The sequence below is a fragment of the Gadus chalcogrammus genome, chromosome 4, assembly GCF_026213295.1.
Source record: "Gadus chalcogrammus isolate NIFS_2021 chromosome 4, NIFS_Gcha_1.0, whole genome shotgun sequence".
NCBI lineage: Eukaryota > Metazoa > Chordata > Actinopteri > Gadiformes > Gadidae > Gadus > Gadus chalcogrammus.
This window is the reverse complement of record NC_079415.1, coordinates 33,819,254-33,891,342: the sequence shown is the minus strand read 5'-3', so window position 1 is coordinate 33,891,342 and position 72,089 is coordinate 33,819,254. Positions and strand designations below refer to the sequence as shown.

The following is a 72,089-nucleotide window of genomic DNA, read 5'->3' as shown; positions in this document are numbered from 1 at the left end:
TACCTTTATTAGAAAAAGCCTGCAAAGTTCACCTGTGAAATAGACTGCAATTAAACCACACGTTATACATGATTGTGTTAATTTCACTCACCTTTTGTCATGTCCTTAATGCCAACTACCTCTTGTTTTGACTTTCTAATTGCTGTCTATTATTGCTGTCTACTTTCTACTGCCATTATTTTCCATTTCATATCTTGTACCACAATAGGCAATCGTGGTTGAAGAGGATCCACTTAAAAAGGTCCCTGGTTAAATGTCTAGATCTCAGTGATGCTTGAGTCAGTTCATGCCGGTCCTCCTAGAGTGCAGCATTATTCTCAGGGGACAGAGTCGGAAGGTTCCTAGCATTGGTCACCCTTCACTCCTTGTTTGCCGTGGCGGCTGGTGATCAAATTTGTGGGATAAGTGCAGTAATCAACGGGGGTAGACAATTTTGAATTTGGTACATTTTATTTTCTGTATTCTGGTGCATTTCTGAGATGCCCACTAGCTTAAAAATCATAGCCTACACCCTGACTTGCAGGGCCTGGACAAGCTTACACTGCAAATACAGACCTATACTTTATGGCCATTTTATGTATTTTCCACTAGCCATTGCTATTTGACCAAAGGTTGTTATTCTGATATTGAGGCATATCATGATCACTGTCCTATAGCCTCCATTTTTTTGTGAGTCTCAATGTCTACTTCAAATGCAGTTAGAAATATGGGATTGTTGCTTCACTTTGTTTATAGGCTATGGGCCAAAAGACTAAATTAATATGTAACTTACTTGCCCGTTTTAAGTTCTTTGGGAGTCCAATTCCTCAACTGAAATGGGTGGAAAAGCTCCTTTCCACCCACCAGAGAAGTTACAACTCTCTGCTTCAACTCTAGCAGAGTTGTAATTTGCAACTCTGCTAGTTATCTATCTCTTTTCTCTGCATGCAGTTGTGTTGCGCGATTGCTACTGAGGGAGGTAGCCTATTTGATTGATTACCTGAATGGTCCAATCATGTGGTGTTAATAAAATATGAAAAACAATAAGTCCCGCATCCGAGGCTCCGGTTCCCTCATCGTACATAGCAGCTCTGTAGGTGGCGAACAAGATAATCTGAGTCAAATTTGGAGACACACACACACACACACACACACACACACACACACACAGAGACTTTAAACACACACACGCACACAAACTTTAAACACACTGGTAAAGCAATAGGAGCCTGCATTGGCTAAAGTTGTTGGGATGCACGTTATTTTATAACACAGGGAGAGGCAAAGTTGTGCATTACAATGCAAACACGACAATAATTGGCAACATTATTGCGCACTCAGAAGAACATGAACTGAATAAATGCCAGGTATAGCATATCGGAGACGGGCACACAATCAGTGTGCCCGTAGTATGAGCCTGCAGTATGACCGATCTTTTGACATTATTTAACCATCCATCTACAGCTAATACGATCAGACAGATACATCATTGATCACATATAAGCCCACAACAAGCCCAACATCACCACGGCAGGTCCGCTCTCTCTCGCAGATTCACACAATCACTCCAACTTCTCCAACTCCAAGGCAAGGCTGTTTCACTAAGACCACAAACAACCACAACTAACCAGCCTACATATCCACAACAATCAGTTCTATACATTGCGTCTATCTTCTGTTTGCCGCACATGGCTAATTTGCATACTAGTCTAGCACAGGACTGTCGGCTCCGCTTGGCAAATGTGTGAATGCTTTGAATTCTGAATACTGGACATGGTGAGCTTAAATACATTTAAGTGACCATTAGTGAGATGGCCTATGCCTCTATGTCAAGACCGCCACTGTGTGTGTGTGTGTGTGTGTGTGTGTGTGTGTGTGTGTGTGTGTGTGTGTGTGTGTGTGTGTGTGTGTGTGTGTGTGTGTGTGTGTGTGTGTGTGCGTGCGCGCGCCCCCCCTAGTGGTTCCTTCAACCAACCACCAATAAGAACCAATGCAAAGGGTTAACATTTAACACTACATCAAATCTCTTCAAAAAGGAAACAAAACTCTTCAAAAAGGAAATAATGAAAGAGAAATGCATTATTTGAACTGTATTACCTAACCCTATATTTGTTGCTAAGGATCCTGAGGATCTCATTGATCCTCATTACATTTGTTATTTTATTTCTTGCATTTTATCGCTCATTCTTTTGTTTGTATTATCTATAAACATGTTCAATAAAAAAGAAAAGAAAAATACGGGGAGAGGTTACCTCCCCTTTCTCTACTTTGCCCGTCCAGAGAATTTGTCCCGACCGCCCATGAGAAAATGAGCTACGACCGCGTGAGCTCAGCACATATAGTAAGTTTCACCGACGACTGCTTCCTCCACTTGGTCCAATACAAAGCTGGACTTGCGGAACGTCTGGAAATGGAGTCCGGTTCAGTACCAACTCTCCTCGGCTCAGCTACAAACCTCGGACAAGTAAGTGAACTACCGCTAAATCATTGTGTTGCTTTACTGTATATTACTTTGTTACCCTTATAATGTTGTTGTAGCATTAGCTCTACAGCTAACAGCCCAGCTACTGTTTCACTGTCTGATGCAAAGGTAGATGGTATCGGGTATGTGTTTGAATACACACACTGTAATGCGAGTGTTGTACACTTCTTTGTTATTTGGATAACCGTTCTGTCTGAGTGGGCACCTCTGCAAACCAGGGGGATCACACGAGAATGGGCAAAGTTCAGCAAAGGGGGTACAGGCACTGATCTCTACTGCTTGGATACCAAGAGAATGTCCCGAATCTTTTATTCCGTCTGCTCATATGGAATAAATTAACAAACTATTATTATCAGGCCTATATCATATAAATACATTAACAGTGGAAATTAGGTTTTAAACGGCGCAGCGGAGTCGGGTCCCTCTGTTCCTATCTTGTGTAGCTACTGTGCCAGGTGTAGGGTCCAAGGGGTCAAGATGAACAGACTTCAAACTTCGGCTGCACTTTGAAAAATGTGCTGACAAGCACACACTACAGACCAACGCTGCTCGTGTGTTCTGTATGCATTGTGATCAATGTACGCTCTGACCTGGAAAAAATCATGTTATGTAAATCAATAATGTTGGGTAAGGATTGGATATATAAGGAGCCGAAGTCGAGAACATCGGCAGTGACTTTGCAAACCACTCGGAGGCTTTGTGTTGCCTGTTCACGGGTAGTGGGGGATTTAGTATTGATTCGTTTCCGTGATTCAGTTCGCTTCGGTCAGTTCGCCAAGACGAGTCGATCGGGAATCGTTCGTTCGTTCAGTCGAGTTTCCGGTAGCGGTGAATCGAATCAAGGAATGCACGGTTCTCAAACTCAGCTCCTCCCTCGTTCTCATTCTCAATCGTCGACATTATAACATTAACCAAACACAGCGGGATTGGGAGTGTAGTTGATTATTGAATGTTTAACATATCAGCAAGATACTAGACTTGATTTAGCAATGATGGTGGGGGTCCCGGGTGTTTTAGGCTCTCATAAACAGAACCCTGTGCAGCCCAAGACTAAATCTACAATGGATGGCAAAATTAACACTGCCTTCAAAATGAGAGCTGGTAAATTGTGAAAAATGCATTAAACTGTAATCAGAAAACGCGGTTATATGCTATAGACCCTATAGTATCTGTGGTATAAAGGCTGGTACGACTTTGAAATTACAAATATGTACACTTTATGTTGAAATTATATACCGTCACTATTCCCATTGGAACGAATGGCATGGTGACTTCACAACGAGAGCTGGCGGGTTGTAAACATTTTATTAAACTGTAAAAAAAGACAACGCGCCTATAAAATTTAACAAGGTCCAGTAACTAAAAATTCCTTCCAAGAAAGGTCCGAAGTTACTGCTTACATGGTCTGTACTGTAGTCAACATATAAGATAGATCGGGCGGTGTATTGCATTGCGTATCCGACATCCCGACGGAGAACTACTGAGGGGTCTCCGTAGTTACGGAGTCGGAGTTGTATACTTTGGCTAAACGGTCCGGGTGGAACTCCGACCATATTAACGCTATGTACGCCGCATTTACAAACCGCGGTACACCTCTGTAACCACACGAGGTGCCTGTACCGTGACGGTTCGGTACAAATACGTGTACTGCTACACCCGTAGTAGAGAGTAGGGCTGGGCGATATGGACCAAAAGTCATATCTCGATATCTTCAAGCAGAATATCGATATAAGATAAATATCTATTTGTCGAGGGGGGGGGGGGGGGGGCTCCGAGCGCAGATTTGATATTACTATTTCTACCGTTCGGAATTGAATACAGTTTGATGGTTGAATAAACCGTGGACTAGACACTGCCTCCGCCTCGTATTTGAGAACATTATAATATATAACATCACGGCCAAAAGCTTTGTGCGCCTCCGAAATATTATGAACCGTAACGACTGCGTGGGGGGGGCGGACATGACATGATTGTATGTATTCTTTAATATAGGTATTAGTGGGCAACTAACACAGTATTCAAAGACGTTCCCGAAATTCTGCCGTGCAGCCACGGTACCATGCGCTAGAAACCCTTGCGTTACAGTGTGTGTGTTCACACACACACATGTGGCGCTCGCACGGTCGTGTCTCATTGGCGGGCCAACGTCTCTGGGCGGGCCAGGCAGAGTAAGGGGAGGAGCTTAGATGCTTTGTGACAGACCACCTCCGCCTTGTATTTGAGAACATTATAATATATAATATCACGGCCAAAAGCTGTGTGCACCTCCGGAATATTATGGACAGAATTGCAACCTTTGGTTGCGACAGTTTTTAAGCACTCTCCACAAATTACGTGATTTTGTAATTCGTCAGACAAGATATATCCAAACCATCCATACTATGGAGCCGTTGGTCTTTCGCTTGCAATCAAGCTCCTCGGAGCTGCTTGTGCAGGCGGACTCCATAGCTGTGTTCGAAATCGTTCCCTATCACGGATATAGTGCACTATATAGGGTGCTCGCCATTTTGTAGTGGTGTTCGAATTCTCAGTGGTTAATTTCATGCACAATATAGTGCACTTAAAATACCCAATGAATAGTGAACGATTTCGAACACGGCTCATGTTTCAAAAAGTGACGTGAGTCAGTGGAGGGGGGGGGGGGGGGGGGGGGGGGGGGCAGGCAGAGACTGTGTGTGTGAGCCGGAGGCAGAGCGGGAGAGACATAAGCAGAGTTACGAAATAGCAGGCGGCAGGCGAGGTTCGAAACTGGTGTTATTTGGAACAAATGTGCTGTAATTTCAACGCAAATTAAATTATATCGATATTGACGATATGGTCTCGTTTCATATCGCATTTGAAAAAATATCGATATATTTTAAATATCGATATATCGCCCAGCCCTAGTAGAGAGGTGTTGCTGCATTGTCTCTACAACAGAGACAACGCAGCGATATCACCATGAGTTGTTCTAACTGGAGGGATACTGATATCCGCAAGCTGCTGACCATCATGGGAGAGAAGGTGATGCAGTCGCATTTAATGAAGACGGGGAAAGATGGTACGTTCTACGGGAAAGTACCAGAAGAACTTTCCTTACGATGCTTGGTCAGCAAAATAAAGCATGTTGTCGTTTTTGCACTTGTTGTTTTATCCTACACTGAGATGTAAACTCATTCTTGCATGAGTGTCTTGAATTTTAAAAAAAACATTCGGAGTATGCAATTTATTGATGAGACGTGTACTCTCCGTGCATAGCCCCGCCTTCTCCAGTGAACCAAGAAAGCTGGCTCCGTGATGAAGGGGGATTTTACCCCCTCTGTTGTACACAGGCAAGACAATGAATTTGCAGGGCGTGCAAAGCCGCGAACGAACCGGCTTGGCAGTGTAAAAATGCATAATGTGTCCTTAGTGGGGATTGACAACTATTCTGTGCAAATGAAAGAATATGTCTTGTGTGTGTTTCCTTCTTTATGTGGAAAGCAGCAGACCCCGGACACCATTTCAATCAAGGTTGAAGAAGATATTGGTGGAGGCATGCCCGCTGTAGGTTAGTAATACACATTGCATCTATGCAAGAAAACAACCTGGATCAACTGAGAATGTACTCGATTCTACCTACGCTAAAAAGCCTGGTCCTCTTTGGAAAAGCATCATGACCAGCGCCCTGTTAAACACGAGTCAAATTTGGGAGTAGCATTTCAAAGATGGAATCAGTCAAGAGCCCAGAAGGGTTTCAAGACAGATTCCCCATAAGCTGGTTTATCATTCTCAAACATCAATGAATTCAAAATGTATAAATGTTAGCTGATCAGCTTACAGGGAAGGACACGTTGTCGCTTGTTATTGTCAAAATAGAATAATTGCCCTTGTCTCTCATGTCATGTTGTGCTCAGATCATTTTGCGCTGGTGTTCGTTCAGTGTCCTCCACCTGGCCCCCGCTTGAGCTTAGAGTCTAGGGAGGAGGGTGCTGGAGGAGACATCCCTCTCCAAAACTCTGAATCTTTGTCTGCAGTACACATTTTAAACCCTCTCTCAATGTTACATAATCATACATTTAAAGAGTTTCAAATGTACAAATACACTTTCTTCTTTTGTGCAAACAGTGTATGAAAACTATTACTTTGTCATTTTTTTTCTCCCTCTGCAGAAGACTGCGATGCCTTTGGAGACCGTAGCACGCAGCGCGGCGCCACCTCGGAGAGTCTGGGTGTGGACGTTCCTGGCTCCTCCCACATGTCCAGTCACGGCGGGGAGCTGAAGATCCTGAGCGTCTACGGTAAAGGGGAGGGCCCACTGGCGGTTGACGGCCATGACACCCTCTTCACCGCGTCAGAAGTGGAGGCCCTGAACTCGCTGTCTGCGGACCACAGCGCGGCCAAGAGCCTGGAGCGCGGCGAGCGGCTGGTCTGCCACGAGGAGCTGAGTGTGCAGGTTGGAAATCATCTTCTTATTCAGCATCCAAATGAGAGGCTTCCTCTGTTACAACTCCAGTACACACCCTTATAAAGCACACTCCTTTATGATTCAATGTTCCGTAAGTGTAGCCTGCCTATTGCCACACTCGTTGGTCTGGGGAAGCTGCTGTCATTGTCTTCAGCACAAGAGGCTTGATCAACTTGTTCAACTGACTCTGTACGCAAATGGCTGCTTGCCGTCGCTTCCCTGTCGTCATTGTGTTAAACCAGCCAATAGGGCGCCAGGGAGAGAACTACCCAACTTGGTGATTGGCTCCTCCAAAAACGTATCGGAAGCAGAAAGAAATGAATTGCTCTTCTCCAGACCCTTCTACAGGGCGAATTCAAATCGCCGTCAGAACAGGCTGGGGGCACCCAGTCTATCGTAGGTGGGGATTAACAACTATTCTGTGCAAATTAAAGAATTTTGTCTTGTGTGTGTTTCCCTCTTTTTGGAAAGCAGCAGACCCCAGACACCATTTCAATCAAGGTTGAAGAGGATATTGGTGGAGGCATGCCCGCTGTAGGTTAGTAATACACATTGCATCCATGCAAGCAAACGACCTACCAACTGAGAATGTACTTGATTCTACCTACGCTAAAAAGCCTGGTCCTCTTTTGAAAAGAATCATGACCAAAGCCCTCCTAAAACACAAGGACTACTATACAGTTTATAGTAGAATGATTTACATCTTCTTCATGGCAGGTGTCAGGAATGCTGAATCCGCTCTGATTCCCAGTATAACTACAGTATTGGTAAAGCAGGTGATCGGAAACAACAGATGACCTGGGTTGTGTCTTGATGACCTCCCCACATCCTTAAAAGGTGGAGACGTAGCGGTGCCTTCTCAGCTGGAGCCTTTGACCCTTGACCCCCCCAAGGGGAACAAGGGAAATGCATAATAAACAAAAAGACGTTAGAAAGAAAGTGTCAAAAAAATATACTTCTTCCAATACATCAGTGTGTAAAAGTACATGCTGTATCCCTTTGTGCAAATCATGAATTCAAACCATTACTCTCTCTGTCTTTGTTTTCCTCTCTGAAGAAAACGGCAATGACATCAGAGACTGTAGCACGCAGCGCGGCGACACCTCGGAGAATGTGGGTGTGGACGCCCCTGGCTCCTCCCACACGTCCAGTCACAACGGGGAGCTGCGGATCCTGAGCGTCTACGGAAAAGGGGAGGGCCCACTGGCGGTGGACGGCCATGACACCCTCTTTACCACGTCAGAACCGGAGGCCTTGAGCTCGCTGTCCGTGGACTGCAGCGTGGCCAAGAGCCTGAACTGCAGCGTGCGGTTGGTCCGCCTTGAGGAGCTGACTGGGCATCGGGGCGGCCGCAAGGGCCGGCCCGGTGTCTTGTGTGGCAAGGTTTTTTCCAATAATGACAATATGGTCGTTCACATGAGGACAAAACCCCGCGAGAAGCCGTACGGGTGCGACCAATGCACGAAGAGCTTCATTGGGAAAGTACACTTGGAGATCCACATGAGGACTCACACCGTAGAGAAGCCCTACAAGTGTGACCAATGCGCAAAGTGCTTCAGTCAAAGTGGACACCTGAAGAGACACATGAGGACTCACACCGGGGAGAAGCCCAGCAAGTGTGACCAATGTACGAAGCTCTTCGTTCGGAAAGACCAGCTGAAGATCCACATGAGGACTCACACCGGGGAGAAGCCCTTCAAGTGTGACCAATGCGCAAAGCGCTTCAGAGAGATAGGCAGCCTGAAGAGACACATGAGGACTCACACCGGCGAGAAACCCTACAAGTGCGACCAATGCATGAAGCTCTTCAGTCTGAACTGTCACTTGAAGATCCACATGTGGACTCACACTGGGGAGAAGCCCTACAGGTGCGACCAATGCGCAATGCGCTTCTTAACGACAAGCCACCTTAAGACCCACATGTGGACTCACACCGGGGAGAAGCCCTACAAGTGCGACCAATGTACGAAGCTCTTCATTCGGAAAGACAAGCTGGAGATCCACATGAGGACTCACACCGGGGAGAAGCCTTACAAGTGTGACCAATGTACGAAGCTCTTCAGACAGAGAGGCAGCCTGAAGAGACACATGAGGACTCACACCCGCGAGAAGCCCTACAAGTGTGACCAATGTACGAAGCTCTTCAGACAGAGAGGCAGCCTGAAGAGACACATGAGGACTCACACCCGCGAGAAGCCCTACAAGTGTGACCAATGCACGGAGCGCTTCATTTATAAAGCCTGCCTGAAGAGCCACATGAAGACTCACACCGGAGAGAAGCCCGACAGGTCTGAACAAATGCACGAAGCTCTTCAGTCAGAAAAGGCACCTGGAGGACCACATGTGTTATGTATTTTAAGCACGTAAGCTGCCCCCACATAGCCACTAGGAAGCAGGATCGAACACACAAGCTGTAATATATACCCCAGCCACAGAATCAGAATCAGAATCTCTTTATTGTCATTACACAAAGTGCAACGAAATTGGGGTAGAGGCTCTCAAAATAAGTGCTTTTAAAACAAAAACTAAATGAGAAAATGAGTATTTTTTGAAAATAAATTTAGAATGTTGGACTCAAAAAAATATATATATACATTTTAAAATATCAGCCAATTTAAAAGGTCAGATTGGTATGATAATGCAGTCATTTATAATTCTGCATTATTTAGAGAAATAACAGCTCTGGGGTAGAAACTGTTTTTAAGCCTATTTGTTCTTGACCTGATTGCCCTGTAGCGCCTCCCAGAGGGCAACAGTTCAAACAGGTTATGGCCTGGGTGGGATGAGTCTCAGGATGCTATGAGCTCTCCTGAGGCAGTGTCTATTGTACACATCCTCAAGAGAGAGAAGAGGACATCCAATGACTTTTTGTGCCGTTTTTATGACCCTCTGGAGCGCTTTCCTCCCAGCTGCAGTGCAACTGGCAAACCACAGCGAGATGCCGTAGCTTAGGACAGTCTCAATGGTGCAGCGATAAAAGCTCATCAGCATTTTCTCCTGAAGATTGTTCTTCCTGAGGATCCTTAGGAAATACAATCTCTGTTGGGCCTTCTTCAGAAGCGCCTTGGTGTTTATTGTCCAGGTCAGGTCCTGCTGAATGTGCATGCCCAGCCAGGAACCAAGAAGGCAGCATCTTTAAGACAGACGCGGAAGCTGAAGCTAAGAGCTAGACCACGCCCACTTCACATAAGCCACGCCTACTTGGTCCATTTTCAGCGACCGGAGCCAGCGGAGGTCAGAGAATCATAGGCGCCCCGCAGAGAGAGTCGGGCCTAAGCCCGGGGCTCGAAGTAGCTCACGGTATTAATCTCTACTAGTGTTGGATACAATTCCCTCCCTTTTGCTTCATAGTTACCATACCGAAATACTTAAACAAATAAAGTGAGTTAAAAGCCACCCGTTTCGAACTACTTTCAACAAGAGCACGACAATTGCCACATCAGGACTCACTCCGGGGAGAAGCCCTACATGGGTGACCAATGCGCAAGGCGCTTCAGTCATGGCTCCAAGCTGAAGATCCACGTGAGGACTCACACCGGGGAGAAGCCCTGCGTGCGTCTACTACCGCCCAGTAGCTCGAACACCTGTGATCATGAAATGCTTTGAAAGGCTGGTCTTTCACCACATTAAAGATGAACTGAACTGAAATAATAAACATCGTTAACGTTTTAGTTACGACCATTCTAAAAATAAAAAAATGACACTAAAAAAAATATTTAAAAAGTCAACATATAGCTTTTTTTTTTAGCAACAAAAGATAATGCGTCTTTTAGTATTAGAGCGCCGATGACGTCACTTGCATGGTACAACTAGGTCGTTGCTGCAGACTCGCGAATGTCTTATTCACTCCACGGTTGAAAATAGTGATTTTAATATGGCTGGTTACGAGTTTGAGCCTGTGAGGGACATGCCTGTAGTGTCCGACTGCCACCCGGTGGAGAGGGATCAATTTCAGGCTCCAGCTCCACCTTCGGATCATGTGGGTGTGACTGGTGTGCGTGTGGGTGCTGCCGGAGCATGGACACTGCCATTGAATCGGTCTGCTGCCGAGAGGTCCCGGTCAACCTTGACCACCTAATGGTGGGATTAGGTTGCATAACCATGCATAGGGCATTTCGGATGCTGTGCGGTGAGAGGGGGTTTGGAAGTGGCCAAGCTCTCTCTACGGGACGTCCGAGCGGAGACACTGGAGCGCCCCGTAAATAGCAACCAAGTAGCAAGGCGAAAACAATCTCCCCCTCCGTTTTCCTTTGATGCGTTTGAGGAATATCTCTGTAAAGACGGACTCATTGCGGAAACGCAACGAGCTGTACAAACGCTGTAGTAGCCTACCTACATATTCAAGGCGCTGGTTCTCCACAAAAATAAGAGGAGCGCATCCAGCCTGCGCGCATCCAGCCTGCGCGCTGTATAAAAAGGTTCACGTCGAGGCGGAGATAGTTGTTGTTTAACCTTTTTAGATTGAGTAGAAATACTTTTTAATGTAGTTAGTAATTAAATAGATGCGAGGCGGATTCACGAGTGTCACGTTTACTTTATGCGGATGTTGGAGGTTTACTTTCTGGTGGATGTTGATGGATATTGCACAGATAAATCTTACTATGAAACTACTTCTTCGAGTTTAACTCCCTCTGCATCGGCAATCGGGTAGTCGGCGAACAACAGGGTGAGTAGAAAGGGACATTTGTGGAACTTCTGTTTACTTACCCGCCGTAGTTTAATTAGCAGCTTGGAAACTTAGATCTGTGATATCGTCGGAGTAATAGTTTATACACTTTATGGTCGGAGTTCTAGCTTGTGGAGATTGACATGACGGGGGCTGATTTACATCGGAGGGTTAGTCGGTTTTAAGGCTGCCAGCCATGTATTTAGGGCTGGTTTCCTATTCAAAGGTAGCCTGCGGAAATGTATGATTACCCCAGCTGCCTTGGCCCTATATAATTCATTAATGAAGCCAGGGGCAATGCAGTATGATCCTCCTGTAGCCCTGGTTGTTTTATTTTCCGTAGCCATTTCAGCGAGCCTCAGAGCCTGACTCATTACCTGCTATGGCTGCTAGAGCCACAGAGTAGGAGTAGGTTACCATGCCAGTGACGTAGCTGATTGTTGAAATCCAACATGGCGGCGCCCTGTAACACTTTCACCCCTTTCCGGACAATTTAATCCCTTTTAGCAAGTTCAGCCCTTTTTATTTATTGTACCAATGAGAAGGCAGACAATACATCTGTTATATCAACTAAACCTCAGATCTCAGCTCAGTTCATCTTTAAAGCCCGCCTCCCCCCCAGCTTCGACCCCCACCAGTTTGCCTATCGATCAAATGGATCAACGGAGGACGCCATAGCCATTGTTCTACATTGTATAATGACAAAGTATTCTATTCTATAAACAGGGTTTATATAATTTGTATATAATTGTATATATTAAACTTACGCTTGATATTTCGACACTGTCGTTACCTCTACCTTTGTTATTAGAAAAAGCCTGCAAAGTTCACCTGTGAAATAGACTGCAATTAAACCCCACATTATACATGATTGTGTTCGTTTCACTTACCTTTTGGCATGTCCTTAATGCCAACTACCTCTTGTTTTGACTTTCTAATTGCTGTCTTTCTACTGCCATTATTTTCTAGTTCATACCTTATATCACAATCTGCAATCGTGGTTGAAGAGGATCCACTTAAAAAGGTCACAGGTTAAATGTCTAGATCTCAGTGATGCTTGAGTCAGTTCATGCCGGTCCTCTTTCTAGAATGCAGCTTTATTCTAATGGGACAGAGTCAGAAGATTCCTAGCATTGGTCACCCTTCACTCCATGTTTGTCTAACGAAAGTTAAACGAAAACATGATCAATTTATCATGTTAACTTCAAGTCTAAAAGATACCAATGAATGGTGTGAAAGATAACTCTTTTTTTTACAGCGTTTGACACATTGCATCAAGGGATAATATTAGGTTAGCAGGTTAACCGAAAGTTTCGATTAATGGGTACATAAAGCACTCAAAATATGTATATAAAGTTAGAAATGTCTCAAATGGTGTTAAAGTCCAGTTTTTGTAGTTTTTGTTTAGTAACGGTTATTTTTTACGCAATTCGGCGATGACGTCACCTGAGGTAGACGCATACTATAACTAGCACTATGGCGTCTAACGGGGAAGAGGTGGCAAGACCCACCGTCAACATTTATGATGGCCCACAGCCATATCATTTCGAACCGGTTAGACGTGAGAGGGCAAATGAGGAAATACCGAGAGCCGATGGCCGTCAAAGACAAATAAACGCATGGTCAGAGGAGAATGAGTGGAGAGTTGGTGAAGAGTCCTGGTGAGTTGCTACCATTTAGAAACGCAGCAAGGAGCGCTGGAGCTAGTCTATGAACAGCAGTGCATACAATAATACTAATAATACTTTATTTTTTTTCTGTCAGTGAATAGCATCGAGTGAAAGTCAACGACTAAGTTTAGGGTACTTACAAATAAGTACCCTCAACTTAGTCAGAAGATCTAGAAATAGAAGGCATATTATACCTTCTATTACTTCTAAATATGGGCTAGCTCGATAGCCCCACCTGTGAACCCCTTGTGTTTAGAAGCTCCCCCGTTCTCCTCGACGGGGGAGGAGGGAGGGAGGAGGGAGGAGGGAAGAGAGGGGGGAGGGAGCAGGAGAGAGTCGTGGGGGGAGTACTGAGAGATCCACACACTGCATAGGAACATGTAGAGGCCTCTCTCTCTCTCGCTCTCGCTCTCGCTCTCGCTCTCTCTCTCTCTCTCTGTGCCTCTCTCTCTCTCTCTCTCTCTCTCTCTCTCTCTCTCTGGATTTTTGATCCAAAGAGTATTGATTCAGTTTTACCTAAATGGAGGGACAGCTTGTTTTCAGACGGCCATCCCAGCTAACACACGACCATACGGCAACGTTGCCTATACGTTGCCATTTGGTCATGGCAACATTACCTCCTGGCAACGTTGTGGCAACATCGCCATGACGTTGCCTACAGGAAGTTGCCATAAAGTAAACAAATAACATTGCCGCGACGTAGTGGCTTGGTAATTTTGCTAACGTTGCCACTTGGTAGCGTGAGTGACGTTGCCACAACGTAGTGGTGTGGTCATTTGCTAACGTTGCCACTTGGTACTGTTAATAACGTTGCCGCGACGTAGTGGTGTGGTCATTTGCTAACGTTGCCACTTGGTAGCGTGAGTGACGTTGCCGCGACGTAGTGGTGTGGTCATTTGCTAACGTTGCCCATTTGTAGCGTGAGTGACGTTGCCACAACATAGTGGTGTGGTCATTTGTTAACGTTGCCGCTTGGTACTGTTAATAACGTTGCCGTGACGTAGTGGTGTGGTCATTTGCTAACGTTGCCACTTGGTAATGCAAGTAATGTCACGGCTACGTAGTGGTGTGGTCATTTACTTACCGTGATATCAAACTTCAGAATTACACTGGCTGTTTGTGTCCAACACAAATATTAGGTTAAATCAGAAAATGTCACCACTTTTATTGTCTATTTACTACTTAGTGATGACTCAATTCCCACAACAAATATTTGTGCTCAACTATGTTGACCATCCAGAACTACATAACAATTCTCATTTCCACAAACTCTGACCCTGTTGAAAAATAGAAATGAAATATATTCAGATACTGAATTGATGAATCATTTATTTCAAATGCATATACAGGGACCAAATCACGACAATTCTTTCTATTAACAAAACATTTGAAGTACAATTCATGCGTTTCACGGATTCAAGTGAACAAACCACATTGAAGGTTTACATTGGTCAACCAGGACTGAGCATAAAGGCCGTGGAGAGGCTGAGGTGGAGAGTATAGCTAAAGCAGTGACTGCTAATCAGAATCCAATCCAAACTAATATTAATGCTGTCTAGTGCAATTTTAAGTTACAAGAAAATAACAGCAGTGCCTGACCCACAGGATAAGACTGAACTGACAATCAACCTGAGTTTAATCTTAGTATTCGGTAACCAAGGCTGAAATAAGGTCATCAATGCAATTTGAAATTGTGCGAGTGAGAGTGGGGTTGGGCAATGATATAATCACGGGTGTTTTGTTGAGGCTGCAAACTCAAGGTTCTGATGTCGAGTGGCCCAGATAGCCACCCCACGATCACGAGTGCTGTGTTGCTTTGATACATTAATTAAACCTCAGACTAATAAACCTTAAAACACCAAATCTGGTGTTTTTATCCTATTATTATACGAATTGCACCCCAGTTTTCGATCAAGCTGAAGTTGTCCTTAAGCTGCAGAGAGGCTGGCTCAACTGTCGCTGCCGAGTCAGGGTTGTGAAGATGTCCTGTTGATTCCGGATGTCTCTTAAATGGTGGATCCCAGCGTCTTCAGTTCGGTCCCTGGAAAAAGAAAAAAGGTACTAATTTAATACTTTCTGTTCAAACACACACACACACACACACACACACACACACACACACACAGCAGTTGAATAACATATCAAGCGAAATGAAAAAGTGTGTGAGGACAGCTATACAAGAACAATGGTGTCTAGTTTACTGAGTTTGACCAAATCGGTCTTGATTTTATGCCTGTAGCTCACAGCTGCACAAGATGTGAGAAGGGACCAAGTAATGGCCATGCTGCCCTCTGCAATACTTGGCAAAGAGGAGACCAAACATTGTTAATGCAAGCTTTCCTTTTCGATGTCTATGCTTACCTAAATCTTATTTTGCTTTAAAATATAAAAAAGAAAAAAAGATTTTCGATGGCGCCATTTCCACACTTTCTTTTACAGTTTGTTGTTTTGTTGTAATTCTATTGTTATAATTTATGACACCATGAAATAAGAATCTCAATGTCAACGTTTTATTTTAATAATTGTATTTTTTTTTTTTGCATTTACACAGTACATTGCAATATGATGGTCTATTCTGTGTGGTTGAATTGAACTAAAATGAAATTGAATAACAGAATGCCTTAAAGGCTGATATCTAACATGTCTGAAATTAAAACTTTAATTTCATACTGGATCTTGCTATCAGTTCAAGCTTTTTCGTTCCCTGTTTTACAACCAATTAATCCACAGAAGGGCACACGTTGGTAGGGCTGTGCGATGAGGGATATTTTTTTCCACAATATACCATATATATCTCAATACTTTTAAATCTCATCTGAAGGACCCCATCATTTATTATATAGGCCTACTGTATTATAAACCCAAATAGGCCTACTTGGGTTTGTATATTATATCATCACACAACGTGACGCAAAAGGAACACTGGAACAGAAACAAGGTTGAAACGCTGGCTCAAATCCTCAGGTTCTGTCCCTTCCCGTTTACTCACTGTTGGTTGGTATGCCATAAAAACTAAGTGATGATTTTGTATTGCTGTTAGAACAGCCGTAGATTACACAACAAATTATGAGTTGTGCAAAAGGTACCGCTGGCAAGGGGGCCATACTGCCCCCGCGAATGTGATGGCGTTTATAGAACCAGGCATTAAAGGTCTCGTGCGATAAAGACAGTTAAACCCAGTACTTCCAAAGTTAGAGGTCTCGTGCAATAAAGACGGTTAAATACCCTGTACTTCCAAATTTGTCTTTGTGGGTTTTGAGACAGGAGAGAAAAGAGATAGAATACAGAAGAATACAGAAGAATTTCGAAAATATATTATTACTAGAATTATTAGGTAAGGTAAGTTAATTTGAAGTAGCTATTTATTTCCAATGTTTATATTTTTAATGTTAGTAGTATAGACCATTCTGATAACGATGACATTCGCTAAATCTTAAATTAGCTATAGTACTACCATGACAACGATACCCAGGCGTTAGCTGGGCGGTGCTAATAGCTAATGAACTAGCTAGTTATACACTAATGTTACTCAAATGATATGTGTTTATAGGCAGAGGCAAATTACACTTAATACTCAAGTGTAGTAATTGTTTAAGTCAACACCACGAAGTATGATGAAGACAGCAAGAATAGTGTAAACTTTAGCAGGCTACTTAGCCAACTTAACAGGCCGATGGGGCTATCGGCATTGCTATAAAATGCCATTGTGAGCCAGCTGTAGCCTCTGTAACTTGATGTCACATTTATCCTGTCATTCAGGGTAAATTATGATTTAACGGGCTTTTAAGTTTTAAGATGGCATTAATTTGGCTTGCCTTTTGGATGTGCAATGACCACAACTTGCTAATATCGACGAAATCGGGCGGGAAACAACAAAGAGGCAGAGGCACTCGCCTATGTCGCGTGCAGTCGTAACGTTGCATTTATTTGTTTTAACTATAGGGCTGTTGCACGAGCTTGCAATGGTAGTGCTAGTACCACAAGGCGCGAAAAAACAGCTTTGTCTAAGCAAATGATATCTACATACCGTAGCTTTCCGTTCCTCGCCATGTCTTCTTTTACTCCGTCAAGCAGGGTGTTCTACCAATTTCTTCTATCATATTGTGCTTCCTGGTCTGTTCTGCGCATGCGCATGATTACGCTATTGATTCCGCGTTGTGGTATTGGTGTAAAATACACATACAGTACCCCTGAAATCTCCAATAAAGACGTTATAATAATACAGTATCAAATTATCATCCCCATATTCTTACAGTATACATGGGGTTAGTGGTGTACAATAACGTGATTCTGTAGTGGGAGCATCGTTTGATAGAGGCAGTTGGTCTACAGATGAAATACGCTAACATACGCTAACTGACACATAAGAATATGGGGAGCATAATTGTATGCTGTATTAAAATGTCTTTATTGGAGATTTCAGGGGTATAGTATGTATTTTACAATGTTACGCATGTCATGCGCATGCGCCGAAGTAGGTAGCGAAATCTAATAGGTAGCAGTTGGCAGAAGGTGTTGTACCAAACTGCAAGAAGTTCATAAGCATTTGGTTAGCTATGTGTCCCTCTCTCTGCAGACTAAATGCCACCAATGGTAATCTTAATTTACCTTATTGAGGATTTCAAGCGAAAACGACCACGTATCAGTAGGTCTGGGTCCCCACCGTGAAGTGTTGGCGGGAATAGGAGGAAATTAGCCTGGCAATCGTAGATTGCGCGTCGGTCTGGGGAGGCTGCCGTCAATTTCTTCAATCAGCACAAGAGGCGCGATCAACTGGCGTAGTTCAAATGGGTTAACCCCTAATCCTTACCATAAACTCCCGCAAACATCTAGGACTAATCGAAACACGATTTAAAGGAGAGCCCTTCTAGCCAATCAGAGGCGAGAATCCGGGACTTATCCTACGAAAAAAATATCATACCCAGTCTAGGAGGAAATATGAACGAGTACTCGATTGACGCTTGTGTGACGTCAAGTTCTAAAAAATGAAATAAAAATCGACCAGAGATCACTTGTTGTCAGTCAATTTTAAAGAAATCCACCAATCACTAATAGGCTAATAATAGTAATCCTGAACTAGAGATGCAATTTGCAATTGCAATACAAAGGTCATGCAAATCCAGAATATGGTGCCATTAAACCACCTGTGTTTAAACCCCAATGTTTTGTAGGACCTTTCAGTTTTGATTTAAGATGAATTTACAAATTCCCATCTTCTTCTTTACCTGCACAAAACCTAGGCCTAGTCCTGTACTGTTTCACACTGTATATGTATCATGAACTGTACTGTTTAAAAGTTTAACACAATTACATTAATTTCCTATGCATTTCTTTTTGCATCATAGATCATTCCCTCCAGTCCCCGTTGACCTCATTCTTGTCAGGTATGTGTATAAAGCCTTGTCAGCCTTGAAAAGCCAATTCAGAACAAAGATTCACAATGCAACGTAACAAAACCGTTGTAGATAGAAGTTGCAGCAGTGTGAATTGAACGTTGCAAGTCGTCATAAGACAGTTGGTTTTAGAACACTTTTACTTCAGTGCTGATGACGTCTTGCCACTCACGTCAGTCAAGGCCAGCAGAGGCTTCACGATATTATTAGGAGAGTAGGAGAAAATAATTATCCACTTTGCGTAAGGAACGCTACTGTTTGCAAAACATCAGTCGCGTAACAAGTATTCCAAGTATGCTGCAGCTTTATTGGTTAACGTGACCAGCAAGCTAGTTAGTAAAAACAAGTGGTATAGTAAAGGTGTCGTTATGGAAACGGTGGTGATGTTGATAGAAGTTGCATGGGTGTGAACCCTGTTGCATGTATTTTCATCGCTAATCTTTGGTCTGAAGCTCGCATTTGCATCACAAATCTTTGGTCTGAAGCCTGCTATAAGACAGTTTATGGCTAGATTGTATTGAAACCTCAATCACACGTTAAAATGTGAAACATTTTATTTAACAGGATGAGTGAGGAAAAACAGTTACGGGCAAGGCAGTACCTCCGTTCATGGAGATCTGCTAAACAAGTGATGAATAGGATAGCTGAAAGCACTGCCAGTGTTTGTGTCACAGAACACCATGTGGCTGATGCCAGCTTGTCCAGCAGTCCATCCGGTGTTCTTGCGCCTGTTGGTGACATGGACAACTCCTTGGACTTGGATGAGTCATTTGAGGATCGTTCTGCTTTGGAGGATGACCTCCATGACTGGATGGATGTTGATCCCTCTGATGATGAGGAGGAAGAGGTTTTTGGGGATGACCTGGAGGCGTCCGACCAGCGTCCGGCATCGCTCGCATCTGACCTCGCTAGCTGGGCTTGCCAGTTTCAGGTGAAACACAATGCTGTTGATGACCTTTTGAAAGTTTTGAGAGGTCACGGGCACACTGACCTGCCTTCCACCACCAGGACACTCCTGAAGACACCAAGGGAGGTCAGGATCACATCAAAGTCTGGTGTATGGAGTATGTCCATTTTCCTATCAAGGACAAATTGCAACAGACTCTATTGAGATACCCAGCAGACCAGGTCCCCGACTGTGTTGACCTTTCCTTCAACGTAGATGGGCTACCTCTGTTTAAGAGCTCAGGAAGAACAATGTGGCCCATCCTTTGTGCTGTCCATTTAAAACCAGTGTCAGTCTTCCCTATCACCCTTACTTGTGGAGGTTCGAAACCACAGAATCTGGAATTCCTGGAAGACATGGTGATGGATGTCAACAACCTCCTGTCCAGTGGCCTGCAACATAGGAACAAAACAATACAATTCAACATTCTATGTTTTGTGTGCGATGCTCCTGCAAAGGCCTTTGTGAAGAATGTTAAACTTTGCACAGGCTATTATGGGTGTGACCGGTGTGTGCAGAGGGGTGAGTGGTATGAGAAGGTTACTTACCAAGACACAGAGGTGGTGGCTCGTAGTGACGACTCCTTCCGCCAACAGACACAGGGCGAGCATCATCATGGCAGCACCCCGCTTTTGGATTTACCCATAAACATGATCAGTGCATTTCCCATCGATTACATGCACCAGGCATGCTTGGGTGTCATGAAGAGGCTTCTCTTCATGTGGTGCAGAGGAGTGAAGGGCCTGAAGATGTCAGCAACCCAAATAGAGGAGGTCAGCAGCAGGCTCACCAACCTCCGTCCACACATCCCTTCCAGCTTCGCTCGCAAACCGTGAGATCTTAAAGAGCTTGAGAGATGGAAGGCAACGGAACATAGGCAGTTTATGTTATATACAGGAAAGATTGTGCCGAAGGGGGTCCTTAAAGATGAATTTTTCAGCCACTTCATGACATTCAGTGTGGCAATGAACATACTTGTAAGTCCAGCATTGGTCGAGCAACACTGGAGATATGCTGCTGATCTCCTCCGATTCTTTGTTGAGAGAGGCCGAGAACTTTATGGTAACCAGTTTCTGGTCTACAACGTGCACTCAATGTTGCACATTGTGGAGGATGCCGTGACCTTTGGAGGATTGGACAATTGTAGCGCTTTTAAATTTGAAAATTGTCTCAAGAAAATAAAGAGGATGGTAAGGAGTGGAAGATGCCCCCTGTCACAAGTGGTGAAAAGGCTTGAGGAATGCGCTGGACAGTCAATGGAGCATGGTAGGCAGAGGTCCAATTCTTCTTTTATTTTGAATCGCCGCGAATGCTGCGAGGTCATAGAGGAGAGGGACGGAAGCCAGCTTTGCCGTGTATACCACCACCCAGAACCACTTTTCAGTGTCCCTTGTGACTCCACATTAATCGGAGTACTGAAGTACAAGAACAATGACACCGTTTTGAGATGGATCCAAAATGACAACCTGAAAAGAAAGGCAATCAAGATTCCTGTGGGGGAAAAAATCCTCTTCATGGCCATTCTTCATGACATTGCAGTATGTTGTATTTTGCTCAGTGTATTATCATTGCAATTTCTTGTACAGACACAATTATTCTTTACTGTATTAAATTAACCTCTCTGTTCTTGATTACAGAATGTATAGCATCGTCGAATTTTTGGGGGAAAGGACTGTTGGCATAGTGGCCAGTAATTGGATTATAAAAGAGGGAGATGTAAGTACATGCGAAAAACCTTTATGTCAATCATTTCAAAAATTCTATGCAAGTTCTGCAAAACTATTTTGTTTTCCATTTCAGAAGACATGCAGCTACTGGCCACTCCACAAGCCCACACAGAGGGCAAAGGACAAAGATTTGCCCGATCCTAAAACCTGGCTAAAAAGGCCAATAAAAATATTTTCCTCAACAGGTGTGTTAATGGGCGACAAATAACAAGTGGTGACATGCAACACATTTAAAAGAGTGTAATTTCTAATTGTTTTGGCCCACCTGACTGTTTAGATGATTGGGATCAGGCCGTCAGGAGGAACAAGAGGGCGGAGACAAAGTCCTGTGTGGAGACAGGAAATGAGGACACAGGGAGGCGCATCATAGTCAAACCCCAAAAATTTATTCACACCGGTATATCTGCACATCCTTGTGTACTGTATTAACTTAGTGTTAAAAGTGCAAGCAGCAATTCTAAACAATGTGTAAACATGTAACACTGTTATTTACTTTCGGCTAATATAATTCTGTTCAGGTGAAAAGAAAACAAAGAAACGAAATGGGAAAAAGGCAGGACAAGGTCCCTATTTCAGGACTTCCCTTCCTCCTCCACCCCAGATAGAATCCCCCATTCCACGGCGTAGCGCACTACAAATATCTTCACCCCCTGTGACTGATGACGGTAGAGTTTTGCAAGGGAATGATGGTTAAAAACAAATACAAATAATTGCATAGAAGTCAAGAAGACACTATGTTTCGAAACAAAAACACATAACCTAAATTCTTATCTTGTTCTTTCTGTAGATTACTCCCCTCCTTCACCGGCAAGAGACGTTTTTACAGAAAATGATGGTAAAGTTATGTATGGTAATGATGACGAATGATGATGACATAACAGTAATTCTATGAGCCAAGACAACAAAGAGTTTGAAACCAAAAAAAAAACATTGAATTATTATTTTGTACTTCCTGCAGATGATTCGATTGCGTCTTCATTTGAAACGCCATTGCCTATCTCTACTGGGGACGGTAAAGTGGCGGGTGGAGAGGGTGGTTAAAACCAAACTAGTAACTCTTATCAACAGGTTATGACAGTCATCTGTCTATACTAACCCTACACATTATGCTTTATACACATTACTTAGGTGACCGAAGAGAGAGAGAAACCATACCAATCTGGGCAAAGAATATCAACGGTAATACATGTATTGAACTGTATTGCACTGTATGCAAATGACACCAAATACTACTAAATACACTCCTCTGATCTCAACATATTTTTTTTACAGCGACATTGGAGGTTCTGCTCCGAAGGCTTGAGACTGTTGAGCAGAATCAGAGAGAGGCTCTATTATTGCTACGGGCAAATCGACATGGGGACCCTGGGGAAGCTAGTGTCGAGTTACTGCAGGCGCAAACTCAGGCCGAACTACAGGAACTCGAGGAGCACCTTAAAAATAGAGATTTCACAAAAAAAATGGTAAATGTACGAATAATGGTGAAGTGACTTTAGGCTATATTGTACACATGCCACCAAGTGTGCCACATGGCCCTGCCATTGAGCTTTTTTCATCTTTAGTTCCCTGTTGTTAGCTAAGTAGTTAGAGATGAGCAGTCCATCTTCAAATACCTTAATTTGGTTCGCCCCCCTCAAAAGAAAACACCACCAACACCACATGAAAAATACAATGCAAATACTTGCCTTAACCATGGTTGTTTGATTTCCTTAGATTTCCCATCTGAGCCTAGTTGGGGGGTCCAATCCTGGGGAGTGTGTGAGGAGGGTGTTGCGCTCTGTGGCCTCAAACTTTGTTTGGAGCAGCTACAGCCTTAGGGGAAAGAAGGGGAAGATGCCACTGCTTGGCACAGCAGTGGGCAGTACCATCAAACGTAAGTCTAAATATGTGCAAACAAATCTATTTAGCTGTTTCAGCTATTTTTCTACACCTTTTAGCTGATGTGATCCGTTTCTTCCAAAGACTCCTCATTTAGGGATGGGCATGATTAATCGACGATCGACTAATTGATCATTAAGAATTTCGTCGATGACGTACATTTTTCATCGATAAAACTAATGCTAAAAAATATCTTCACACGGTGTGTCTTTTTACAATTACCATTCGTATTGTTGTTCAGCAGAGAAATACAGACGGACCAATTGCGAACTACTGCAACTGCTGATGCCATCTCTCCAAGTTAAAAAGTAGCCGCACCCACCCCAAACTAATCGGAATAAGTGTATAGATGTCGATTATAGCCGACTACACCACCTATTCTATTCCACATGGAATTCTATTCCGATCAGAGAATTATATTTAGATTAGCCGCGTTTACATGGACACTTCTGATCCGATTCGATTTCTAATCGGAATATATATATTCCTATCATGCAATCCGAGTGTATTGTATATATGGCAGTTACAAAAGTGGTCAGTGTGGTCAATTTAATCGAATGCCCATCCCTATCCTCATTATCACTGACCTTGGTACCGTGACAAGCTGGCTGCTTTTTTGTCTTTGTATTGTAGGATGTGTTGTTAATGGAATGCTTTCAGTGCATCACATCTATTTATTCATATATTGAGTGTACTTTCTTCAACAGAAAGCCCTTTATCATTGGTATATTTTTTATGTATTACCTGCTGTTGTTGCTCAGGAGTTGAAGGGGACCAAAGACTTTCACCCTTGTGCTTTTGCTGAAATGCAACAGTACCTGATGGGGAATTAAAATAGTGCAAGTCATTTTGACATCATACATCTGTACACATCATGCAGTTACAATTGACAGAGGCATGCAGCTGGTACAGATAGAGGCTAAGTGTAAAGACTGTTCAGACATATCTCCTGTTGCATCACAACTATGTTATACAGTCCATGAGCCACAGGGGGTCTTCACTAACACTCGGACATCCCCCCTCTGACATTTTAATACAATTTAAAGTGAATTAGCTGACAGTGGAGTTGTTGTATAAGTCCTCGTGGCTACGGCAGAACAACACCGGTGTTGTTCTATCCATTACCAACCCCACTCTCACTCATGCTATATTGCATAATTGTCTGGATTCAGATGCAAGAAGTGCATAACTAATATACACGTGTATGAATTATACTGTCGTATTTTGGTTTGCATCATTGCAGAAAAAATTATTTAAAAAAAATTATATCTTTATTGTCCTCACAGTTGATCAGTTTTCTTTCTATTATACAGACCAAAATGTATTAGCTGTGTACTTAATCTGAATCCATACAATCCCATTCATTTTTAATGAATGAAATCACAAAGCAACAAGTTCCAACTTACTATCACACAAAAATATCCTCCAGAGATGAATAGATTTCAGGAAAAAACCTTTTTGAGAATGTGCCCCCTGAGTGTTGGTGACATGCCTAACTTTTGATCACAAATTCAATCTAATTACAGAGGCGATCATGAAATGGAAGCCGGGGCTGGAAGAGAAGGAGGTGGAGCTTCTGATGGCAGAGGTCTTGAAACATGCCCCCTCAGCCCACTCCAAAAGTTTGAAGGTGAGTTTAAACGAGAGAGGCATATGCAATCGATATCCCTCCAGATAAATTATTTGAACATGCTGACTATTAGGGAACAATTATCATATTTTTGTACGCCACCACAAAATGATATGCAGATCCATGTCCTACTCTTTAAGCTTGTTTACAAGACGTGGTTACAACTCTTCAAGCGAAACAAGGCTAACCTTTGAGGCGGCTCGACACCAACTCTGGGCGAAACACCTTTCTGCAACAAGCTAGAACTTGTTGCAGAGAAAACACAATAGCACCACCGTTTCCATACCAACACTGCTCGTTTTAACTAGTAGTTAGCCAGTCAACCAATGAAGCTTATAGAGAATATTTTTTGTATACTTACATGCCTCCCGCAGAAGTTGCAGACTGCAGCTTGCTGAGCAGGTTCTCCAATACACAAAACCACGTGAATAGGGGATGGCGGCCGGACACCTTATAGAGCAGATGTGACCTTGGGTACACTGCAGCTCTTCTGCTTCTTAATTGAACCCACGGAGACAGGTTGGGTTGAGCACTGGACTGGTTTATTAGCTGCAACATGGGACAACACACAACCAGTGTTCACACATATACATATATATATATATATATATATATATATATATATATATATATATATATATATATATATATATATATATATTCAGCCATAGTCCGTTCGAACACAACGTAAGCTTGGTTGCTTCTGAACTTTCAAACACAAACTTCAAATGATCGTATAGTGGTATTTACAACAAAAAACATTAAGTGATCGTATAGTGGTATTTACAAACTAAACATTAAGTGAACATACCTGCAACATGGGACAACACACAACTATAAAAGAGGAGGCCCGCATTAGCGCGCACATGTCACATAAACCTCGTGCTCAAGAACTCCTCAAACATCACACACAAACCAACAAAACGCCTTACAACATGTAACATTAGATTTTACATGTTATGCTATATTTTAAACATCGTTCTTTACATGGTTTGCATTTATAAGTGAACTTTATTTACAAGCGGACAGAACGGCGACTTACCACAACGTAAGCTTGGTTGCTTCTGAACTTTCAAACACAAACTTCCGCCGTGGACCTTCAGAATAAAATATAAAATATTGGTTGGAGTCCCAAGTTTAACAGAATTTAACAAATAAAAGAAAGTAATTATTTACACTGTTACACAGGGATAACACGTTCACTAACAAATCTCCGTTGCAATACAAGGTTCGCTCAACAACTAAATCCCGAACAGATCTACCGGCAACTAAATATTCTAGAGCCTTTTGACGAACACAACGCATGATGACGCTAATGATCCCCATTCCTGGTGTGGTATTGGTGTAAAATACACTGCAGGATTAATACATTGATCAACTACACGCTAAAAAGTTTAAATTAAATAACATAAGAACTATAAAATGCATTTCCTGCAGCTGTAGTGCAAAGTGAGTTGGCTTGACTTCGTGTTTCCAGGATGAATATTTACGTTGTTTAGGCGCAACGTCCGCAATGCCAGACCCCGTCTACCGTCTTCTTACTATTAGACATTATCCGGCAATGCTTAGCTTTCATAGCCACTTGGGCTGCTATCTAGAACGTGCTCACGCTCGAGTCTAGCGTAACCTCGGCATAACATATTTAAGTTTTGACTAAATGTACAATGACATTTGACTGAATGTAAAATGAATATAAATGCACTCACGTGTTCTCTTTTATTTGTTCTTCACAGGGTCGGATGGAACGGCAGGCGGAAGAACATCCCCAAAATTGAATTCAAAATTATTTGAAATAAAAATATAATAAATTGATATTTGTTAGTGTACTGTCTTGTCTTTTGAATAGGCTTGGGGTCCACATTAGCAACAGCCACCAGCCAAAATGTAGGTAAAATATTTATGTGGCTTGTAGATTTCAGACTAGATTTTGTGGGTTCTATAAAGGGCAAATGAGGACTGCACCATGCAGATCCGCCCTAACGTCCTTGCAACGTTATGGCAACCTTTTTGAAGAAGGTTGCATAAATGTCGCCAGTATGTATTTTGGTTGCCACGACGTCGCCAGGACGTGGCAGTTACGGACGAGCAACGTCGCCAAGAACGTCCTTGCAACGTTATGGCAACGTTATGGCAACCTTTTTGAAGAAGGTTGCATAAATGTCGCCAGTATGTATTTTGGTTGCCACGACGTCGCCAGGACGTGGCAGTTACGGACGAGCAACGTCGCCAAGATACATTGCGGCAACGTGATCGCGTCTTTCACCCGCACGTCGCGGCAACGTTGAAACTTACGTTGCGGCAACCTATGTTTGGTCATAAAGTTACGTAACCGCGACGTCGCGGCGACGTAACTGCGTTAGCTGGGATGTAGCCTTCTGAACTTCTGAAGCTCTGAACTTGGTAAACTCTCCACCACAGTTTTATCATGATGAGAGACTAAGAGGGCTGAATCGTCTGCATAAAGATAGAGGTTGCAGGTACAAGCTGACTCCATGTCGTTGATATAAAGCCCTAGGATGCTTCCTTGGTGGCACCACATGACCGTATTAGATGACAGTTGAGATTAGATGATGACACAAGGCGATTCTATCTATGCCTCTTCTTGAATTGCTTCATGTTTTAGTCTGCAGAGGCTTGTAATGGTGCGCAGCATGATAAGCATGTCTGTTGAGAGTGATGTTCTTGAGAAAATAGATCCTAAACGAGATATATATATATATAGATTGATAGATGGGCCTCCCTGAAAGTGAGGCGACATTGTTCAGTGCTCCCGAAATAGTGGTCTGTTTCTCAGAGAATTAGTCTAGTACACGTTGTACTTGTACTAGTTTTATAAAAGGTATGTTGATACAATATTCCGATATCAATAAGACAATATTTGTTTTGAAGTTCACTTTTTAGTTGTCTTCACAATTTTTTGTATCCATTTTCTATATTTACCATCTATTGTTGACTTTGAAGACCAATGTGTTTCAGTAACTGTGTCATTAAAAAACGGGGGAAATATGTTCATTTTTGAGTGAAAATTAGCCAAAGGAAATTTAATATACCCCAAATTGTTCAGAACTGCATCATTTAGCCCACACTGCCATCTATTGGCTTAGACATGCAACAGCACATTAACTAAAAAAATAAAGGTCATCGAATCTTGGACAGGACAAAAAAAAAATCATGGATAATATAACAATACATAATGCTACATTTATAACAGTGTTGTCTATAACTCAGATAAAAAGGTTAAGTTATAAACAATTTATTTCTTTAAGAGCTAGAGTCTAGCCACAATGTGTTTAATCCTTTCCTCAGGGATGAAATACTCATTGGTATTGTGAGTTTAACTGAGGTTAAACTGTGACAAAACCTCCGTGCTTTTCTGACAATACACCAGCGGACTATTAAAAAATATACAATGTGTTGGATTGATAGATAAATAGATCGATTTACCCCCCACCAGAATAAATGGTGCAGTAAAGGACAATATATACAGATAACAACGAGGAATGGATATTACTAAAATAAATGTTATACTTTTGAAATATAATCATTAAATTTGTGTTATTATAATCAGTGTGACTTTATTGAAAAGTAGGCTAGGAGGAGGCTAGGAGGACGATCAGTGTGTGTGTGTGTGTTAAATGTCCGCGTGGGGGTGGTTCCATGGGTGGTTCTGCCTCCGTCCCGTCACGTCCTATGGCTGGAAGCCTCGGCTTAATAAAAAACAACAGTGTTACCCCTTATGTTTTTGTTCATGACGACAAAAAACAACAGTGTTACCCCTTATGTTTTATTCATGACGACCAATAAAAAATAAGTGTTACCCCTTATGTTTTTTTTCATGACGACCAATAAAAACGACAGTTGAATATGTTTTATTCATGACGACCAATAAAAAACAACAGTGTTACCCCTTATGTTTTTTTCATGACGACCAATAAAAAACAACAGTGTTACCCCTTATGTTTTTGTTCATGACGACAAAAAACAACAGTGTTACCCCTTATGTTTTATTCATGACGACCAATAAAAAACAAGTGTTACCCCTTATGTTTTTTTTCATGACGACCAATAAAAAACAACAGTGTTACCCGTTATGTTTTTTTTCATGACGACCGATAAAAAACAACAGTGTTACCCCTTATGTTTTTGTTCATGACGACAAAAAACAACAGTGTTACCCCTAATGTTTTATTCATGACGACCAATAAAAAACAAGTGTTACCCCTTATGTTTTTTTTCATGACGACCGATAAAAACGACAGTGTTACCCCTTATGTTTTTTTCATGACGACCGATAAAAAACAACAGTGTTACCCCTTATGTTTTTTTTCATGACGGCCGATAAAAAACAACAGTGTTACCCCTTATGTTTTTGTTCATGACGACAAAAAGCAACAGTGTTACCCCTTATGTTTTATTCATGACGACCAATAAAAAACAACAGTGTTACCCCTTATGTTTTTTTCATGACGACCAATAAAAAACAAGTGTTACCCCTTATGTTTTTTTTCATGACGACCAATAAAAAACAACTGTGTTACCCCTTATGTTTTTGTTCATGACGACAAAAAACAACAGTGTTACCCCTTATGTTTTATTCATGACGACCAATAAAAAATAAGTGTTACCCCTTATGTTTTTTTTCATGACGACCAATAAAAACGACAGTTGAATATGTTTTATTCATGACGACCAATAAAAAACAACAGTGTTACCCCTTATGTTTTTTTCATGACGACCAATAAAAAACAACAGTGTTACCCCTTATGTTTTTGTTCATGACGACAAAAAACAACAGTGTTACCCATTATGTTTTATTCATGACGACCAATAAAAAACAAGTGTTACCCCTTATGTTTTTTTTCATGACGACCAATAAAAAACAACAGTGTTACCCGTCATGTTTTTTTTCATGACGACCGATAAAAAACAACAGTGTTACCCCTCATGTTTTTGTTCATGACGACAAAAAACAACAGTGTTACCCCTAATGTTTTATTCATGACGACCAATAAAAAACAAGTGTTACCCCTTATGTTTTTTTTCATGACGACCGATAAAAACGACAGTGTTACCCCTTATGTTTTTTTCATGACGACCGATAAAAAACAACAGTGTTACCCCTTATGTTTTTTTTCATGACGGCCGATAAAAAACAACAGTGTTACCCCTTATGTTTTTGTTCATGACGACAAAAAGCAACAGTGTTACCCCTTATGTTTTATTCATGACGACCAATAAAAAACAACAGTGTTACCCCTTATGTTTTTTTCATGACGACCAATAAAAAACAAGTGTTACCCCTTATGTTTTTTTTCATGACGACCAATAAAAAACAACTGTGTTACCCCTTATGTTTTTGTTCATGACGACAAAAAACAACAGTGTTACCCCTTATGTTTTATTCATGACGACCAATAAAAAACAAGTGTTACCCCGTATGTTTTTTTTCATGACGACCAATAAAAACGACAGTGTTACCCCTTATGTTTTTTTAATGAAGACCGATAAAAAACAACAGTGTTACCCCTTATGTTTTTCTTCATGACGACCAATAAAAAACAACAGTGTTACCCCTAATGTTTTTTTTCATGACGAACGATAAAAAAAAAATGATTCGACGTTTTTGCGAGGATCCGAACCTGAGCTGTTCAGAGTGTGAACCTCCAAACTAATCAATGCACCATCACGACACTGAATAAAGTCGTCACAATGGTTATACTTGACGTTATAATTCGCATGAAATGGAAATATGTGTCTTCCATCAGAGGACGTAAACCGGACTTGAACCCCGGTCTCCAGGGGGTTAGCTCACAGCTCTCTCCACTGCACCACTGAGGCGATGACAATACATAATAATCAATCATCAATAAAAAGGAAAACATGACATTAAAAAGTATGTGTGAATTTCTATTATTTCCCTTATGGTTTTTTCCATTACGACCAATCAAAAACAACAGTTTTACACCTTATATTTTATTTGACAAAGACAACAGTGTTACCCCTTATGTTTTTGTTCATGACGACAAAAAACAACAGTGTTACCCCTTATGTTTTTTTTCATGACGACCAATAAAAAAAAAAATGTTACCCCGTATGTTTTTTTCATGACGACCAATAAAAAACAACCTTGTTACCCCTTATGTTTTTGTTCATGACGACAAAAAACAACAGTGTTACCCCTTATGTTTTATTCATGACGACCAATAAAAAACAACAGTGTTACCCCCTATGTTTTTTTTCATGACGACCAATAAAAACAACAGTGTTCCCCCTTATGTTTTTTTCATGACGACCGATAAAAAACAACAGTGTTACCCCTTATGTTTTTGTTCATGACGACAAAAAACAACAGTGTTACCCCTTATGTTTTATTCATGACGACCAATAAAAAACAACAGTGTTACCCCTTATGTTTTTGTTCATGACGACAAAAAACAACAGTGTTACCCCTTATGTTTTATTCATGACGACCAATAAAAAACAAGTGTTATCCCTTATGTTTTTTTTCATGACCACCAATAAAAACGACAGTGTTACCCCTTATGTTTTTTTCATGACGACCGATAAAAAACAACAGTGTTACCCCTTATGTTTTTTTTCATGACGACCAATAAAAAACAACAGTGTTACCCCTAATGTTTTTTTTCATGACGAACGATAAAAAAAAAATGTTTCGACGTTTTTGCGGGGATCCGAACCTGAGCTGTTCAGAGTGTGAACCTCCAAACTAATCAATGCACCATCACGACACTGAACAAAGTCGTTACAATGGTTATACTATCGCTACGTTATAATTCGCATGAAATGGAAATAAGTGTCTTCCAACAGAGGACGTAAACCGGACTTGAACCCCGGTCTCCAGGGGGTTAGCTCACTGCTCTCTCCACTGCACCACTGAGGCGATGACAATACATAATAATCAATCATCAATAAAGAGGATAAAAATGACATTAAAAAGTATGTGTGTATTTCTATTATTTCCCTTATGGTTTTTTCCATTACGACCAATAAAAAACAACAGTTTTACACCTTATATTTTATTTGACAAAGACAACAGTGTTTCCCCCTTTTGTTTTTTTCATGACGACCAATAAAAAACAATAGTGTTACCCCTTATGTTTTTTTCATGACGACAGATAAAAAACGACAGTGTTACCCCTTATGTTTTTTTCATGACGACCAATAAAAAACAACAGTGTTACCCCTTATGTTTTTTTTCATGACGGCCGATAAAAAACAACAGTGTTACCCCTTATGTTTTTGTTCATGACGACAAAAAACAACAGTGTTACCCCTTGTGTTTTTTTCATGACGGCCGATAAAAAACAACCTTGTTACCCCTTATGTTTTTGTTCATGACGACAAAAAACAACAGTGTTACCCCTTATGTTTTATTCATGACGACCAATAAAAAACAAGTGTTACCCCTTATGTTTTTTTTCATGACAACCAATAAAAAGAACAGTGTTCCCCCTTATGTTTTTTTCATGACGACCGATAAAAAACAACAGTGTTACCCCTTATGTTTTTTTTCATGACGGCCGACAAAAAACAACAGTGTTACCCCTTATGTTTTTGTTCATGACGACAAAAAACAACAGTGTTACCCCTTATGTTTTATTCATGACGACCAATAAAAAACAACAGTGTTACCCCTTATGTTTTTTTCATGTCGACCAATAAAAAACAACAGTGTTACCCCTTATGTTTTTGTTCATGACGATAAAAATAACAGTGTTTCCCCTTATGTTTTATTCATGACGACCAATAAAAAACAACAGTGTTACCCCTTATGTTTTTTTCATGACGACCGATAAAAAACAACAGTGTTACCCCTTATGTTTTTTTTCATGACGGCCGATAAAAAACAACAGTGTTACCCCTTATGTTTTTGTTCATGACGACAAAAAACAACAGTGTTACCCCTTATGTTTTATTCATGACGACCAATAAAAAACGACAGTGTTACCCCTTATGTTTTTTTTCATGACGACCAATAAAAAACAACAGTGTTACGCCTTATGTTTTTGTTCATGACGACAAAAAACAACAGTGTTACCCCTTATGTTTTATTCATGACGACCAATAAAAAACAAGTGTTACCCCTTATGTTTTTTTTCATGACGACCAATAAAAACAACAGTGTTCCCCCTTATGTTTTTTTCATGACGACCGATAAAAAACAACAGTGTTACCCCTTATGTTTTTTTTCATGACGGCCGACAAAAAACAACAGTGTTACCCCTTATGTTTTTGTTCATGACGACAAAAAACAACAGTGTTACCCCTTATGTTTTATTCATGACGACCAATAAAAAACAACAGTGTTACCCCTTATGTTTTTTTCATGTCGACCAATAAAAAACAACAGTGTTACCCCTTATGTTTTTGTTCATGACGATAAAAATAACAGTGTTTCCCCTTATGTTTTATTCATGACGACCAATAAAAAACAACAGTGTTACCCCTTATGTTTTTTTCATGACGACCGATAAAAAACAACAGTGTTACCCCTTATGTTTTTTTTCATGACGGCCGATAAAAAACAACAGTGTTACCCCTTATGTTTTTGTTCATGACGACAAAAAACAACAGTGTTACCCCTTATGTTTTATTCATGACGACCAATAAAAAACGACAGTGTTACCCCTTATGTTTTTTTTCATGACGACCAATAAAAAACAACAGTGTTACGCCTTATGTTTTTGTTCATGACGACAAAAAACAACAGTGTTACCCCTTATGTTTTATTCATGACGACCAATAAAAAACAAGTGTTACCCCTTATGTTTTTTTTCATGACGACCAATAAAAACAACAGTGTTCCCCCTTATGTTTTTTTCATGACGACCGATAAAAAACAACAGTGTTACCCCTTATGTTTTTTTTCATGACGGCCGATAAAAAACAACAGTGTTACCCCTTATGTTTTTGTTCATGACGACAAAAAACAACAGTGTTACCCCTTATGTTTTATTCATGACGACCAATAAAAAACAACAGTGTTACCCCTTATGTTTTTGTTCATGACGACAAAAAACAACAGTGTTACCCCTTATGTTTTATTCATGACGACCAATAAAAAACAAGTGTTACCCCTTATGTTTTTTTTCATGACGACCAATAAAAACAACAGTGTTCCCCCTTATGTTTTTTTCATGACGACCGATAAAAAACAACAGTGTTACCCCTTATGTTTTTTTTCATGACGGCCGATAAAAAACAACAGTGTTACCCCTTATGTTTTTGTTCATGACGATAAAAATAACAGTGTTTCCCCTTATGTTTTATTCATGACGACCAATAAAAAACAACAGTGTTACCCCTTATGTTTTTTTCATGACGACCAATAAAAAACAACAGTGTTACCCCTTATGTTTTATTCATGACGACCAATAAAAAACAAGTGTTACCCCTTATGTTTTTTTTCATGACGACCAATAAAAACGACAGTGTTACCCCTTATGTTTTTGTTCATGACGACAAAAAACAACAGTGTTACCCCTTATGTTTTATTCATGACGACCAATAAAAAACAAGTGTTACCCCTTATGTTTTTTTTCATGACGTCCAATAAAAACGACAGTGTTACCCCTTATGTTTTTTTCATGACGACCAATAAAAAACAATAGTGTTACCCCTTATGTTTTTTTCATGACGACAGATAAAAAACGACAGTGTTACCCCTTATGTTTTTGTTCATGACGACAAAAAACAACAGTGTTACCCCTTGTGTTTTTTTCATGACGGCCGATAAAAAACAACCTTGTTACCCCTTATGTTTTTGTTCATGACGACAAAAAACAACAGTGTTACCCCTTATGTTTTATTCATGACGACCAATAAAAAACAAGTGTTACCCCTTATGTTTTTTTTCATGACAACCAATAAAAACAACAGTGTTCCCCCTTATGTTTTTTTCATGACGACCGATAAAAAACAACAGTGTTACCCCTTATGTTTTTTTTCATGACGGCCGACAAAAAACAACAGTGTTACCCCTTATGTTTTTGTTCATGACGACAAAAAACATCAGTGTTACCCCTTATGTTTTATTCATGACGACCAATAAAAAACAACAGTGTTACCCCTTATGTTTTTTTCATGTCGACCAATAAAAAACAACAGTGTTACCCCTTATGTTTTTGTTCATGACGATAAAAATAACAGTGTTTCCCCTTATGTTTTATTCATGACGACCAATAAAAAACAACAGTGTTACCCCTTATGTTTTTTTCATGACGACCAATAAAAAACAACCTTGTTACCCTTTATGTTTTTTTTCATGACGAAAAAAAACAACAGTGTTACCCCCTATGTTTTTTTCATGACGACCAATAAAAAACAACCTTGTTACCCCTTATGTTTTATTCATGACGACCAATAAAAAACAACAGTGTTACCCCCTATGTTTTTTTTCATGACGTCCAATAAAAACGACAGTGTTACCCCTTATGTTTATTTCATGACGACCGATAAAAAACAACAGTGTTACCCCTTATGTTTTTTTTCATGACGGCCGATAAAAAACAACAGCGTTACCCCTTATGTTTTTGTTCATGACGACAAAAAACAACAGTGTTACCCCTTATGTTTTATTCATGACGACCAATAAAAAACAACAGTGTTACGCCTTATGTTTTTGTTCATGACGACAAAAAACAACACTGTTACCCCTTATGTTTTATTCATGACGACCAATAAAAAACAAGTGTTACCCCTTATGTTTTTTTTCATGACGACCAATAAAAACAACAGTGTTCCCCCTTATGTTTTTTTCATGACGACCGATAAAAAACAACAGTGTTACCCCTTATGTTTTTTTTCATGACGGCCGATAAAAAACAACAGTGTTACCCCTTATGTTTTTGTTCATGACGACAAAAAACAACAGTGTTACCCCTTATGTTTTATTCATGACGACCAATAAAAAACAACAGTGTTACCCCTTATGTTTTTGTTCATGACGATAAAAATAACAGTGTTTCCCCTTATGTTTTATTCATGACGACCAATAAAAAACAACAGTGTTACCCCTTATGTTTTTTTCATGACGACCAATAAAAAACAACAGTGTTACCCCTTATGTTTTATTCATGACGACCAATAAAAAACAAGTGTTGCCCCTTATGTTTTTTTTCATGACGACCAATAAAAACGACAGTGTTACCCCTTATGTTTTTTTTCATGACGGCCGATAAAAAACAACAGTGTTACCCCCTATGTTTTTGTTCATGACGACAAAAAACAACAGTGTTACCCCTTATGTTTTATTCATGACGACCAATAAAAAACAAGTGTTACCCCTTATGTTTTTTTTCATGACGTCCAATAAAAACGACAGTGTTACCCCTTATGTTTTTTTCATGACGACCGATAAAAAACAACAGTGTTACCCCTTATGTTTTTTTTCATGACGGCCGATAAAAAACAACAGTGTTACCCCTTATGTTTTTGTTCATGACGACAAAAAACAACAGTGTTACCCCTTATGTTTTATTCATGATGACCAATAAAAAACAACAGTGTTACCCCTTATGTTTTTTTTCATGACGACCAATAAAAAACAACAGTGTTACCCCTTATGTTTTTGTTCATGACGACAAAAAACAACAGTGTTACCCCTTATGTTTTATTCATGACGACCAATAAAAAACAAGTGTTACCCCTTATGTTTTTTTTCATGACGACCAATAAAAACAACAGTGTTACCCCTTATGTTTTTTTTCATGACGGCCGATAAAAAACAACAGTGTTACCCCTTATGTTTTTGTTCATGACGACAAAAAACAACAGTGTTACCCCTTATGTTTTATTCATGACGACCAATAAAAACAACAGTGTTCCCCCTTATGTTTTTTTCATGACGACCGATAAAAAACAACAGTGTTACCCCTTATGTTTTTTTTCATGACGGCCGATAAAAAACAACAGTGTTACCCCTTATGTTTTTGTTCATGACGACCAATAAAAAACAACAGTGTTACCCCTTATGTTTTTGTTCATGACGACCAATAAAAAACAAGTGTTACCCCTTATGTTTTTTTTCATGACGACCAATAAAAACAACAGTGTTCCCCCTTATGTTTTTTTCATGACGACCGATAAAAAACAACAGTGTTACCCCTTATGTTTTTTTTCATGACGGCCGATAAAAAACAACAGTGTTACCCCTTATGTTTTTGTTCATGACGACAAAAAACAACAGTGTTACCCCTTATGTTTTATTCATGACGACCAATAAAAAACAACAGTGTTACCCCTTATGTTTTTGTTCATGACGATAAAAATAACAGTGTTTCCCCTTATGTTTTTTTCATGACGACCAATAAAAAACAACAGTGTTACCCCTTATGTTTTATTCATGACGACCAATAAAAAACAAGTGTTACCCCTTATGTTTTTTTTCATGACGACCAATAAAAACGACAGTGTTACCCCTTATGTTTTTTTTCATGACGGCCGATAAAAAACAACAGTGTTACCCCTTATGTTTTTGTTCATGACGACAAAAAACAACAGTGTTACCCCTTATGTTTTTTTTTATGACGGCCGATAAAAAACAACAGTGTTACCCCTTATGTTTTTGTTCATGACGACAAAAAACAACAGTGTTACCCCTTATGTTTTATTCATGACGACCAATAAAAAACAAGTGTTACCCCTTATGTTTTTTTTCATGGCGACCAATAAAAACGACAGTGTTACCCCTTATGTTTTTTTCATGACGACCGATAAAAAACAACAGTGTTACCCCTTATGTTTTTTTTTATGACGGCCGATAAAAAACAACAGTGTTACCCCTTATGTTTTTGTTCATGACGACAAAAAACAACAGTGTTACCCCTTATGTTTTATTCATGACGACCAATAAAAAACAAGTGTTACCCCTTATGTTTTTTTTCATGACGACCAATAAAAACAACAGTGTTCCCCCTTATGTTTTTTTCATGACGACCGATAAAAAACAACAGTGTTACCCCTTACGTTTTTTTTCACGACGGCCGATAAAAAACAACAGTGTTGCCCCTAATGTTTTTGTTCATGACGACAAAAAACAACAGTGTTACCCCTTATGTTTTATTCATGACGACCAATAAAAAACAACAGTGTTACCCCTTATGTTTTTCTTCATGACGACCAATAAAAAACAATAGTGTTACCCCTTATGTTTTTTTCATGACGACCAATAAAAAACAACAGTGTTACCCCTTATGTTTTTGTTCATGACGACAAAAAACAACAGTGTTACCCCTTATGTTTTATTCATGACGACCAATAAAAAACAACAGTGTTACCCCTTATGTTTTTTTTCATGACGACCAATAAAAACAACAGTGTTCCCCCTTATGTTTTTTTCATGACGACCGATAAAAACAACAGTGTTACCCCTTATGTTTTTTTTCACGACGGCCGATAAAAAACAACAGTGTTACCCCTTATGTTTTATTCATGAAGACCAATAAAAAACAAGTGTTACCCCTTATGTTTTTTTTCATGACGACCAATAAAAACAACAGTGTTACCCCTTATATTTTATTTGACCAGGACAACAGTGTTACCCCTTATATTTTATTTGACCTGGACAACAGTGTTACCCCTTATGTTTTTTTTCATGACGACCGATAACAAAAAACACAGTGTTTCCCCCTTTTGTTTTTTTTCATGACGACCAATAAAAAACAACAGTGTTACCCCTTATGTTTTTTTCAACATGGTCTCACAGGAATCCGTGAAATGACGCTTAACTTGAAATCCGTGGCCACATCACGGAAACACGCCGATATCCGTGTGTGAGCCACGGAATAACAGTGTCATTTACTTGCATTGGAGCAAATTCCGTGGCCACATCACGGACAATTGAAGTGATTCCGTCAGACCACCACAGATTTTGAGTTAAGCCCCCGCTGTGGTCAAATGTAGCACACACAGATTGAAACGGGAGCACACACACAGATTGAAACGGGAATCTGTGTGTGTGCCACGGAATATCATTGTCATTTACTTGCATTGGAGCAACTTCCATGGACACAACAAGGACAATTTAAGTGTTTCAGTGAGACCACCCCGGGTTTTGAGTTAAGCCCCCGTGGTCGACTCGCTCGTTGAAACGGGGATCCGTGTGTGAGCCACGGAACATCAGCGTCATTAACTTGCATTGGAGCGAATTCCGTGGCCACATCACGGAAATCGGCGTGTTTCCGTGATGTGTCCACGGATTTCGAGTTATTCGTCCGTAGTCATTTCACAGATTCCTGTGAGACCCACTGGCGTGTTCAGGGAGTGGCCTAGGGTGGCACGGGCCACCCCTGAAATCTGATTGGCCACCCCAAGTGCCACCCCAATATTCACGGCACTGAATGTAAACTTGAAGCTTGTTTAGAGTTGCAGTTCCTTCTCAAACCTGAGAGGCAGCAGAGATGCGCTAAAGTAGTATGTAGCCTGCAAAAAAAAAGTCCCGAAGAATAAGAAGTTTGAGCAAACCTACACGTGAAACAAACTGTCTATGGAAGCAACACGTTTCTGGAGCGTCGTCGAGAAAGATGTGAGTAACCTACATTTCACTACACTTACTGTGCCTGTAGTTAAAAGCTGTAACGGTAATAAGCTAAACGTTTATCCTGTCTTGTTTTATTTCTTTTTATTGTAATTGGCACAAGGCTGTCATCATCTCATCTCATTAGCAAACACTTGTTTTTGACTGTCAACGATGCTAAAGCTAACATTTAGCTATTCTGTACTGCGTAACATTGTTATGTTAGACCCGTGTAACATCCATATCATTCGTGTGTATGCACAATTATCTATTGTACAACATATAAGAATGTCGTGCATTATGGGACTATTACAGTATGGAAAGAGGTCAGAATATTAAGGATTTCTTCATAAGGAAGAAATCCAAAATAGAGCCGGGGCAGAGCAGTCAGTCAGAGGATGAGAGCCAGGCTTCAGCTTCAGCTGTACACATAGGTATTTGAAATCCTGATGGTTCAAGTTTGTTCTCATGTTTGAACTTACTCATTTAGTTTGACTGTAACATACCACTTAGTTTACTAAGGAAAGGCTGATTGTATTATCATTTTAATCACAGTTTCTGTGGATGTACATGTGGATGGTAAAGAGGAAAGACCCTCAACATCACCAACAGATCAGGGTATGTATGAATTTACCTTCTTTAAAACATTATGTGCATTGATTCGAACTGGGATATTTCACTTATACTACAGTGGCATATACTGTCATTAAGCATGTAGACACATTTTTTAACAAGCGTGTAGACACATTTTTTAACAATGCTGGTGTGAAAAGCCTAAATGTGACAATTTGACATATAAATGAATGATACAATCTCTGTATTGCTTCAGGTGTGTCCAGTGCTGCTGACAATCCAGAGGTTCCTGCAGGCCATGCACAGGGGGTTAGTGGTGTGGCAGCCCCATTTGGCGGGCTCGGACCTATTGGTATGTCTTAACAATTCATTTTTCATATGAAGTATCATATGCTTAATATTTTAGGCACAATTTATTATCATTCTAATGACAACCTATGTGTTATTGCAGAGGCAGGCGAAGATTCCTGTGATGAAGGCCCCTTACCGTCACATACACAGCACAGTATGTATGCTTTACTTTTATTTTTTTGTCGTAGTGTTTTTAAACATTGCAGTATCCGCTTTTATTTGGATCATTATATTAATAACACTGGTGTTTAAAAGCTAAATGTGACAATTTGAAATATAATTAAACTGATAGAATCTCTGTATTGCTTCAGGCGAAGATTCCTGTGATGAAGGCCCCTTACCGTCACATATGCAGCAGGGTAGTCCATGAGCCAGGGGTCTGTACCTCCAACCATTGTTGCACATGTTAAATTTTGCACAGTTTTGTTAAGGTCATATTTTGCCCAAAGAGTCTTATTTATTTTAATTTTGTTGGCACTTTATTTTGTTGGCACTTTATTGTTGCACATGTTAAGTTTTGCACAGTTTTGTTAAGGTCATATTTTGCCCAAAGAGTCTTATTTATTTTAATTTTGTTGGCTCTTTATTTTGTCGGCACTTTATTGTTGCACATGTTAAGTTTTGCACAGTTTTGTTAAGTTCATATTTTGCCCAGAGTCTTCAGAAAGTGCATTGTCTTTTTTGTATGTACTGTTGAAGTTAGAATAAAGTATGGTAGTTTCAATCACATTTGTATGTTGCCTTTTCCTGAATGTTGTGACTAGTAGGTATGTTCTTGCTTGCAGTGTTAGTAAGTGAAGTAGATATGGGTTGTGGATACAAAAATGGTAAATTAATGCTATGCCGACACCTGGGTGTGGGTGTGCATACGTGAGTGTATATGTCTGCGCAGGCGCTCCTGCTCACACTTCATGCCACCCCTGCATATGTCAGTGCCCCACTGGTGCCACCCCTATCAAACATGTCTGGACACGCCACTGGTGAGACCAGGTTTCATGGCGACCAATAAAAAACAACATTGTTACCCCTTATGTTTTATTCGATACATTTCGACAGTGTTACCCCTTATGGTTTTTTCATGACGACAGATAAAAAACGACAGTGTTACCCGTTACGTTTAATTTGATCAAAGACAAATATATTTTTTTTTTCTATTTTTTTTTACCCCTTATGTTCTTTCCCCATGATGATTGATGAAAAACGACGGTGTTACCCCTTATATTTTATTTGACAAAGACAAATATATATATTTTTTCTATTTTTTTTTTTATGACGACCAATAAAAAACAACAGTGTTACACCTTATGTTTTTTTTCATGACGACCAATAAAAAACAACAGTGTTACCCTTTACGTTTCATTTGATAAAAACAACAGTGTTACCCCTTATGTTTTTTTCCATGATGACCAATAAAAAACAACAGTGTTACACCTTATGTTTTTTCCATGACGACCAATATAAAACAACAGTGTTACCCCATATATTTTATTTGACAAAGACAACAGTGTTACCCCTTATTTATTTTATCATGACGACCAATATAAAACAACATTGTTACCCCCTATGTTTTATTCGATACATTTGGACATTGTTACCCCTTATGTTTTTTTTCATGACGACCAAAGAAAAACGACAGTGTCACCCCTCATGTTTCATTTGATAAAAACGACTGTGTTACCCCCTATGTTTTATTTGATAAACATTGACAGTGATACCCCCTGTCTCTGCTGAGGCAAACATAAAATCGTTGTGTGTTTCATAATATTTCGAGCATGTCAGTTTCCACTTCATGTTGTCTGTAAACAGTTGATTAAATATCAGCGAGTAAGCAGTTTTTTACATGAATGTTAAAACGGCGGATGTTGCCGGCAAGCTAAGCCAAATATGCTCACGTTTAGATTCCAAAACTCTTGATCTTCTGGGAATTAAATGTGCAAAAAACATGACTTGAAGCTGACATGCATAATAATTGTAATCGACCAATTGATGGCCGTTATTTGAGAGCCTACATTTAAGTAAGAGTAAGAGATGTCTATTTGTAGCGCGAGTACAGCGTTATTTTGGGAGTGAAATTCTGCGGTTAGTTCAAAATCGCGTGGTGGTGTTTAGGGTGGTGGTTAGGGTGGTGTTGGTTAGGGTGGTTGTTAGGGTGGTGGTGAGGGTGGTGTTGGTTAGGGTGGTGGTGGTTAGTATGGTGGTAGTTAGGGTGGTGTTGGTTAGGGTGGTGTTGGTTAGGGTGGTGGTGGTTAGGGTGGTGTTGGTTAGGGTGGTGGTTAGGGTGGTGTTGGTTAGGGTGGTGGTGGTTAGGGTGGTGGTGGTTAGGGTGGTGTTGGTTAGGGTGGTGGTGGTTAGGGTGGTGTTGGTTAGGGTGGTGTTGGTTAGGGTGGTGGTTAGGGTGGTGGTTAGGGTGATGGTGGTTAGGGTGGTGGTGGTTAGGGTTGTGATTAGGGTGGTGGTGGTTAGGGTGGTGGTGGTTAGTATGGTGGTAGTTAGGGTGGTGTTGGTTAGGGTGGTGGTTATGGTGGTGGTGGTTAGTATGGTGGTAGTTAGGGTGGTGTTGGTTAGGGTGGTGTTGATTAGGGTGGTGGTGGTTATGGTGATGGTGGTTAGTATGGTGGTAGTTAGGGTGGTGTTGGTTAGGGTGGTGTTGATTAGGGTGGTGGTGGTTAGGGTGGTAGTTAGGGTGGTGGTGGTTAGGGTGTTGGTTAGGGTGGTGTTGGTTAGGGTGGTGGTTAGGGTGGTGGTGGTTAGGGTGGTGGTGGTTAGGGTGGTGTTGGTTAGGGTGGTGGTTAGGGTGGTGGTTAGGGTGGTGTTGGTTAGGGTGTTGGTTAGGGTGGTGGTTAGGGTGGTGTTGGTTAGGGTGGTGGTTAGGGTGGTGTTGGTTAGGGTGTTGGTTAGGGTGGTGGTTAGGGTGGTGGTTAGGGTGGTGTTGGTTAGGGTTAGGGTTAACCACCTGCCAGGTGTGTCCTCATGGTTCTCCAGACTACAACGTTCAGTGCTAACTGCTTTGAGGCTAAATGAAGGGACCCCACTCAGAGCCTTCCACGGCGGTAAGCACAAACCGTCCGACTGGAGCCCAAACCTTCCAGCCGGGACCAACCAAAGAAAAGAATGACCAGCGCCTCACCTGGAGCTGAGCGGAGGAAGATCCTGAAGTCCAGCGGTGGTCTTCATCAAAACACAGCCAGCAGACTGACCTTGAGGAGATCTGTTTGTTGCTGTTGGTCATCACTACTATTCAGTCTACCTCTATTGCTGTGCACCCAGTGTGTACAAGTTAAAACACTCCAAACCGTACGAAGAGCAGAACTACCATGTAGGTCCCACAACGACCTTAAACCTCAAACCCTAACACCAATGGAACCCTTCAGTGCAAACCGGCGACTGCATTTTACAATAAGCTGAATTATGTGGAGAATTCAGGGTTCAAACCATACAGATCCAATCTAAAGGTCGAGCTCAGAGAGCCGACCATGACCCTGCAACATCCCCCTGACATCATCACCAATACCCTCATGTCTACCAACACATCTACAGCTCCAGTGGAGGAAGAGAGGAGCGGGCGTTATGGAGAGAGGACTGCTGATTCAATGAACCCCAATGCCTGAACTCCTGGATCTGCATCTCCACCGCTAGAGCGTTGGCCTGCTGATGGATGTGTGAGTGAGCAGATGCATGCTGGGACACAGAGCAGTGTCTGAAGTCTACAGGTCTGCAGACACGCCCCTCAGGAGAAACCAGGGGTTTGAGAATCTGTTGTGACGTCAGCTACATGAGCTGGAATATCCTTCAAGATGGCGGAAGGAATCTGAAGGAAAAGGGCCAAGAGGAAGATGTGTGTGTCCCTCCTCACAGCCAGTAGAACACGACCAAGGTCTTCATCAGAGAACCATGGGACACACTGCAACGCTCCTCTCCACGCATCTCCAAGCGCCGAGTGAAGGGTTCCTTACGTCCTACGCTGAAGAAAAGCACAACTCCAGCTTGGAGAGAGCCCTAGCTGGGACAGGTCCCAGATCGGTTCTGATGTAAGGGAACCCTTCTCTAGGTTCACCTAGCCCGGTACCCAACGGTAGAGTTCAGCCAGAGGAGGCCTGGACCTGAGGGAGGGACCAGACACAGGAAGAGCCGCCCCACTACAGCTCTGAAGGTCGTCTTGAAGACCCATTCAGGTCATTTTACAACTTCAGACTCTCTTTATGGATCCCGCATACCCTCAAGTACACGATACCCATCAGAGCAGGCAAGAACCCCCCCCCCACACACCTACACACACACACACCTACACACACACACACACACGCCAGGTGGTACCCCACAAACATACAACCCGATGCCAGGTGGGACCCCCCCACACACACACGTGTAGAACCCCATGCCAGGGTGAACACACACCCACACCGGGTGAAACCCCACGCCAGGAGAACAAACACCACACACACACACACAGTGTGTGTGTGTGTGTGTGTGTGTGTGTGTGTGTGTGTGTGTGTGTGTGTGTGTGTGGTGTGTGTGTGTGTGTGTGTGTGTGTGTGTGTGTGTGTGTTGAGCACCAAAGGCTCTTCAACCATTCCAACCACCTCCACCACACACACACTATTAGAGCCATGGAGTCGATGAGGCTTATGTTCGCATTTTATGCCCAATTTGTTAACTTCGATTTTTCTTTAATTCATAGTAATTAAGCTTATTCATTAATAAGTATCTGATATTTTGCTATATCTTAATTATGTCTATTCAATAGATTACGTTTTATTTCGCAATAATTCTCAGTAAATTAGCCCTGGCTCAGCCATCTCTGTTGAGTTAATTGAGTTCTCAGAGCGTGACGGGAGCAACGGCTTTCTGACCGTAGATAACCGTCATTTAAGCATAAAAAAGTGATTTCTTCCGGTCAATTAGCGTGAGGTGACCCAGGATTTTACTTGGAAACGTTTATTATTGGTTCAATGTTTGTTCACTATGTTCTGAGAATAAATCGCTGCATTCTTCCTTTTCCATCTGCCTCGTTTCCTTCTTGGATAACTTTTTTGGCGCTTATTGCCTTACGGAAAACACGAGGACTGAGACGTCCTGCAAGAGGTGCAAATAGGTTGTCACTTCACACACACAGACTCCTTCCCCCCGGTCCTGTTGGTCAGAAGGTGAACCCCACCGAGGTGGATTCACCGCCCCCTAGTGGCTCCCCACGCAATAACAGGACTGAAGCATGGCTTTGATAAACGGCCTCATATCTTACTATCGACTCATTTATCAGACGCCTCCATCCTACTGCCCCCTCCCACGCACCCAGAGAAGGAGAGGTTCCTCCTCTGCAGCTCAGCGCCTCAAACACACACCTCTGTGTGTTTCAACATGGAGGCTCAGGGTCCTGTTAGACGGGGAGGTGGTGCATCAACCAGCCTGCAAGGCTCGTCTCTGGAGAGACGCCAGTAGCTGGGCTGGTTCCTGTCGGCTCGCTTCTAGAACTCTCTCCATACTCCGTCCCTCATCGGGCGTATGAGTCTGAGGTGGAAATGCACTTGCTGGTGTCCTGGTTATTAATGTTGTGTAGACGAAGCCTCTGTTGTGCTTTTTATTCAGTGAACCCCGACCTTAAAGTGTAAACTGATCCTCTGCTGAACACAAGAGAACATTCAGAGGATCCACTGAGTTGATTATCACCATTATGCTTTATTAACCATACTGAAAAACAGACCGTTACATGAACACAATAAACACAAGGACTCAAACAGAAGAACAGTCCCTTACATGAACACAATAAACACAAGGACTCAAACAATAGAAGAACAGTCCCTTACATGAACACAATAAACACAAGGACTCAAACAATAGAAGAACAGTCCCTTACATGTACACAATAAACACAAGGACTCAAACAATAGAAGAACAGTCCCTTACATGAACACAATAAACACAAGGACTCAAACAATAGAAGAACAGTCCCTTACATGAACACAATAAACACAAGGACTCAAACAATAGAAGAACAGTCCCTTACATGAACACAATAAACATGAGGACTCAATCAATAGAAGCAGCAGAAATTACTAATCATAAACAGGTGTGCACGTATCTTTAATAACTGAACATGTGTTCTGTGTTGTTCCCCACAGAACACATCGAATCAATAGTCAGTTTAAAGTGATCACAACAAGATCTATAGCTTTTCCCATAGACCACTTGCATTATGAATATAATATAAAATCTGCTTTACATCATGTGAGGCTTATCGAAATATAAACTGATATCAGAGCCCCGCAGTATGAAACTGTTAACGTCTGAAAATAGAGACAATATTGTTGTATAAAAATGTTACAATTTACCATCAATCAATAATTAAAACACATTTGACATTAGAAATATAGTCTTGGTAAAACCTACTAAATTAACCTGATGGAAGATTTTAAAAATCTCAATCTCAACAACAACTTTAAGAAGCCCAAGAAAATGTAGCATTTGGATTACAGTTGAGTACATGAATTTAAATCACCAAAACCCAGTGTGTGTGTGTGTGTGTTTATATATACATGTGTGTGTGTAGTCCGTGCGTGTCTGTGTTCATGTCTGAGTGTGTGTGTTCATAACTTGAGTAAGTGTGCGTTCATAGATGCGCGTGCGGCGTGTGCATGCGGGCGCACACACATTTATATATGCATGTGTGCGCGCGTTTGCTTGTGTGTGTCTGCGTGTATATTTGAGTGTTTATAATATGGTGTGGGTGTTCACGTGGCGCATTTTCATATGTACGCATGTGTGTGTGTGTGTGTTCATATATACGTGTTTGTTTGTGTTCACATACACGTGTTTGTGTGCGTGCGTGTTTGTGTTCCTATATACGTGTTTGTGTGTGTTTATATATGCGTCTGTGCATGCGCGTATGTTTATATGTGTCTTTATGTTAATTCATATATGCGTGTGTGCGCTTGCATGTGTGTGCGTGGTAATATACGCGTGTGTGTGTTACTGTGTTCACATGCATGTTTGTGTTCACGTGTGTCATCAGACTCAGAGCGAGAGCAAGAGCGAGCGAGACTATAATTTACACAGAGACGCTGAGGACCCCCACCCTCCTAGGGTGGGGGTCCTCAGAAGGTGTGGATAAAAAAGTGAACCAAACGTCCGAGATCAAAACGGGGAACATTATCCCCAAAAAGGGGGGGAAAACTAATCTCCAGTTTGACTACCAATCAGATTGAAGATCCCATTTGAGGCTACAGCATTCGAGCATTCGAGGCTATAGCCCCGGATCTTTTGGGAATAGCCCCGGATCGCTGTGCCGTCTAAAAAAATTAAAATAATAATAATAATGATGAAAATAGCCCCGTAGAGTATACTTCTTTGTGATTAAATTACCAGCAGCCACAGATGCAACAATTCTGGCGTGTCCATATATGGGCAGATTTAGAATCATTTTTTGCCAAATGTTGCAAATTCAACGTGGGTATTCTTTCTTCTCTACGCACAGCGCATCTCGTCGTTATTGCTGTGTTGTGCTGCCAGCCTTTTAGTGAGATCAGAGAGTGTTGAGAAGGACAGTAATAAAAAATCTTTGGTGAGATGGATATAAGAAGAGAGACCCGCAGTGAATTCAACCCGGTCCACTTGACATCGGGTAGGTGCATGACAGTGGTACCGAACACTTCCATAGCCCGGGCTTTTATTGTTTCAATCACTGAACTTTAGAACGAAACTCTTGCTCAGCAACGATGGGAAATACTGTCAAATGTATTATTGAAACCAGTGTGAATATTAGTAACCATGGTTACCAGGCAATCGAATAACGCCTGCACGCATGCTAACACACACACACACAGAGACGCGGAGGCGCCCCCTGAGAACCCCCAGGAGGCCCCCCCCCCCCATACCCAGAGCCCCGGGAGGAGCCCCGGGAGGAGGACGCTGAGCCCAGGCTCAGCGTCTCTGTGTAAGTTATAGACACACAGGACCTCCTCCCTGGGCTCTGGGGGGGTGAGGCCTCAGCTGTGTGTGTGTGTGTGTGTGTGTGTGTGTGTGTGTGTGTGTGTTGTGTGTGTGTGTGTGTGTGTGTGTGTGTGTGTGGTGTGTGTGCAGGGGCCATGCTCAGTCAGGAGGTCCCTTTTTTTTTTTCTACAACCGACACAGAGAGGCTGAGGACCCCCCCCGCCCCGCTAACCCAGACCCCCGGGAGGAGGTCCTCCTGGGTGAAGGAGGAGCAGAAGGTGTGGAGGTGTGTCAGTGTGTCTGAGGACCCTCCTCCACCTGGGGACACTCTGTAGAAGGACAGAGAGCCAGCAGGCCGGTCCAGATACACTCCTACTCTGGTGGAGCCAGCGGAGCGGAGAGGGAGGCCTGTCTCTGTACCGTTGTACCGGGCAGAGTAACGATCATCAGTACAATAAGAACCCAGGACTTGTTGTTCCATCCAAGCCCGCTGTCACCACCCCCTCCTCTCCTTGTGATTCCTCTGTATGTCACTCCTATACCAACATATCCTCCCCACTCTACCTCCCAGTAAAGCGGCCAGTCAGAGCCTCTCTACCCAACACCTGGGACTGGGAGTCAAATCTGTCTGGGTGATACGGATACGACTGGTCCTCTCCAACCTCCGTCACCTTCCTGTTGTCCTCAGACAGAGAGAGTTCTCTGGGGCCGTGTTGGGGTCCAGTGTGAGGTCACAGGCATCTGAGGGAGAACCAGACATGATGAGCTGCTGAACCGCTTCTTCATCATCATCATCATCATCACTAGTACTGTTCTCCTGCGCTCTGTGTACATATACATAGATATGAACACATACATACATATACATATGGTACACATACATAGAGTACACACACCTCAACAATAACGTGATGAATACATCAACAACAATATTATGAAAACATCACAACAAACATCTCTCCTTGGATCCAGGCTAGCTCTTCTTCTTTTTATTCTCTTTCTTTTGTGATCGCTCTCATTTCTTCTCATCCGTTTCAGCCCCCTCCCATCATCCCCCTCCCCCCTCACCAACCCCCCTCATCCCCCTCCTCTCTCAGTCCCCCCTCAGCCCCTCACCCCCCCCTCCCCCTCACCCCTAGTCTCACCCTCAGCCCCCCCTCAGCCGGTCACCCCCCCCCCCCCCCCCTCCTCCTCGGACTCCCTATTCCTCGCCCCTCAGCCCCGTCACCCCCCCTGGCCGCCCCTCCCCGCTCACCCCTAGGAGCCTCCCCTCAGCCCGTCACCTCGCCCCCCTCACCCCCCCTCAGCCCGGTCATCCCCCCCTCCCCCTCCCCACCTGAGTCCGCCCCGAGCAGCCCCCACCCCCCTCAGCCCCCGCTCTCTCACCCCTTCACCTCCCCCGTCCGCAACCGGACCCCCTAACCCGGTCACCCCCCTCATCGCCCTTCACCCCCCCATCCCCACACTCCGTCCCCCCCTCAGCCCGGGCCCCCTCCCCCCCCCCCCCCTCAACCCCCTAGTCCTCCCCCTCAGCCCCTTCACCCCCCCACCCCCACACTCCTCCCCCCCTCAGCCCGGCCCCATTTCCCCCCCCCCCCCCCCCCCCCCTCACCCCTAGTCCTCCCCCTCAGCCCCTTCACCCCCCCACCCCCACACTCCTCCCCCCTACAGCCGCGGCCCCTCCCCCCCCCCCTCACCCCTAGTCCTCCCCCTCAGCCCCTGCACCCCCACACTCCTTCCCCTCCCCCCTAGTCCTCCCCACTCAGCCCCGTCACCTCCCTCCACCCCCCCCCCCCCCTCATCCCGGTCACCCCCCTCCCCCGCTCAGCCCCCCCTCAGCCCGGTCATCCCCCCTCCCCCTCCCCCCTAGTCCACACCCTCAGCCCCCCCCCCTCAGCCTCTCTCTCTCACCCCTTCCCCTCCCCCTCACTGGCCCCTAACCCGGTCACCCCCCCTCTCCTTCACCCCCCACCCCCACACTCCTCCCCCCTCAAGCCCGGTGACTAGTGATTGGTCGACAGTTATAATATACGTAAGATACATGATGTCAGCCATACATCTTCATTCCCAGTAGGATGTGACCCTCACTTCCTGCTGTGTGGATGGACTTTCCATCTCAATAGTGAGTGTGTGAGGTAATTGAATCAAACAGGACACTTACACTTCTTAGAGCTGGTTTCAGCCTCCACACTCACACTGTGCTCCACACTGGGGGGAACAAAGTGAGAGAGCAGCATGTTGAAACATTCACCTTCATCATCTGCGTCTCATCACGTTCTACCAACATGAGTGACAGCTGCCTCTTCAAACCACTTCATACTACAGCAGCTTGAATAGGAGACTTTGGTCCCTCAGTGGTGATGCTGTCCTCTCCATACCTGAGAGTGTCCAGTCTCCAGCGTGGATCCTCCAGTCCAGCAGAGAGCAGCGCAGCTCCAGAGATCCCTGGGTGATTGTAGCCAAGTCCAGCTCTCTCAGGTGGGAGGGGTTGATGCTCAGAGCTGAGGGCCAGAGAAGCACAGCCTTCCTGTGTGACCAGGCAGCCAGACAAGCTACAACACACACACACACCACACACCACAACCACACACACACACACAACACGACACACACCACACACCCACACACACAACACACACACCACACACACACACCCACACACACACACACTTTATTGTATCTGGTTGAGAGCAGTTTCTACTAAAGTAACCACATTTTATAAAGTTATTCTTCACATTGAAGACAAGTCAAAGCTTTATCGATACTTCATGGAGACAAAGTCTGTGTCACCCTGAGAGTATGACAACAGGCAGAGGAAGTGGGGAGATGACATCCAGACAGCAGAACTGCCTTCACTTGGATGTGACAGGATCTTAAACAAATGGTCCTTTCTCAATAACTACAACCTCAATGCAGAGATTGTTTGGTTAGAGTCAGGAGAAGTCTGCTGTGTTTGGTACGCTAAGACCGTTTCTTCACAGGTTCTAACACTGTGTAGAACCAGGGAGTGTTTTGTCAGCAAGGAAAAGAGCAACAGAAATGTATCAGGCAGGAGCAGCACTTACTGGAAGCTAGAATAACCAGTTTGAAGAAGAGGGTGATAACTGACTTGAGAGTTTCCAGTGTACAGTGTGGACTCCCCAGTCCAGCAGAGAGCAGCTTCACTCCCGAATCCTGCAGATCATTGGTACTCAGGTCCAGCTCTCTCAGACTAGAGGAGTCTGAGCTGAGAACTGAGGCCAGAGCTTCACAGCATCTCTCTGACAGATGACAGCCATTGAGCCTTCACACAAAATAAATACAACCTGTTAGGAACTGTAGTTAAATTATAGGAGAATTATAAACAGTTTTTTTAAATACATGAAATAATAAATACTATGAATAACCTGCATCTTAAAATATTAAGAAAGATTTCACACAGATGTTAAATGATCAATCAACAATTGTCATTATACTTCACTTAAGCATACAGTTTTATTAATAGGTTGTTATTAAACTTCATGAAACGACTCTAAACCGCACTTTACTGTCTGACTACATGACAATCAGAATAATAATGTTATACAACATACACATTATACCATCATAAAAGTCCCGGTACCATAGTAGGAGCGGAGAAGACTGAGGTTTCCGTCACCACATCCCCAGACACAAACAGAAACACCATAAACCGGCCCCACATGAAACTTCTCCCGTACTCCTTTAAAACCGTCAAACAACTAAGAAGTAAATGTCTAACATCATTTAGCTGGGCGATCTCTAGAGAGCATAAAGAACTCTCCTCCTGTTGTCTCTTCCTCTCTCTCTCCTTTTTCCCCTGCCAAATCGTGACTCCACCCTTCCCCAGATGACCCCGAAGTCTCGATATCAACCAATCCTATTGGTTGAACCCAATATCATCAATATAACCAAATGTACGGAGCAGGTAAAAAAATAATAATTATAGTGAGTTGACTTAATAATTAATAATGAAAAGATAATTATTGATGTATACCTACATATCAACAATACTTTATTGTATACCTAAAGAGCTTTTAAGCTAGTCCTCTTCACCCGGGTTCACAATATAAATATCTTTCCACTAAGGAGAAACCTATTCATATGTAGTGAATATATGTTTTTGTGCGTTTAATAATGAAATACTGGACATATTAAGCTTTTAAAATAATATATTTGTTGGACTATTGCAGGTTTCAAATCATTTTATGAAAATGTTTGCTGTTGTGGCGTTTCAGGAGGTCCCTTAGGCATCCCAACTAGGGGTCTCTGACCCTCCCAGGACCCCCTATATTTCACACCCCTGCTCGTCTACCATCCCACATCCTGTATACAGGGACCTATGTTATGTTTGGATTATATTTTATAACTAAAGATTTGCAAGCATATGATGGTATTTGCAATATCCCCCTCAACAACAAGGGGTATCCGTTATATGATATGAAAGTCTTGAATGTGGTCATCACAGGTACTGAGAATAGATTAGTTAGTATACTCTGCTTTTAACCTTTATTTGTACTGTTTTGCAACATTGAGTGAAACTGACCTGAGTTCCAGTGTACAGTGTGGACTCCCCAGTCCAGCAGAGAGCAGCTTCAACTCCTGAATCCTGCAGATCATTGGTACTCAGATCCAGCTCTCTCAGACAACAGGAGTTGGAGCTGAGAAACTGGGCCAGAGCTTCACAGCATCTCTCTGACAGATTGACAGCCATTGAGCCTTTACACACAATGAACACAACATGTTAGGAACTGCGATCAAACAACAGAAAGCTTTAAGTTATTCCATAATGAAGATGTTATTAGTTTACCCAAAATTACTAAATAATTAGATGTATACATTTTTTCATTAGATTCAATGTAAATGTTTAAATAGTTATTTATTGGGATTGAAAATGTTTTTTGAACGGATACTTCTTCTATATTCTATTGTTCGAATATTCTCTTACGTGTGACTGCAATACATTATACTTCCATAAGCAAAAGAGATGTTATGTATAATTATAACTAGTAGTTAATTATGTTATGAGTAGAACGGTACACATGGTGTTATAACATAATAGGGATTTTGCATAATTTTTTAACTATATTCCAGGTTATATTATATTGTAGTGTGTATTCTAATCATGTTATTAGTCAACCTAGCCGAGATGTTTTAGAGGCTGTTGACACTGGCAGAAGCCTCAGAAGACCCTCTCTAAGCAGAGTATTTCTCCAAGTAAACCGTCCACCCATCTTCTGATGTCAGTAGAATGAAGCCAGAGCTGACATTGAGCAAGAGAGAAAGATCTCCAGAGGAGACTTCCCTGATTCAGGGAGTACGTTGCGAATCTCCTTCACTAGAGACGGAGCGTCAGCTCATTCAGACAGTTGAACAGGTGGGATGGGCGTCTCTCTGGGAGAGAGCTCCATCTATCTTCTCCTTGATGTAAGACACTGTTTTTGTAGTGGTCTTGAGCGAGGTGTCCTGTCTGTCCCAGCAGACCTTGTAGTACAATCGATTGTCTCCAGAGAGGCCCAGGAGGAGCGAGGAACAAGTCCAGTTTCCGTTCTCACTCTTAGAGGCCTTGTCCACACCCTCTTGTAGAGGAGGAGGATTTTATCTTACCCCAATAGGTGGGTGTTCTTCTGAGAGAAGATTGACACCATCGTTGAATGAGGACAGAAACGACATAAAGGGCACCAGAACTCCTGGAGGTCAGATGGACAAAGCAGAAGACCTTGTCCGGGTACAGTCCCGCACAATCCTCTTTAAAAGATCTTGTGAACACCTCCTTATACAGTGAGGGCTTCTTTGATATCGAGGTGACACTCTGCCAGGTCTGAACTCGTAGAAGATCAGGTTGCTTTCTTCAGCTTGGTCAAAAGCCAGTTTTCCCAAGAAACATAATCTGTCCGCTCTCGGACCCCAGTATGTAGCCGTTCAGCTCCCATGATACTTCCTGTCCCCCTGTATCGACTGAACCCAAAGGAAGTAGCTGTTTACATCTAGTCACGGTCTTGGGCAATCTCTTCTATCTGGGATTTTTTTAAGATGTCCTCCAGAACTTACAGTGATCCAACAGAAGACGGGGATGTGACACATGATGTGGGAGGCTTCGTGATTTTCCTTGACGGGGGAGATGATTGTGTTGGCCAGCTCCCTGCTCTCTGATCTCTTTCTGATTACTCCTCCTTCTGTGGGTCTGTTAGAACCCCGTCACCTCTGTCACCATGTCCAACACACTCACAGGTGATTCCGATTGGCCTGCCGCAGGGCGTGTGTGGTTATCCAGATTCGAGCGGAGGGAAGCATGTCGCCCCCTAAGGAGGTGGTCCGCAGCACGGCCACCGACGCTCTTGACATCAGTCCAGGTCTGGTTGTTCTGGAATTTCAGAGTAAGTCGAACACTCATCCAGACCATCCAAGATGGAGGAACTTTTGAACCGTTATCATATCTGCAGATTCCTGCTTCTTTCTTTGGTCACAATATAAGTGATAAGAAGTTCCACAAGCTTACTCTTTCTCTTTCATTAATTCACTCTCTGAAAGTTAAGAGAATGTGAAGTGTATGTCGTGGTTGCTTGCCTTCAGCCCAGTCCCGAGTGAACTTTTGTTTACGATGGTTTTACCAGTGCCGGCCACTCCAGTTGGTCATATTGTTCTGATGGTTGATGCTCTTCCATGTAAGGGTTTAAAGATGTCCTTCACAGTTGATTGGTGCTCTTCCTTAGCTGGTTGTCCTGAGCTGTTTCATCGCTGACCTCAGGGTTGTTTTTTTTTTTTTTGTTCTTTGGTTTGACTTCTCCACTTCTCTCTCGTGATGAAGAGCTTGTGTAGAAGTCATTCAGAACCCGTTGGATTTCCTGTTTGGTATTGTCCCTCAGCCGACACTAAAAAACACTTTAACTTTCTTCTTTCAAATGATACTTATTTTATGTGGTGCACTCACAGCAGCGATCCTACATGGAATGAAGAGAAGACATCAGATAGTGGATTGTGACTCACTTTAAGCATTTAATATTTCCGTAAATGATCAACTTCATAGTATGTACTGATTCATACTGTGGGTTCGAGAAGCTGGTCGTACCAAGGAATGGTACATATATTTTTCTTTTTTGTTTGTTTTTACAACAGAAAAGACATGGGTCTAATGATATAACCATGATATTTGATCCGTTTGAAATGTACTCATATCTGATTTAAGAAGATAGTGCTGCATCGCTTCCACTTATTCCACTTAGAGTATTCTGCTGTTTGGATTGCCATTTAATTGTTTAACATTCTTTATCCTAGCTGTACGCAGATACCATAACCTTTCATATCTGGATCAAACCTTTAAACTTCATACCCCACAATAACACTGAAATCTGTCAAATCATTTTAACTGATACGCCTACCATAACCCTATATATATCTGTACAACCATTAACCGATCAACCACAATACCCTATAATATCTGTACCAAACCAGTTAACATGAAACCCCCACAATAACCCTGCATAACGAATCAACCATTTAGCCTGATTACCCCACAATACACCCTACAATATCTGTATCAACCATTTAACTGATCGGGACCCACATACCCGTTCTATCTGGATAAACCTAAACCCCCAAGAAAAAGTCTCCACATTGGATGAATTATCAATGAAGAAATCTCTTACCTAAATTTTATAGTATTTAGTCTGAACAGACAATAAGAGTCCATAACTACTCCTTTTAAGCAATACCATTTCCCTTGTTTTCAGATAAGATCTTCTGCCGCTTCAAAATAATTTCCTCCTCTGTTTCAAAATAGATTCCTTACCGCCCCCCGTTTGTCTGTCGCCCCAGTTTCCATTCTGTCATCTCATAAGGCGAGCTTTGTGATGTCCACCACTCCCGCTATCGGCCACGCCTCTCGCTCCTCGTTCTAGCATCCGACTCCTCTCCTCCCTCTGCCTGCCAGACCCTCCAGACTTCTTCATCTCCGTGTCTAGGAAAGCGTGTGCGTTCTCCTCAGCCCTCTGGAACAGAACAAACATCAAGGAGAACTTTACTCTGAACTCACTGAGGTCATCAGAAGCATCTGTCCTGGATTCACTTCCCGCTGGTCTAAAGAGGGAAGCCTGGAGACGATGAGCACCACAAGAGATGCTTTCTGATGTTCATGTAGAGCTGAAGTCAGATGACTTGGTGGACATTTACACACCTTGATCAGCTCTGTCTGATGCTGCTGTTCAGACTGAGCACTGGTAGCCTTTGACCTCTCCTGGTGTCTGTAGAGAACACACACACACGCACACACAGGATCTATTATATTTATAAATATATAGATATCGTTTTTATCTTCTGTTAACACACTTTATATCACTGCATTTAGTAAAGCGTGTGACTCCTTGTGTCAGGGCTCCCTCTAGAGGTAGAGAAGGAGATGACAGTGTGTGCTACCTGAGACCAAAGGTGGAACAGCTACAAGCCAGGCAGTTATTGAGTGAAGTGTGAGAAATCAGTGTGAAGAACAGTTCATCAACTGAATCCTGAATCTACATTTGGTCTTTGCTTATTATCACTCACACACACACACACACACACACACACACACACACACACACACACACACACACACACACACACACACAATCAATTGCATTTTTCCCGACTTGTAAACATAAGTATTGATTTAGTCTGATAACAACGACACGGCCTGTTTTCATTGTCTGTTTGAAACTCCTACCTCTCCTCTCTGGAGGGGCGTCCATCTTTAAGGTTAGGAGGTTTATCCATAGAGTGGTCACTCTTCATGGAGACACAGCTGGGTCCAGGGTAGTCTGCTCTCTCCTGCTGCTCTGGGCTTCAACACAACAAACGCAGCTTTTACTCAGACTGCAGTTTTTATGCTGACAAGGTAATTCTTCTCACAAGGCAGTTTTCAGGTGAGAACATTTCGCTTGTTTCAAGCTTTTAAGTCCTAAATTATCTTGATAAGATCTTATAACTTTTTACTGAGATGTTATTACTTAAGACAGAACCGTGTTCATATCAGGGAAGTCTTAATGCTCAGTTCAGATTCATTGCTCTGGTTGGGCTATTCACGTTGCATTTTAAATGTGGCCTTTATGACGAATCACGTCAAATTCACATGAATTACAAGACGACTGTTCAACCTGAGGTCGCATTGAGAGAGATCCCTCTTGTATCTGATTTAGGACCGCATATGAAAGTAGCCCAAACCAGATCAGATCATTGAACGGACCGGATTGCATCTGATTTGTGCTTTTCACGCTGTTCTGGATGAAATCCAGAAATCCATCTGATCGGAGTCACCTTTGTGTAAAACAATTTGGCAGCTCTTGCTTACAGTGTGACGCGGCCAATCACAGCCTCTTACCACCATAACATCTCCCCCCTCCGCCCCCCCGATCCTCCTCGCTGAAGATGCCCCCCTCCATGTCTGACCGGTCACTCTCTAAGTCCTCACCTCTTCTCAACAGATTGATTTCCGTCTTTAAACCTAACAGGTACACCCATAGAGTGGTCACTCTTCATGGAGACACAGCTGGGTCCAGGGGAGTCTGCTCTCTGCTGCTGGACTCTTCTAGAAAAATAATAACCAGGATTTATGGACGTTTGATAGAAGCTTTATTTTCATAAACTCTGATAAATCCTCACCTCTTCTCAACAGATTGATTTCCGTCTTTAAACCTAACAGGTACACCCATAGAGTGGTCACTCTTCATGGAGACACAGCTGGGTCCAGGGGAGTCTGCTCTCTTCTGCTGCTCTGGGCTTCAACACAACAAGCACAGCTTTTACTCAGACTGCAGTTTTTATGCTGACAAGATAATTCTTCTTGCAAGGCAGTTTTAACGTGAGAGCATTTAGCTTGTTTCAAGCTTCCAAGTCCTTAATTATCTTGATAAGATCTTAGAACTTGTTACTGAGATGTTATTACTGTCTCTGAGTAACCTCATTCTTGAAACTACAGTTACAGAATTATAAATCTGTTTGATCAACACTGATGTATCAAACTGCTGCTTTGTCAAAGTCAGTCTTATTTAAACATGTTATCCTTTCCATCTCTTATTAAGAACCGACAATGACCAAATGGAAGACCCTGTTTTATTGTCAATCTTGACCACAGAACGGCAGTCACGCAGACAAAAAACACTAGAGAACAAAGACAGAACCGTGTTCATATCAGGGAAGCCTTACTGCTCAGTTCAGATTTATTGCTCTGATTTGGGTGTTCACGTTGCATTTTATATGTGGCCTATATGACAAATCTAGTCAAAGTCACATGAATTACAAGACGACTGTTCAACCTGAGGTCGCATTGAGAGAGATCCCTCTTGTATCTGATTTAGGACCGCATATGAAAGTGGCCCAAACCAGATCAGATCATTGAACGGACCGGATTGCATGTGATTTGTGCTTTTCACGCTGTTCTGGATGAAATCCAGAAATCCATCTGATCGGAGTCACCTTTGTGTAAAACTATTTGGCACCTCTTGCTTACAGTGTGACGCGGCCAATCACAGCCTTTTACCACCATAACATCTCCCCCCCCTCCGCCCCCCCGATCCTCCTCGCTGAAGAAGCCCCCTCCATGTCTGACCGGTCACTCTCTAAGTCCTCACCTCTTCTCAACAGATTGATTTCCGTCTTTAAACCTAACAGGTACACCCATAGAGTGGTCACTCTTCATGGAGACACAGCTGGGTCCAGGGGAGTCTGCTCTCTGCTGCTGCTCTGGGCTTCAACACACACACACACACACACACACACACACACACACACACACACACCACACACACACACCACACACACACACACACACACCACACAACACACCACACACACACACACAACAGCTTGTTACTAAGACCAATGATGAGTCAGTGATGATCACTGCTGAGCGCTGAGATGGACAACAGTCACAGACATAGAGAATCCTCTGCCTTAACTCTTAGCTTTGCTTCCGGCGGCCATGTTCCCAGAACAGAGTGGTCTTAGAGGTAGGACCCCCCTCCTCTCTCTCCTCATCCATAGTAGACTGGAGACCTGGACACAAACACAACTCCACTCAGTGTTTATTCTCTGCCCTTATATGAGCTGTGTATTTCCGGGCCCAGGGTGCTGTTGTCTCTGTCTCTTTGGACGAGAGGCAGCGTGGTCTCTCCTAGACGCAGATTCATAGACCCTCTCATTCTCAACGAGGGGAAAGATATGGAGATGCTCCCCAGAAGTGTCTAATACACTCTTTAATAACTATTCATCATTCCACACACAAGGTCTCATAGGGCTTCAAAAGTGTCTGATAGGATCAAGTTCACCGTGCGGTTATCATACCAACCGCTCCCTGTGCTGGTTAAACCGCTCTGAAGGCAGGACCATATAAGGACTCCCTCATGTGGTATGACATCACAACCAGATCTGTGATGCAGGCTCGCAGGAAGAGAACCAGACCCAGTACAAGATGACGTTTAAACACCTTCACTAACCAAGATGGCCGTCTTCCTGTCTAAATAATATAATCATAATACCGCAATGCAAATATAATACTGCTCATTCTGCCCCAAGTACCTTTAAAAGTACCCTAAGTACATAAGGAGACACAAGAAGAAAAGTCATTATAGCGTCAACCTGACGCTTGACTCCAGGCTGGAAGGTTCAGGGTTCGATCCCCAATGCCCACAGTGTAACACGTAGCATTCTGTACAGCAGGAATCTTAAAACTCTACTGATAAGATACAAAGTCATTCATATTTATGATCGATCACGGATAAGAGTGGACTACAGTATCTTAGTTTACTTCCAGTCGGACCAGTTCCCCTCTCAGTTCATACTCCTCCCAGACTAACCTCTTACAGGCGGCTGATTCCATTCGACGTCCAAGCTTTAGCAACAGTTGAACATTTGCTAGAACAGGAATAATTAAACGTCTTGGAGAGTAGTAAACCAAATGATTGACACAGGGTTCCGTTTGAATTTACCCTCGAACAGGTGCCACCGCAGCACCACCTGCTGGTGGAGTAGGAGTCAGTGGGATTGGCTGACCCTGAAGAACACAGACCAGTCGTCACCAGTGACCTATGTGTTGAGGCGGTCACGTCAGAATTAATTCACCTCGAAGGTTTTGTCCCTCTTATATGAGTGATGCTCTCAGATATAGAGTAGGCCTACACTACTGCAGAATGAGGCAGGCCCACAGAGAACAAGACCCAGTGCAAGATACATCCAAACACATTCACTAACCAAGATGGCCGTCTTCCTGTACAAATAATGTAATCATAATACCGCCCTACAAATATAACAACTGTCCACAGGACACTTGTGATTTAGAACAAATCCTAAATCGGAGGAAAACATATATAACCTCAACCTGAACCTTGACTTTACGGTTGACATTATCTTTAGTAACCTCAACCTGACGCTTGACTCCAGGCTGGAAGGTTCTGGGTTTCGATCCCCAATGCCCACAGTCTAACACGTAGCATTCTACAGAGCAGGAATCTATACAATTGTTCAATAGCAATTTTGACGAATAGCAATGCATCCATACATTTACTAACAATTTTAACCATCACCCTATTAATAAGATTCAAAGTTATTCATAATTATGATCTATGACGGATCAGAGTGGACTACAGTACCTTAGTCGTCTTCCTGCTGTGATGAAGTGAGCCACAGCAAACCGTCCGACTCATAACAAGGAAATGATGAACAAACCAGTTGGACCAGTCCCCCCTCCCAGTTCAAACTCCTCCCAGACTAACATGCTAAAAAATGAACGATGGACAGAGAGCTGTAATGCGTAGAGGCTCAGAGAAAATCCAAGAGACACTTGATGGTTCAACCAGCCTGTAGAGACACTGAGTCACTGAGTCAGCTGCTTCTCCACAGATACACATTCTAACATAGATACCATGTTATCAATAAAGAGACTGATAAAGCCATGAATAGAAGCACATCACGTAGAAAAGGCCTCCTCTGCTCTGTGTCTGCCGAACAGTTCCATGTACAATCCTTCTCCGTCCTTAAAAGACATCACCACCTTGATGATATGAATTTGCATCAGTGTGACCGTATGAATCAGTAGAATCTATACAATAGATGGATGATTTCCCTTTTCAGAAGAGCAGTGTACTGAGTAGAGTGTACTCAGAGTACAAGATACTCAGAGTGCAGAATACTCTAGAGTGTAGAGTATTCAGAGTACTCAGTAAGGGTTAGCATGTTGTACTGGCCAGTGATTCTATAACAGCAGGTTGATTTTCTTTATTCATTTCTCTTGAATAAGTCTCAATGGAATCTTCTTGGGTTGGATTGTTTTTGTGTTTTTTCCTTCCTCGTGTTACACCCTTTACTGGCAGGTATTCAGATAAGGGCCAAGACACACACACACACACACACACACACACACACACACACACACACACACACACACACACACACACACACACACACACACACACACACACGTATTTCTATCGGATGGGGATATTCTCATTATGTGTCAGGGTCACCTGCTACCGTTTGTGCAAGAAAATATTTTTTAACCAAAAACACCTTGTTATGGTCCTAAAACATGGTGTGATTTCAGCACCACACATAATCCCGCATGCTCCTAATCATTAGTCATCGGCCTTCATTGTGATGAGGGTGGAGTGTGTTTTGATCCCATCATGTTGCTGTGACCTCCATGTCTTCAGACGGAGCTGAGTCTGTCCAAGTGACTTTTTTTAATAAAATCGAAACCAATATGTTACAACATGTCATTCTTTATTTCAGAATGCATACACTTACAGAAATTAATCGAGGGATTATAATGTCATCACATAGATCCTTCAAACATTTCTACATGACTGCAACTGTAAGTTATTGCATTAAGGTTTAAATGGTTTTGCGAGAAACAGACAGTGAACATTAGATTCTATTGTTGGTCCATCATTTACTATGGTAATGTTTATATAATAGCAGGGTTATTTTCTTCCTTCACTTCTCTTCCGTGTTTATCCGGGCGGGTTGGATTCTTGCTGCACCCTTTACAGGCAGGTATTCAACAACACACACCTTGAGTCTCATCAAACCAGCACAGTTTACAACCATTGTAAGAGACTGATAACGTCATGAATAGAAGCACATCACGTAGAAAAGGCCTCCTCTGCTCTGTGTCTGCTGGACTCCTCCATGTACAATCCTCCTCCATCCTTTAAAGACATCACCACCTTGTTCATATGAACACTAGATCTGCATCAGTGTGAACGCATGAATCAGTAGAATCTATACAATAGATGGATGATTTCTCTTTTCAGTACAAGATACTCAGAGTACAGAGTACTCAGTAAGGGTTAGCATGTTGTACTGGCGTGTGATTCTATAACAGACTAGGTATTTAGTTTACTATTTCCTTCATTCATTCCTCTTAAATGAGTCATCTCGTTGGGTTGGATTCATCTTGTGTTTTTCCTTCCTCTTACACCCTTTACTGACAGGTATGGAATGGCCAAGGCAAGGCGCGCACACACACACACACACACACACACACACCACACACACAACACACACACACACACACACACACACACACACACACACACACACACCCACACACACACACACACACACACACACACACACACATTTTTCCTGACTTGTAAACATCAGTATCAGTAAGGTCTGATAACAACTAACTTGTCTCTTTTATCGTCTGTTTGAATCTCCTACCTCTCCTCTCTGGAGGGGCGTCCATCTTTAAGGTTAGGAGGTAGACTCATAGACCGGTCACTCTTCATGGAGACACAGCTGGGTCCAGGGGAGTCTGCTCTCTGCTGCCTCCTTCTGACAAACAAACACCATCTGGAAGTTAGGACTTGTGGATATCGTTGCATCATCATTTATTGCAGGGCTACCCAACTAATATCTCACTTGCCATTTAAATAATATTTTTATGTTTTTTGAAATATAAATATGATGGGGAGCTGAAAAATGAAGTAATTATGGCACTTAAGCACTATTATGTTGACGTAAAAACACACTAAGTATCCTTCATACTGTGCATAGTCACAGATTCACAATGAGTTTAGCTAACATAGAAAATAGAGTTTCTACATTTCTACACAGACCTGTGTTGTTCTTCATGGATTATTTGTTTCAATAAATCACCTCACCTCCAAAGATCAATTAAACTGATTCAATAAATGGGGGCAGTTTGAAAGACATTGACCTTAAACATTAAACCTGTAAGTTCTGCTACAAGTTGTCTTATAATTTATTTCATTAATACAACAATTCAAACAGCAGAATAAACGGCACTCAGCATGAACCAATCAAGCCTGGATGCAGACAGAGGACAGGGAGAGAAGAGAGGAGATGGAAGAGGGGTTTTCTATATATTAGGGCTGTAAACGATACACAAATTCACGATTCGGTTTGTATCACGATTTTTGACCCACGGTTCGATACATCCCACGATTCTTTTAAATTTAAAAAGCATTTTATTTAAACAACACTTAAATACCAATTATCTTAATGTAACATTTAATAACAAATAATTGGAACACTGAACAGATTTGAGAACCGAAAGAATACTATTAAAGTATAGCTAAATTAATAAAGAAATAACCAAAGATTGCAGGTGAGGATGCTTTTTGCTAGTAGGCAAATAGGCCCCTTTAACTGTTTTGGTTGGTTTATTCAAATATCCTTATTAGCGCTCTTATTAGGCTATAGTAGCTTAAATAATGACATAATCAGGCCGTATAGAATGCAACATGTTTAATAGCCTAACTTTCAATAGATGAGGAAAAAAGTGAACGTCGCAATAACGAGGCATAGTGTTACGAGTAGCATATGTGTGTGCGCGAGAATGGCAGTGTGCGTATGCGTGTGTGAGTGACGTCAGCGAGTGAGTGGACGAGCGAGGAGTGCGAGCGGTAGCGCGTGTGTCTAGTGAAGAAGCGAACGAGTCCGGTAGAATAAAGGTACCCATCGTGTCAATAATCGGTGGCCGCTTCATTCCGACCTATAAGCAGACCAACTGCCGGTCAAATCACACAAAACAATAGAGACAGGATCACACAGGCAATTTTTTCGCGCTTGGCCCACTCTGGATAAATGTCGTTCATATCGCATATGAGGACTTCGACGGCTGTGGAGAAATGCAATCCTCCGTAGCCACGGAGAGCTGTCATCACAGAGAGGGCATCTCGTCACATATTTACAGCATCGATAGGAGGGGGCGCTGTCAGCAGACTATTATTTAGACAAATTATTAGCAAATTTCCATCTGACAATTTGACCGAAGAGTTAGAAAGGGGCATAGCGCGCTGCTTCCTTCTCACACCGCGAGACAGGTTCGTGGCTTTGAGTATCGCGATTTTCGGTTTGATACGCGTATCGTTACAGCCCTACTATATATGTTTTTAAAGGTTAGGGTACAGATTAATAAAGGCCTGCATGAGACTCAGGTGGTCATCCCAATAAAAGTAGAACAATATAAACCCGGTGTGCAATGTGCATGATGTGTACATAATGGTGAGCCAGGGTACCAGATCGACGGGTTTAACTTTGTTAGGCATACCTGAAGCCTCGCTTTGACTGTGAATATTTGTGTGCATTCATCAATAGAAGAATTGTTAAAAATGGTTTGTGATATAGAGAGGTCTGCACAAGGGATGCAGGCTAGCTCTCCTTGGAGTTTGAGTCCCCTCCAATGTCTCTGACGCTGCCCATGTTTGATTGACAGCAGTGTGTCCTACCGCTTGATAAGGCTTGTTTGTGCTGTTATGATGGTAGACAGTAAACACATTATCAAGATCGTTCTCGGAAACAATATGCATCTGTTTGCATTAACGGCGGCAATTACGACGGGCGTGCGAGCTGAATTTAGGCAACCAACAGCATTGGTGTTCATTGTTATTCCAAGGGCTATCATCATTTCCTGTCTGCACAAATAAATGTCATAGGTTTGCTTGTTGTACTGCGTCAAGATGACAACTATTTCGACCAGATGGCGTGTCCATGCATTGGTTCATCATAGGGCTTTGTCCCGCCTTACTGAATAGATATATCATTATCCACTCCCGGTTTAAGTGGCGATTTTCATTGTGTACCTGTAGCCCTACCATTGTGGCTCTCGCAACGCTTTGCCACAGCAGAGACAGATATCGGCCTAGGCACAGAGAGGGCGGGTCCTGGGGGAGGGGCTAACTGGACAGAAGGGTATCCTATTGGAGGAAATTAAACTAGCTCTCATCTTGCTCAGAACATCTTCTTCTCCAGGGTGTAATTGACCCTGATTGTTTATGTTCTGATTAATAATCTGCACGCCAGATGAAAATGATGAGAGGACAGCTTAATAGGCCTGATTTATTAGCTGAATCCTTACCTTTTCTTTGAAGGTTGATGATTTCCATCTTCAAACTTAACAGGTGGATTCATAGAGAGGTCACTCTTCAAGGAGACACAGCTGGGTCCAGGGGAGTCTGCTCTCTGCTGCTGGACTCTTCTAGAAAAACAAGAACCAGGATTTATGGATGCTTAATAGAAGCTGTATCTTTATTATATCTGGTAAATCCTTACCTTTTCTCGATTGACTGATTTCCATCTTCAAACTTAACAGGTGGATTCATAGAGTGGCCACTCTTCATGGAGACACAGCTGGGTCCAGGGGAGTCTGCTCTCTGCTGCTGGACTCTGAAAAACAAACACCATCTGGAATTTAGGATTTGTTGAAGTTGTTTAAATTGATCATTTATTGCAGGACTATTCAATTACTTTCTCATGAGGGGCAGATTATAAAAATGGAAACATAAGGAAAAGTTATAATGGCATTCAAGCACTTGCATGTTGACATAAAAACATAGCAAATACCCTTGATATTGTGCTGAGAGTGTTTATTCACAATGGGTTTAGCTATCATAGAAAATAGGGCAGGCAGTTTATACACAACACACACACACACAGCTGTTACTAAGACTGATGATGGAGTCATGATGTATCACTGCTGAGCTGAGATGGACAACCGTCCATCACACACACACACACACACACACACACACACACACACACACACACACACACACACACACACACACACACACACACACACACACACACACACACACACACACACACACACACACACACACACACACACACACAATTGTTCTTTCCTGACCTGTAAACATCAGCATCAGTAGTCTGATAACAACAAACCGGTCTGTTTCATCGTCTGTTTGAAACTCCTACCTCTCCTCTCTGAGGGACGTCCATCTTTAAAGACAGGAGGTTATCCATAGACCGGTCACTCTTCATGGAGACACAGCTGGGTCCAGGGGATTCTGCTCCCTGCTGCCTCCTTCGGAAAAACAAGAACCATCTGGAAGTTAGGATTGTGGATGTCGTTTCAATGATCATTTATTGCAGGGCTACTCATCTACTTTCTCATGACTTTTGATTTTAATAATCTTTCTCAGTTTATTGAAATGGAAATTTAAGGGGGGGGGGGGGGGGGGGGGGGGGGGGGGGGGGGGGCCAGAAAAAGTTATTATGGCATTTAAGCACTTACATGTTGTAAGTGCTGTTCTGGGCTTCAACACACACACACACACACACACACAGTATCAGTAGAGTCTTATAACAACAAACCGGTCTGTTTTCATCGTCTGTTTGAAACTCCTACCTCTCCTCTCTGGAGGGGCGTCCATCTTTAAGGGCAGGAGGTAGATCCATAGACCGGTCACTCTTCATGGAGACACAGCTGGGTCCAGGGGAGTCTGCTCTCTGCTGCTGCTCTGGGCTTCAACACACACACACACACACACACACACACACACACACACACACACACACACACACACACACACACACACACACACACACACACACACACACACACACACACAGCTGTTTCTCAGACTAATGATGGAGTCATCACTGCTGAGCTCTGAGATGGACAACAGTCACAGACAGAGATCCTCTTCCTACCTCTTAGCTTTGCTCCGGCGGCCATGTTCCCCAGACAGAGTGGTCTTAGAGGTAGGACCCCCATCCCCCTCCTCTCTCTCCTCATCCATAGAAGACTGGAGACCTGGACACAAACACAACTCCTTCTGAACTGAGAAGATCATTGTGACTGCGTCACACTAAAGTATTATGGACGTCACGTCATGGATCATAAATATGAACCCCACGACAGGGTCTACCGGAAGTGGCGTACTTACGAGCTCTATTAAACTGTAAATCCCCAGTCACTACGCACACATATTTAACTTACATATCAGCACATTCAAAGGACTTCTGACAGTCCTTCTTTTAATTGGAGTAGCATCAAGACAAACGAACGGGTCAGAAAAGAAGTAAAACATGAACTAACGTTGTATCCTCTACAGTAAACTCATTATTATATACCAGTAACCTACAGACAATATAACCGGTAGTAAACTGGTTGTTCATTATTATATACCACTAACCTAAAGACAATATAAACGGTAGTAAACTGGTTGATCATTATTATATACCAGTAACCTACAGACAATATAAACGGTAGTAAACTGGTTGATCATTATTATATACCAGTAACCTACAGACAATATAAACGGTAGTAAACTGGTTGTTCATTATTATATACCAGTTACCTAAAGACAATATAACCGGTAGTCAACTGTCGTCCTACCTTACCTTATCTACTCCGGGATTACAATGCGTCCATACGGAATGAAGTTGTAAAAGTGTAAATGTAAGGGGAAAAACGGAGGTTAAAGTGTTTATAAATCAAGTTAATCAGGTGAAAGGTTTTAAAAGCGGAGGAAGGGCTGCTCGCTGCGACGGACAGTTAGATGAGGAAGTGAAGGAGCCGCGCCTCTCAGTGAGTGTCACGTGTTTTCGGGGAAAACGAAACTACGCGCACGCACGCACACACACACACACACACACACACACACACACACACACACACACACACACACACACACACACACACACACACACACACACACACACACACACACACACACACACACACACACACACCAGCAGCTCAAGAGTCAAAAGAAGAGCAAAAGAGAGATGTATATGTGTTATATTATATTATATATTACTGTGTATATGCCGTCAAGGATGAAACCTCGGGTCCGTACGGGCCGAGGTTTAAGGGGCGGGACGCCACAACACACACACACACACACACACACACACACACACACACACACACACACACACACACACACACACACACACACACACACACACACACACACACACTCCAGCAGCTCAAGAGTCAAAAGCAGAGCAAAAGCAACACAGTCTCACTCCGAGAACGTCAAAAAACGACTGTTGGCACGGGCACTTCAGCGTCGGTCGCTGACGGGAAATGTACCCTTCGGCGTCGTCTGCAGACGGAGAGGGGTTCAACTCACTACAATGTAACGCCTTCCCCGGCGATGTTTGTCGTTCAGAGCGAGTGCTCCAGCAGCCCATTCAATCCTGTATTAACCCGACTACGGCTCTAATAGACGCTGCATTTATATATTTTTTAATATGTGCCCGCCGCCGACAGTCACGTGCACGGAGATCGTGCGGGAGCCGGGCTGCGGCCGCTGCCCGGCGTGCGCCCGGCGAGAGGGCGACCTCTGCGGGGGTGTACGCGCCGAGGTGCTCCGGCGGTCGGCGCTGCTACCCGCTAACCCGACTGGGAGCTACCGCTGGAGCAGCCGGTGCAGGGCCAGGGGCTGTGCGGCCCCCAGATGGACCCGGAGCCCCCCACTCGGAGCCCGGACGCCCCCCGGGAGCACGCCAGCAGCGGTCAGTGACTGGACGGCTCCGGTTGTTTCCTCTTCCATCAATGATTAATGAGAGCGTCATAGTAGGCTCACAGTGAGGTAGGCTACAGCGGGCTCTCTTTAGGGGGACTATGTGTAGGCTCACAGTGAGGTAGGCTACAGCGGGCTCTCTTTAGGGGGACTATGTGTAGGCTCATAGTGAGGTAGGCTACACCAGGCTCTCTTTAGGGGGACTATGTGTAGGCTCACAGTGAGGTAGGCTACAGCAGGCTCTCTTTAGGGGGACTATGTGTAGGCTCACAGTGAGGTAGGCTACAGCAGGCTCTCTTTAGGGGGACTATGTGTAGGCTCATAGTGAGGTAGGCTACAGCGGGGCTCTCTTTAGGGGGACTATGTGTAGGCTCACAGTGAGGTAGGCTACAGCAGGCTCTCTTTAGGGGGACTATGTGTAGGCTCACAGTGAGGTAGGCTACAGCAGGCTCTCTTTAGGGGGACTATGTGTAGGCTCATAGTGAGGTAGGCTACAGCGGGCTCTCTTTAGGGGGACTATGTGTAGGCTCACAGTGAGGTAGGCTACAGCAGGCTCTCTTTAGGGGGACTATGTGTAGGCTCACAGTGAGGTAGGCTACAGCGGGCTCTCTTTAGGGGGACTATGTGTAGGCTCACAGTGAGGTAGGCTACAGAGGGCTCTCTTTAGGGGGACTGTAGGCTCATAGTGAGGTAGGCTACAGCGGGCTCTTTTTAGGGGGACTATGTGTAGGCTCATAGTGAGGTAGGCTACAGCGGGCTCTCTTTAGGGGGACTATGTGTAGGCTTGCAGTGAGGTAGGCTACAGCGGGCTCTCTTTAGGGGGACCATGTGTAGGCTCATAGTGAGGTAGGCTACGGCAGGCTCTCTCTAGGGGGACTATGTGTAGGCTCATAGTGAGGTAGGCTACAGCAGGCTCTCTTTAGGGTGGTGGTGGTTAGGGTGGTGGTTAGGGTGGTGTTGGTTAGGGTGTTGGTCATGGTGGTGGTGGTTAGGGTGGTGGTGGTTAGGGTGGTGGTGGTTAGGGTGGTGTTGGTTAGGGTGGTGGTGGTTAGGGTGATGGTGGTTAGGGTGGTGGTGGTTAGGGAGGTGTTGGTTAGGGTGGTGTTGGTTAGGGTGGTGGTTAGGGTGGTGTTGGTTAGGGTGGTTGTTGGGTGGTGTTGGTTAGGGTTAGGGTGGTGGTGGTAAGGGTGGTTGTTAGGGTGGTGGTGGTTAGGGTGGTGGTGGTTAGGGTGGTGGTGGTTAGGGTGGTGGTGGTTAGGGTGGTGGTTAGGGTGGTGGTGGTTAGGGTGGTGGTGGTTAGGGTGGTGTTTAGGGTGGTGGTGGTTAGGGTGGTGTTGGTTAGGGTTAGGGTGGTGGTGATTAGGGTGGTGTTGGTTAGGGTGGTGGTTAGGGTGGTGTTGGTTAGGGTGGTGGTTAGGGTGGTGGTGGTTAGGGTGTTGGTAAGGGTGGTGGTGGTTAGGGTTAGGGTGGTGGTGGTTAGGGTGTTGGTTAGGGTGGTGGTGGTTAGGGTTGTGGTTAGGGTGGTGGTGGTTAGGGTGGTGGTTAGGGTGGTGTTGATTAGGGTGGTGTTGGTTAGGGTTAGGGTGGTGGTGATTAGGGGGGTGGTGGTTAGGGTGGTGTTGGTTAGGGTGGTGTTGGTTAGGGTGGTTGTTAGGGTGGTGGTTAGGGTGGTGGTGGTTAGGGTGGTTGTTAGGGTGGTGGTGGTTAGGGTGGTAGTTAGGGTGGTGGTGGTTAGGGTGGTGGTGGTTAGGGTTAGGGTTAGGGTGGTGGTGGTTAGGGTGGTGGTTAGGATGGTAGTTAGGGTGGTGTTGGTTAGGGTGGTGGTTAGGGTGGTGGTGGTTAGGGTTAGGGTGGTGGTGGTTAGGGTGGTGGTTAGGGTGGTGGTTAGGGTGGTGTTGGTTAGGGTGGTGGTTAGGGTGGTGTTGGTTAGGGTGGTGGTTAGGGTGGTGGTTAGGGTGGTGTTGGTTAGGGTTAGGGTTAACCCCCTGCCAGGTGTGTCCTCATGGTTCTCCAGACTACCACGTTCAGTGCTAACTGCTTTGAGGCTAAATGAAGGGACCCCACTCAGAGCCTTCCACGGCGGGAAGCACAAACCGTCCGACTGGAGCCCAAACCTTCCAGCCGGGACCAACCAAAGAAAAGAATGACCAGCGCCTCACCTGGAGCTGAGCGGAGGAAGATCCTGAAGTCCAGCGGTGGTCTTCATCAAAACACAGCCAGCAGACTGACCTTGAGGAGATCTGTTTGTTGCTGTTGGTCATCACTACTATTCAGTCAGTGATAACAACAAACCGGTCTGTTTTCATCGTCTGTTTGAAACTCCTACCTCTCCTCTCTGGAGGGACGTCCATCTTTAAAGACAGGAGGTTTATCCATAGACCGGTCACTCTTCATGGAGACACAGCTGGGTCCAGGGGAGTCTGCTCTCTGCTGCCTCCTTCTGAAAAACAAAAAACATTTGGAGGTTAGGATTTGTGGATGTCGTTTCAATGATCATTTATTGCAGGGCTACTCATCTACTTTCTCATGACTTTTGATTTTGATTTTTTTTTGATTTTTTTTCAGTCAGTACCTCTATTGCTGTGCACCCAGTGTGTACAAGTTAAAACACCCCAAACCGTACGAAGAGCAGAACTACCATGTAGGTCCCACAACGACCTTAAACCTCAAACCCTAACACCAATGGAACCCTTCAGTGCAAACCGGCGACTCCATTTTACAATAAGCTGAATTATGTGGAGAATTCAGGGTTCAAACCCTACAGATCCAATCTAAAGGTCGAGCTCAGAGAGCCGACCCTGACCCTGCAACATCCCCCTGACATCATCACCAATAACCCTCATGTCTACCAACACATCTACAGCTCCAGTGGAGGAAGAGAGGAGCGGGCCTTATAGAGAGAGGACTGCTGATTCAATGAACCCCAATGCCTGAACTCCTGGATCTGCATCTCCACCGCTAGAGCGTTGGCCTGCTGATGGATGTGTGAGTGAGCAGATGCATGCTGGGACACAGAGCAGTGTCTGAAGTCTACAGGTCTGCAGACACGCCCCTCAGGAGAAACCAGGGGTTTGAGAATCTGTTGGGACGTCAGCTACATGAGCTGGAATATCCTTCAAGATGGCGACCGGAATC

At 43.0% G+C, this 72,089-nt stretch overlaps 2 protein-coding genes, 2 long non-coding RNA genes and 2 pseudogenes across 18 annotated transcripts; 3 read left to right on the top strand and 3 right to left on the bottom strand.

Annotated features, from left to right (window-relative positions):
- Positions 1-790, top strand: part of LOC130381429 (zinc finger protein 239-like) — a 3,746-nt pseudogene extending 2,956 nt beyond the window's left edge.
- The window catches only part of LOC130381381 (zinc finger protein 235-like), a 16,466-nt pseudogene extending 5,904 nt beyond the window's left edge, over positions 1-10,562 (top strand).
- Positions 10,563-13,644: 3,082 nt separating this feature from the next.
- Positions 13,645-28,736, top strand: LOC130381415 (uncharacterized). Of its 9 annotated transcripts, none has more exons than XR_008895386.1 (12): positions 13,645-15,281; positions 18,569-18,607; positions 21,200-21,278; positions 21,363-21,474; positions 21,567-21,686; positions 21,808-21,954; positions 22,077-22,124; positions 22,248-22,301; positions 22,418-22,752; positions 23,003-23,162; positions 24,694-24,797; positions 26,531-28,736. XR_008895386.1 is itself a non-coding variant. In XM_056589042.1 (12 exons), the coding sequence occupies exons 1-12, from the start codon at positions 15,223-15,225 to the stop codon at positions 26,570-26,572; spliced, it is 1,290 nt and encodes a 429-aa protein (XP_056445017.1). In that variant the 5' UTR covers positions 13,645-15,222; the 3' UTR covers positions 26,573-28,736. The 9 variants fall into 9 exon arrangements, 3 of the variants coding, with proteins under 3 accessions (XP_056445017.1, XP_056445018.1, XP_056445016.1); XR_008895390.1 differs by having other exon boundaries at positions 22,248-22,468; positions 22,562-22,752; XR_008895389.1 differs by having other exon boundaries at positions 22,077-22,301; positions 22,418-22,468; positions 22,562-22,752.
- Positions 13,781-20,351, bottom strand: LOC130381457 (uncharacterized). Its single transcript, XR_008895413.1, has 4 exons — positions 20,111-20,351; positions 19,788-19,954; positions 19,608-19,694; positions 13,781-15,264 (listed from the first exon to the last, which is right to left on the bottom strand). It is a non-coding gene; the product is annotated as an uncharacterized LOC130381457 (long non-coding RNA).
- Positions 20,483-27,156, bottom strand: LOC130381454 (uncharacterized). Of its 7 annotated transcripts, none has more exons than XR_008895406.1 (5): positions 25,609-27,156; positions 25,159-25,346; positions 23,912-23,985; positions 21,555-23,128; positions 20,483-21,053 (listed from the first exon to the last, which is right to left on the bottom strand). It is a non-coding gene; the product is annotated as an uncharacterized LOC130381454 (long non-coding RNA). The 7 variants fall into 7 exon arrangements; XR_008895405.1 differs by having other exon boundaries at positions 20,483-21,028; XR_008895401.1 differs by having other exon boundaries at positions 20,483-23,131.
- Positions 28,737-43,788: 15,052 nt separating the features above from the next.
- Positions 43,789-68,124, bottom strand: LOC130381024 (BUD13 homolog). The gene is made up of 12 exons (XM_056588445.1): positions 67,825-68,124; positions 67,132-67,234; positions 65,725-65,838; positions 65,531-65,650; positions 62,869-62,982; positions 58,779-58,895; positions 57,811-57,927; positions 57,620-57,736; positions 56,877-56,992; positions 56,351-56,430; positions 56,110-56,165; positions 43,789-43,969 (listed from the first exon to the last, which is right to left on the bottom strand). Exons 2-12 carry the CDS (start codon positions 67,218-67,220, stop codon positions 43,789-43,791), a joined length of 1,221 nt encoding a protein of 406 aa, XP_056444420.1. The 5' UTR covers positions 67,221-67,234; positions 67,825-68,124.
- Between the last annotated feature and the right edge of the window lie 3,965 nt (positions 68,125-72,089).

Excerpts from the sequence above, each read along its gene's own strand:
- LOC130381415 (XM_056589041.1), top strand. The coding sequence starts at position 15,223 with ATGTCTCTTAAATGGTGGATCCCAGCGTCTTCAGTTCGGTCCCTGGAA. Across the intron at positions 18,608-21,199 it reads GTTGACCTCATTCTTGTCAG|AATGTATAGCATCGTCGAAT; the intron begins GTATGTGTATAA and ends TCTTGATTACAG. Across the intron at positions 22,469-22,561 it reads CTGGGCAAAGAATATCAACG|CGACATTGGAGGTTCTGCTC; the intron begins GTAATACATGTA and ends TTTTTTTTACAG.
- LOC130381024 (XM_056588445.1), bottom strand. The coding sequence starts at position 67,220 with ATGGATGAGGAGAGAGAGGAGGGGGATGGGGGTCCTACCTCTAAGACC. Across the intron at positions 58,896-62,868 it reads CGCCCCTCCAGAGAGGAGAG|CCCAGAGCAGCAGCAGAGAG; the intron begins GTAGGAGATTCA and ends TGTGTGTTGAAG. Across the intron at positions 43,970-56,109 it reads GAGATGAAGAAGTCTGGAGG|ACCTGTAGACTTCAGACACT; the intron begins GTCTGGCAGGCA and ends GCGTGTCTGCAG.